General features: G+C 32.9%; 2 protein-coding genes across 10 annotated transcripts; one reads left to right on the top strand and one right to left on the bottom strand.

Moving 5' to 3' along the window:
- Window positions 1–27337: 27337 nt before the first annotated feature.
- Window positions 27338–33801, top strand: LOC114314242 (auxin-responsive protein IAA26). 2 transcript variants are annotated; one of them, XM_028260698.2, is made up of 5 exons: window positions 27338–28576; window positions 31244–31521; window positions 32413–32560; window positions 33418–33482; window positions 33575–33801. In XM_028260698.2, the coding sequence occupies exons 1-5, from the start codon at window positions 28086–28088 to the stop codon at window positions 33619–33621; spliced, it is 1029 nt and encodes a 342-aa protein (XP_028116499.2). In that variant the 5' UTR covers window positions 27338–28085; the 3' UTR covers window positions 33622–33801. The 2 variants fall into 2 exon arrangements, with proteins under 2 accessions (XP_028116499.2, XP_028116500.2); XM_028260699.2 differs by lacking the exon at window positions 33418–33482 and having other exon boundaries at window positions 27340–28576.
- A 1714-nt stretch (window positions 33802–35515) lies between these two features.
- On the bottom strand, window positions 35516–42856 carry LOC114314243 (nuclear poly(A) polymerase 4-like). Of its 8 annotated transcripts, none has more exons than XM_082910338.1 (13): window positions 42342–42855; window positions 42159–42236; window positions 40995–41102; window positions 39868–39930; window positions 39613–39774; window positions 38504–38617; window positions 38339–38401; window positions 37932–38261; window positions 37670–37834; window positions 36616–37473; window positions 36215–36291; window positions 36074–36117; window positions 35516–35946 (listed from the first exon to the last, which is right to left on the bottom strand). In XM_082910338.1, exons 1-12 carry the CDS (start codon window positions 42471–42473, stop codon window positions 36081–36083), a joined length of 2187 nt encoding a protein of 728 aa, XP_082766464.1. In that variant the 5' UTR covers window positions 42474–42855; the 3' UTR covers window positions 35516–35946; window positions 36074–36080. The 8 variants fall into 8 exon arrangements, with proteins under 8 accessions (XP_082766464.1, XP_082766469.1, XP_082766466.1 ...); XM_082910343.1 differs by having other exon boundaries at window positions 36074–36113; XM_082910340.1 differs by having other exon boundaries at window positions 36074–36108.
- Between the last annotated feature and the right edge of the window lie 29233 nt (window positions 42857–72089).

The raw sequence follows: 72089 nt of genomic DNA, 5'->3' as shown, positions 1-72089 counted from the left end.
GTATTTATGTTAGGTGTATTTAAAAATTTTAAAAAGTATTTTAAATATTAAAAAAATTAATAAAAACAAAAAAAATCTAAAAACGAAAGGATAAATTTTTTTAAAAATAAAATCTAAAAACTAAAACTAAACATAATAATTGTTTTTTTTGTCCAGACAATTTGAATGATGGAGTGACTTGGACCTCGGGATCGGCCCAACAGCAGACACCTCCCAATTAAAAATCGTTTGAAATAATTAAAATGGACAAATAATTTGAAATGAAAGCAGTAATTGTTTATCCTTATGGGATTGTAATTAAAAACTGTTTTGCAGTTACAGGGGCCAAAGATGATAGAAGATTGTCACCGATGTTGATGGCTATGATTCATCGCATCAACCAGGAGGACTTGATATGATAAGACTAGCACCTTTCTTTATTTTAATTAGGTTTTGGGTCTAATCAAAGAGTGCGCTTTGACTGACTTCCATTAACTCAAAAACTCTCTCACCCTCATCCTTTACAACAACAACAATATCATTACACATGCGACTCCCAAATCTCAAGCTCATTCACTTTAGGATAAATTATCATATGTTAATTTCTATTAAATTTTATTAAAATTAAATATTAATAAAATTATTATTAAAAATAATTTTTTTATTTGTATCATTAAAAATTAATAATTAATGACTTTTTATCACCGTTTTTATAAATTATCGCTAAATTTATAATTAGTAAAAATTTTCTACGACAAATTTTTTAAATTATTGCAAAAAGTTAAAAATTAGTGACTTTTCTTGTGATGATTTTTTTTAAATATCACTTAAACTTATAATTAGTGACATTTTTTATAATAAAATTTTCAAACTATCGTTAAAAATTTACAATTAGTGATTGTTTTATAATATTTTATAAAAAACGGTATTAACTATCATAGGATTTATTATTGAATAATAAATCCACTTATTATTAAACCTAAATGTAAGTCACCCTGTACTTAACATTATAAATATAGATTATTTTTATTTATTTATTTTTGTCTTAAAGTATTATTAAATTATTTAGAATCTTTTAATAATTATTTGAACTTCAAAAATTAATACATTAATTATAAAATAAATATAATTATCTCAAATTCAATCCTAAAATACTTTCTAAATTTCAAATTCATTCGCTTAACAGAATAAATATAGATTATTATTATTTTTTTCCTGAAGTATTATTAAATTATTTAGAATCCTTTAATAATTATTTGAACTTGAATCATTAATAAAAATTTAATTATAAAATAAATATAATTAATTAACAAATATTTTAATTTAAACCTTATAAAGAAGTATATCTATGTACTTTTCGTTTATTAATTTTAGTTTCTTTTTTAATTAAATAACAAAAATAAAAATTAATACTTTACAAATAGGTGGATGGAGTTGGACTAAGACTTATTCACCCAGAAGGGATCGAGCTGGACTGGGTTAAAATTCTTTGTCCCAGCCTATGCTAGAAAGTTAAATAGGTTCAAAATTTCAACCTAACTCGACTCTATTGATTTTTTTTTTTTTTAGTTATAAAAAAAAAAAAAAAAAAAAAACGTTAAAGGTGTCAAGTTAGATTGGGATGGATAGATTGGCCATCGGGTCCATAGTCACCCCCAACAACATAATCTTAATTTCAATCTTATATTATCAAAATAAATATATAAGTAAATAAACAATAATAAATTATTGCATTTTACAAATTTTGAACATCGTAACAAAATGTATATAAAAAAAAAACAAAACATTGTTTTAATTTTAATAAATAATAAAATGCATAATACAAACAGTGAATACAAACTTAGATGCATAAAAATGCATAACATATTTATTTTTTATTTTTCTTAAGGAAAAAATATTTATGTAACAACATCTACTTTAGTAGTTACTAGCGTTCACCCGTGCTATGCACGGAATAAATATTTTTTGTCGATATATATTATACTCTTTTTTTTTTTAATCATTTTGTTTCTCTTATATAAAACTTTTGATTTAGCTCACTTTTTAGAGAATTAAGTTTTTATTTTTTAGTAATTTTTTAAATATTTTACTTAGTTTTTTAAAATTTTCTAGATATACTTAATCTAGATACACTTAAAAAGTATAATATTTATATATAAAAAAAACTTTTAAAAAATTCACCAAATACACACAAAAAAAAAAATTCAATACATTTTCGCATTTTGTTGTCTTCAATAAATCTTTTAAAGGTTTTTGTACAAATTTTATAACTTTTAAGTATATCAAGATTAATTGAAAATTCAAAAAACTGTTTTTGAAAACTCCAAACCAAATATCGTATTATTTGTAAATTTAAAATAAAAATAAAAATACGAATTTAAAAGTTGTGTAAAATTATAAAAAAAATTAAAAAAATTATGAGTTTAATGCACAAATGACTTAATAACTGTTATGATTTTATAATATACATAAAAATTAATTAATTTCCCCTTACTCCACCCAAAATAAATTTAGTTGTATTATGCGTAAAATTATTGATTTTATTTTTCATAACATAAAATAAAAATAAAACTAATATGTATTGTTAATATAATGGTAAACTTGCATTATCTTGTTGGTGGAACATTGCAAATACCTATCAAAATATACTTTTAACCATCTTAAACTTTATTTTTTATTGAATTATTTATCCACTAAAATCATAAACAAAACATAGTATTAAATTTAATAGATTCTTGAAATCTAAGAAATTAAAGAAGTAATGAAAATAATTAAATTTTAATCTTAAATTAAAAAATATAAAGAAAAACAAAAGAATTGAAATCATGTCTAATATGGTAGAATTTTCATTTCAAAACATAAAAAAATATTTTCAATTTTCAAACCAAGTATGTACATATATATTTTGGATTTTGTAAAACAAAATAGAACATGAAAGATTAAAAATTTTGATAGGAACACTCATAGTACCATCCACAGTAGTACCGTTATAAACCATTGCCTACCATATCTCAAAGTAAGACATGTAAAAAAAAAAAAAAAAAAAACAATACTACTACCAAAAGAATTTATATGAACATAATTTAAATTACAATATGCCAAAAATAGAATGTATATGAACACTATTTAAATTCGTAATGCAAATCAAACCTATACTTTTCTCAATAAATACAAAAATGTGTCTTTGTGCAAGTGTATTCAAGGCATGTCAATAATAAAAGTACACCATTAATGAGAATAAACATAATGAATCCGTAAAATTGGGCTTGAAAGTTGTTTGGATTGAAATTCTCTTAAAATTTAAAAGATTTGTGGTTTCAAAATCTGCAACTTCAGCAGCCCATGCGCATGTTATTCTAAGCTTGTAATTTTTGAACCGTAAGTGCAGCTGGATTTGTTAGACTAATCTACCTATGTCTGCACGTAAAGTTATGGGTAAATTACATTTGCTTTTTCTGCAATCTTTATAATGAAAATACAAAATCGCAAATGGTGCAATATTTATAGTCAAAATACAAAATCACAAATGGTTGGAACAAAAAATAAATTAGTAAAGCAAAAGAAAAAGAAAAAGAAAAAGAAGAATCGAGACATGCATTCGATCGAGAGGCGGACTGCTGAATTCGGGGACTGCTGATGTTCACTGCTGAAGAAGGAAGTTAATGAAGTATATTTTAGATTTGTTTGACGTGGGAGAGTAACGTGGGAGAGGGATATGTATATCTTGGATATGTATCTATTGTAGGAGTTGTGGGAGAGTGAAAATCTTTATATCTATATGTTATAAGGATATGGATAGATGGGTATTTTTTGTTTTTAGATTTGTTTGAGATGGGAGAGTAATGTGGGAGAGGGATATGTATCTATTGTAGGAGTTGTGGGAGAGTGAAAGTCTTGATTTTTTTTTTTTTACAGCTTTTTATGGATATGTTTTGTTTGGTTTTTTTTTTTTTTTTTTGACAGCTTTTATGGATGGATTTGTTAGGAGTTTTTATTGTTCCGAAAATCTTTGAGAGGAGAAGAAATGAACTATAAATTAAAAAGAGAGCTGCCACGTATTTTTTAAAATTATGAGAATTTTAAAATAACATTTTGAAGGCTTTTGGAAACACCACTACATTTTATTATATATATAGTATAGATAGATTTGTCACCAATTATATGAATGCATCCAAATATAAATAGAATTTTGTATAAATTATAACTAAATTCAGGGTTCAAATATGTTTGAGTTAGCCATTAGCCGAAACAAAAAACACGAAATACATATAAATTTGGGTTTCAAATTCATTCGGATTAAACTTTAATTTGAGGCCTCGTTTGGGAACACCAAGGATCCTCTAGAGTGTTTTTTTCCTAAAATTTCCTAAAGTGGTGTATTGTATGGTTGAGATTTAATGCAGAAAAATTGATGTGACTTATCATTAAATCTCAACCACACAATGCACCACTCTAGGAAACTTTAGGAAAAAAAAACTCTAGAGGATCCTTGCTCGTTTGGGAATAGACTTTTTTAGTAACTTTTTAATTTTTTAGCTAAAATGTGACGTAAAAAAAGCTAGTATGTTTGAGATGATTTTTGACTTTTTATGAAAAGATGTGTAAAAAATATAAAGAATTTTTGACTTTTTAATATGAATTATTGACATTTTAATTATTTTAATAATTTTTTAATTTTTTAACTAAAAAGAATATTTATCAAACGAGGCCTGAGCCCACTTTATTACCACTAATTATACAAAATATGTCAGTGTGTGAAGTTCCACGCTGTTCACGATCAAATCAACAAAACACTCGTCCTTGGTTAAATTTAAGTAGGGTTCTACTTTGATATTTATTAGTTAAAATTGTAAAACTCCATACTTATTGTTAAGATTTTGAGGGATAACTTAACAAATGGTTTCATTTATTTGACGTTCTATGTTAGATGAGATTATTAATACGATGGGATTGAGTGAGAATTACTGTGGTGGTATTAAGTTAAAATTATAACATAAATTATATTTATTTATGATTTATTTATGTATTAGTATGACGAGATTAATGGGTTGAAAGTAAAGTTGTAAAAAAAATTATGTAAAAGTCCTTATTATGTAATTGTGACTTTATTATTTTTATAAAAAAATAAGTTAAGGGGATGGGGGCAATAAGGTAATTTCACATCCAATCCCTAATCCCTAAAATTGGGCTAGTAAACTCAAATCCTTGATGATTTTTTTTTTATTTTTTTTTTGAATGAAAAATCCTTAGCGTTGATTTGGCATGGGATTAAAATGAGGTTAAGGGGTCAAATATGTTGGGTATACCTTCTTATTGGAGTGTGGGACCTAATTGGTTTGTTAAAGAGTTTTAATTTGACTTGGTTTAGGTATAATATATTTTTATATATTATATTTGTGGAGATCCAATTCAATTTGGATACAATTAGGGCTTGATTACAAAATCCTAGATTAACAATATATATATATATATATATATATATATTGTTTTATGTTTTTTGCGTGGTGGTATTACAAGGATCTAGAGGCAGCAGAATAATTCTTGGTTGGTGTGATAGGCCTTGAGTTGATTAATCAATTTGGTGGCATTAACGTTTGGTGGAGTGATTTATTCAAGTTTCGGAAAATTACTCCGTTCGTGGCTGTTTTGGATTAATTATTTTGGGTCTTCTTCAACTCTGATTCTGAAGATTTTGGTTCATCTATTTGGTGAGGTCTTTCCTCTTTGTTTATTTGTGATTATTTGGAATTCACCTAAGGGTGGTTTTGTGAGACCATTAGTGTCTCGTTTGTAATCGTTTGAAACTTATTTGGTTGATAGTGGAATCGGATTTCGATCCCGTGGACGTACCTCACATTGAGGGAACCACGTAAAAATTCTTGTGTTACTTTTGATTTAATTTTTCCGCATTAGTTTTTATTCCCATTGATTGATTTACTTGTGGGGAATCACGGATTTTCCCTAACAACTGGTATCAGAGCTTACGGTCTATTTGAATTTATTTATTTGTATAAATCAATGGATGGGAATGTGGGTCGCATGTCTAGCTTCAATGGAAGTAATTGGGTAACTTGGAAAACTAAAATGGAGGACCTATTATTTTGTAAAGATTTGTATGGACCCATTGAGGGTGATAATGGCAAACCCGAGGGTATGAAAGATGATGACTGGAATAGGCTTAATCGAAAAGCCGTTGGTGTTATCCGTCAATGGATTGATGACAGTGTGTTTCATCATGTTGCTACTGAAACTTCAGCACATGATTTATGGAAAAAATTAGAGGGCCTTTATGATAGGAAATCAGCCACAAATAAAGCCTTTCTGTTTCGTAAGTTGGTTAATTTAAAATATAAAGAGGGCAGCCCTATTCCGGAACATCTGAATGAAATAAAGAGTATTGTTAACCAACTTGCTTCTATGAAAATTATTTTTGATGATGAGTTGCAGGCTTTGATGCTACTTAGTTCTTTGCCCGAAAGTTGAGAGACTTTGGTTGTGACCGTCAGTAATTCAGCGCCCGATGGAGTTGTCATAATGGGCCAAGTCACTAGTAGCCTATTGAATGAAGAAACTAGAAGAAAATCAGCGGGTTCCTCTCATTCGGAAGCATTCGTTGTGAGAGGCCGAAGCAAAACAAGGGGGCGAAGTAAGACTCCTCATGGTCGTGATCAAAGCCGTGACAAGTGAAAAGATGGTTCTTTTTCAAAGAAAGATATTGAGTGCTATTATTGCCATGAGAAAGGGCACATGAAGCGAGAATGCCGAAAGCTCAAGAATAAGGAGAAAAGGCGTGATAAAAGTGTGGATAAGAAGCAAGAAGACACAACAGCAGTTACTACCAATGGTGATCTCATGGTCGTTTGTGAAGATGATTGTATCAATTTTGTGGGCCAAGAGAGCAATTGAGTGATTGATTCCGGTGCTTCTTTTCATGTGACTTCTCGAGTTGATTTCTTCACTACCTACACCGAAGGAGATTATGGTTTTGTTCGAATGGGTAATGAAGGTTTGTTCAAGATTATTGGCATGGGTAATGTTTGCTTGGAAACAAATTTGGGTTGCAAGTTGTTGCTTAAAGATGTGAGGCATGTTCCCGACATTCGTCTCAATTTGATCTCTACTGGGAAGCTAGATGATTAAGGCTTCAACAACAAATTTGGTGATGGAATATGGAAGCTCACGAAGGGTTCTTTGGTGGTGGCTAAGTGCAAGAAGACTCATACACTTTATTCGATGCAAGGAAAAATTTGTAAAGGTGTTGTCAATGCACTTCAAGATGATACTTCTACCGAATTGTGGCACAAGCGGCTTGGCCACATGAGTGAAAAGGGGCTGCAAGTTTTGTTCAAGAAAGAGCTTCTACCTGGTTTGAAAGGTACACATCTTAAAACTTGTGTTCATTGTTTGGCGGGTAAATAACATAGAGTTTCTTTTCATAAAAATGTTGTTTCTAGAAAAGAAAATGTTTTGGAGTTGATTCATTCTGATGTTTGTGGTCCTTTAAAAGTTAGAACACATAGTGGTGCACTTTATTTTATTACTTTCATTGATGATTATTCAAGGAAGGTTTGGACTTTTCTACTAAAAACTAAAAATCAAGTTCTAGAAGTATTTAAGCATTTTCAAGCCATGGTTGAAAGAGAAACAGGGCAGAAATTGAAGTGCATCCGATCAGACAATGGTGGTGAATACATTGGGCCATTTGATGAGTATTGTCGCAGTCAAGGTATTCGGCACCAAAAGACAGTTAAGAAGACTCCTCAACAAAATGGCGTTGCCGAGAGGATGAACCGCACCATTGTGGAAAGAACAAGGTGTTTGCTTTCACAAGCTAAATTGTCAAGATCCTTTTGGGGTGAGGCATTGAAGACGGCGGTTGACGTGATCAATTTGTCTCCTTCCTCTCCTTTGAATGGTGATGTTCCAAAAAGAGTTTGGACCGGTAAAGATGTGTCTTATGAGCACTTGAGAGTGTTTGGTTGCCGAGCTTTTGTTCACATTCCAAAAGATGAGAGGTCCAAGCTTGATAGCAAGTCAAGACAATGTATTTTTCTTGGCTATGGGCGTGATGAATTCGGGTATAGATTGTGGGATCCGGTCGACAAGAAAGTCATTCGAAGCCGTGATGTTGTGTTTCTTGAAGACCAAACAATTGAAGACTTTGGCAAAGGTGATCAACCGGAGCCAAAAACTAGTGATCTCATTGACATGGACCTATCTCCTTCATCTTCAGTTGATGATGAAAATGGGGGAGATGTGCAGCCACCTATTGAAGATATGGAGGATGATGCTAATCCTAATGAAGTTGAGCCAGAAATTAAGGAAGAACATCCAACTTAAGTACCGTCACCACAACTTGAGTTGAGGAAATCTACAAGGGACCGACAACCTTCAAGAAAGTATCCTCCCAATGAATTTGTGTTGATTTCTGATCAAGGGGAGCCTGAGAGCTACCAAGAAGCAATTGAGCATGCAAAGAAAGGTGATTGGAAAAAGGCCATGGAAGAGGAGATGAATTCCTTAGTTGAAAATCACACTTATGATTTAGTGAAGTTGCCTGAAGGGAGGAAAATTCTGAAAAATAAGTGGGTCTTCAAATTGAAGAATGATGGCAAGAATTTGAGGTACAAGGCACGTCTTGTTGTGAAAGGCTTTGGGCAAAAGAAAGGTATTGACTTTGACGAGATTTTCTCGCCGGTTGTGAAGATGTCTTCTATTCGGGTTGTACTTGGCATGGCTGCAAGTATGAACCTTGAAATTGAGCAACTTGATGTGAAGACCGCATTTCTGCATGGTGATCTTGAAGAAGAAATTTACATGGAGCAACCGGAAGGATTTGTGGAAAAAGGGAAAGAGAAATTTGTTTGCAAATTGAAGAAAAGTTTGTATGGCCTCAAGCAAGCCCCGCGGCAATGGTACAAAAAATTTGACTCTTTCATGATGAATAATGGTTTTTCTAAAACCACTTCGGACCATTGTGTGTTTGTGAAAAATTTCCCGAATGGTAAATTTATTATTCTTTTGCTTTATGTTGATGACATGTTAATTGTGGGTCAAAATTCTACCATGATAAACAGGTTGAAATTGGAGTTGAGCAAGTCTTTTGCTATGAAAGATTTGGGACCGGCAAAGCAAATTCTTGGTATGAAAATTGTTCGTGATCGCAAAGAGGGGCTGATTTGGTTGTCTCAAGAAAGCTACATTGAGAAAGTTCTTGAGAGGTTCAACATGAATAAAGCAAAGCCGGTTGGTTGTCCACTTGCGGGTCATTTCAAGCTTAGTTCGAATCAATGTCCTACAAGTGAGAAAGACAAAGAAGAGATGTTGAAAGTTCCTTATGCTTCAGCAGTTGGTTCTTTGATGTACGCCATGGTTTGTACAAGGCCGGATATTGCTCACGCCGTTGGTGTGGTGAGTCGTTTTCTCTCTAATCCGGGTAAAGAACATTGGGCAGCGGTAAAATGGATTCTAAGGTATCTTTGAGGGACTTCGAAGGTGTGTTTGTGTTTTGGAGATGGTAAGCCGATGCTTGATGGGTTCACTGATTCTGACATGGCCGGTGATGTTGATTCTAGGAAATCTACTTCGGAGTATTTGATGACTTTTGCAGGGGGAGCTGTGGCATGACAATCTAAATTACAAAAATGTGTTGCTCTCTCAACTACCGAAGCTGAATTTATTGCTATTACAGAAGCTTGCAAAGAATAGTTATGGCTGAAGAAATTTTTGCAAGAGTTGGGTTTGAAGCAAGAAAAGTATGTGCTTTATTGTGATAGTCAAAGTGCTATTCACTTGAGTAAAAATTCTACTTTTCATTCGAGATCGAAACACATTGATGTGAGATACCATTGGATTCGTGATGTGTTAGATTCGAAATTGTTACAACTCGAAAAGGTTCACACAGATGATAATATTTCAGACATGTTGACAAAGACTTTGCCTAGTTGATATCTCCACCTAAGTCGGTAGGGGGAGAATTGTTGGGTATACCTCCTTATTGGAGTGTGGGACCCAATTGGTTTGTTAAAGAGTTTCAATTTGACTTGGTTTAGGTATAATATATTTTTATATATTATATTTGTGGAGATCCAATTCAATTTGGATACAATTAGGGTTTGATTACAAAACCCTAGATTAACAATATATATATATATATATATATATATATATTGTTTTATGTTTTTTGCGTGGTGGTATTACAAGGATCTAGAGGCAGCAGAATAATTCTTGGTTGGTGTGATAGGCCTTGAGTTGATTAATCAATTTGGTGGCATTAACCTTTGGTGGAGTGATTTATTCAAGTTTCGGAAAATTACTCCGTTCGTGGCTGTTTTGGATTAATTATTTTGGGTCTTCTTCAACTCTGATTCTGAAAATTTTGGTTCATCTATTTGGTGAGGTCTTTCCTCTTTGTTTATTTGTGATTATTTGGAATTCACCTAAGGGTGGTTTTGTGAGACCATTAGTGTCTCGTTTGTAATCGTTTGAAACTTATTTGGTTGATAGTGGAATCGGATTTCGATCCCGTGGACGTACCTCACATTGAGGGAACCACGTAAAAATTCTTGTGTTACTTTTGATTTAATTTTTCCGCATTAGTTTTTATTCCCATTGATTGATTTACTTGTGGGGAATCACGGATTTTCCCTAACAAAATAGTCACAAAAAGACAAATGGTGTTGTTTGGGAAGTGAGTTGATTTTTTGACTATTTTAGTTTGGGGTTAAAAAGTTTGGTTTGGGAAGGGTTTTTGACTTATTTTGTGAGATAAAGAATGTCATGATTATAGGTTGGATGTGATGTTTTGTTTTATTGGGATAAAAAACTTATTTTATTTTTTGTGACTATTTTAGCCAAAAAAGCCCCAAAACTCTCTTTCCAAACAGAGGCTTAATAAACTAAAAATTAATAAGACAAAAATATCACATTTAAATCATAATCATTTAACTTTTTCTCTTACAAAAATCAAAAAATTTAAAAAACTCAACCCAAACGAGGTTTTTAGCCCCAAGCTAATAGCAAAAAGCTAACCCACTTTCCAAACGAAACCTTAATAAGATTGTTAGTCACTTTCTTTAGAAGGGTTTCATAATCTCATGAGACTGTTAATTTTGTGATAATATTGCAAACGGTTTTGGTTGGTAGCTCGAAATTTAGGGGCCCGAATGCCCCTAAATTTCCATATAAGGCAACAAAAAAAAAAACAAGGCAAAAAAAAAAAAGAAAAAAAAAAAACTTATCCAGAAAAGGAAATTAGGGCCATTAGGGCCACTGTTTTTAGGGCCACAATTCATTTTTCTATTGCAAAAGAAACATAGGGCTCATTTAGAAACATAGCTATTTTAGCTAACTTTTTTATTTTAGTCTAACTAAAAAAAAGTTAATTTTGAGATGATCAGTGTTGTTGCTGTTGTTTTTTTATAGTTAATTTGATAATTATAAAAAAAATTAAAATAATTATAATTTAAATGTGATATTTTATTATATTAGATATTTTAATTTATTTTATCTTTATTAATTATTTTAATAAAAAAAAAAAACTCCCAACCCAAGTTTCCAAACACCCATATAACGTTTGTAGACCCAACTCACTTCACCCTTGATCTTTCAAAGCAATCAGACCCTTTAGTGATAACCGGTGTGGAAGAATAGTCCAGGACAATGGGATTCTCTCACCAAAAAACTTATTAAAACTCTTACTCATATTTAATTCACAAAATTAATAGTAAAATATTAATAATTTTATTAAATTAGTATGATATTCACTATTCAATTGGATTAATATTCATTGGATTAATAATCTCACCCCTACCCTATTACTAATAATCCTACAAATTTGTTGGATTAATTATCTATTGGATTAATAATCCTAAACCAAAATGTTAAAACAAATATAGAGTAATTGGGCCCACGGATTAATAATCTCAATCCCATATTCTAATCCACCAAATTAAACATGCCTTTGTAGTATTACGTAATAATACTTCTATCAATCACTAAATATTATATAATTATTATTTATCTATCATTAAATAGTCATATTCTTTCTATCAATCACAATACTACTCATTTAGGTACTAAATCGAAAAATTATTGATTGGTCTTAGAATACTAAGACCATCTCCAACGGTGAACCAAACCTGGCATCAAATTTAAAATTTGGTGAAAAAGTCACTTTTTTAAGCTCCAACGTTTTCACCAAATCGATATCAAATCCAGAATTCAGCAAAAATGGTACCAAACTGAGTGCAGGCGAAGCATTTCACCAAAACACTGTTCCTAACCGTTGGGATGAGACGAACGGGTCGACCATCCGGTTGACCAACCGGTTAACCAACCGGTCGCCCCAGAGAAAGTTCAGACAGTTCACAAAAAGGTTGAAACCAGTCAAAAAAAAAAAAAAAAAAAAATTTTGCCTAGGTGGTCGACCGGCCGGTTGACCACCCGGTCGACCACCAAAAGTTGAAAAAGTTCAAAAAAAAAGGTTCAAACCGGTAAAAAAAAAAAAAAAAAAAAAAATTGCCATTACCGGTTGACCGGCCGGTCGACCGGCCGGTCAACCAACCGGTCGCCCAGCACAAATTTGATGAAACGGATTTGATGTTGAACCGTTGGAGCGCGAAGTATCAAATTAAAGAAATGACCCATTTTTGACTTAGATTTGGTGAAACATTTGGTACACCGTTGGAGATGCTCTAATAGTGTTGTAATTGATGAAGAGAATGAGGCTTACAAATTTATATTGAGTAATTGAAGAATATGATAAGACATTAAAATTTGTGATTGGTGAGGAATATCACCACATGACGTTCCAGTAACACTAAGTGGTCTTTTGGGAAGTGGGTTATAATCTACTTCCTTTCCTCACAAAAAACTGATTATAACCATCTTCCCAAAATAGTATTAAATAATTTTTCTAATAAATCAGGTTAACAAATAACCACTCGATTCAAAGAGTTTATCTGATATTTATTACTCAGGTCACGTTTGTTTAGCTTCATAGGATGAAGGGGATCGGATGTGCGGTGGGATTTAGTGAGATGATTATTAGCGTGGTAATATTAAATTGGAGATATAAAATAAAGTGTGTTTATTTGTATACTAGTGTAGTGATATTAGTTAATTGGAATTAAATGTACAAATTACGTAAAAAAATTTATTATATAAAAAATAACTTTATTAATTTTATAAAATGAGAAGTAAAATAATCTTTTAGCCATTAATTCATGCAAGTCGAGTAACAATCCCACTTCTCCTCTGAGTATACTAATCTCACTATAAAAGACGATTGATACTCCTATAAAATTAGCAATTTTATTTCATTCCTTTACAAATAAACATGACATAGGATTCAGGGATTATTAATCCAATTTTACTCCCTAAATCACCAACCAAACATGACCTAATGTTACGTGAAGGATCAGATGGGAACAGAATAATGTGACCCAAGATTTGATTATTCCATCCAACGCGACTCAAAAGGCGCGTACCGGAATTACCTTTCAGGATAAGACAAAAAACAAATCAAACGGTGAATCAAAATCCAATTCTGACACGCGCTAGCACTGCGAGTCGGGCAAGTAAAAGTTACCTATAAAATAAATCTAATGAAAAAGTACGGAAATGATTCCGCCGACTTGTGTTTGTGGCGTTACAGGTCGAACATGTTGGGTGGTCGGGAAGCCAAAAGTGGTATGACGAGCATACATTATTTGGTGATCCTAAACAAAAGATAAATTACACATATATTTTTTTAAGTTGGTTTAAAATATAGATTATTAAACAAAATTATAGTTTGGAAAATTATAAATATTTTTTATTAAACAAAATTAATTAAAAAAATAAAATTTATAATTTCTTTCTTATACAATAATAAAATTATCTAAATTATTAATTAAAATATATTTTTCACATCATTAAAAACTGTTAATTGACTTGATAATTTATTAATAAAATGAATGATTTATTATGAAATTAAAAATCTCAGGGATGGAATGTAATTTCCAAAACTACAGGGAGTAATCTTAATTTTAATTAAATCTCAGGTGTATTTGTAATTTACTTTCAAAAAATTATTATATCACTATCTTTATTTTTTTACATATTTTTTTTTGTAAAAAATTAACAAATTACTAAAATAATATATTCCCAAACAAAACTTTATTAGTAGTCGAATCCGAGACTTTTTTTTTTATTATTGATTTTTTAAGAGATAAGTTAACTTTTATTAAGTGATGACTTGTGTGAAATAATATTTTAAATTTACTAAATAATTCCTCTATATTATTACCTCACGCGGTAAGATTTTGAGAAAAAGTTATTTGGTAATTTTGGATATTGGTCGCGGACAACCCAGTTGTTAAAGGAGCAAAAATTCAATAAACAATGATAATATTGACAACAAATAGGCTACGTTTGAAAAATTAGTTATTTTAGTTGACTTTTAATTTTTTGATTAGATATAATTAGTGATTTTTTATAAAAATAAATATAAAAAAATTAAAAATATAATATAACATTTTACAATAAAGGGTCAAACTTGTTTTCAGTCCAACGTGAATTCGATTAAGTAGTTATAAATATCCGATCATAATTTTTTATAAGAATAAAATACTCAATAAATTTTATATATTAAATAATTCAAATTATTAAAATAAAATCTATAATAAGCCCTTATGAGCGTAATAATATGTTCTAATCTAATATCAGAAGAGAGAGAAATCTCACCCTATAATAAATAATTTGTTTAAGTAGAGAAATTTTTGTATATGGATAAAGTACATGTCATGTGGTACATTCTACTATTGTAATTGGTTTTGATAGTAGGATCCACTACATTTATGTTGAGTGTGTGAGAAATAATAATAGACATATACATTTGTAATTAGTGAAAAGTAGTACCACGTGATACCCTATCAACATATAAAAATTTCTGTATTTAAGTGCGTGGCAAACAACGAGTTTTTTTCTAAAATATTCTATAAAAAAAAATTATTTAGAGAATTGACCCACTTTTCAAACTATTTGGAAAACTAACCTACTTTTTGAAATCGCATTTTAAAAATACGATTTTAAAATTGAAACTGTATTTGCAATATGCAATTTCACCTCGAAATCGTAGGTTGAAAATACAATTTATTTACCTTGAAATCGCAAGTTAAAAATATAATTTATAATGACATGGTGAAATTGCATATTCAACATGTGATTTCAAAATTAAATTACATTTTGAAAATATAATTTTAATTTTAAAATCTCATTTTCAAAATGCGATTTCGAAAATAAGTTAATTTTTTAAATAGTTTAAAAAGTGGATGAATTCTTTAAATATTTATTTTTTTAGAATATAAAAAAAAAAAAACGCGGCAAACAACTTCCTAATCAATGGTGAAAAACAGAATATCAAGGCTTCGTTTGGGAAGTCATGGTATGGGCTTTTTTTATTATTTTAGTCACAAAAAATAAAATAGGCTATTTTAGTCATAACAAACAAAACATCACATCTAACCAATAATCATTACATTCTTCTCTCACAAAAAAACTCAAAAAAATTAAAAAGCCAAAAAATCCTTCCCAAATCAAGCTTTTAAGCCCAAACTAAAATAGTCAAAAAAACCCCAAAAAATTAACCCACTTACCAGACGGAGGCCAAATAATTTTTGGATTTCAGATGGGTAGTGCAGTATTTGGGGGGCCCACAGAGAGTTAGGGGGGCTTTGGTGGATAGACACGTGTAGGGCAGTACTAGATTACAAAGTGGCAGTGGGGGACTATGAGGTGGGGAATAGAGAATAGGGGTATAGGTAATAGGGATAGCGTTTATCAGTGTCCAACCAGACCACGACATAGGAACACAACAGGACAGAACACCCCCAAATTATCATCCAATAATTCAAATTTATTCTATATCTATATATTCTCATCCTATCAAAATATTAATTTCTTATTTTATTTTTTATTATTTTAAAATATTAATCTCTTTTTAAAAATTAAAAACTAAAATAATATAATTTTTTATTTTATCCTTCTTTTAAATTAATTAACAACACAAAAGTATAATTATGACAATTAATATTTTTTAAAAAATATACTATTAAAAGATAATTTTAAAAAATTAATATTTTTAAAATATAATAATTCTACTACTAAAAAAGTTAGGCTGTGTTTGATGTAGAGTTCAAATTATGACTCCACATCTATATTTGAGTATGATATTTGGATACAACTTTCAAAAACTAATTTCACATCACTTTTGAAAACTCGTTTTAGGTGGGATTTGAATTTTGAAATTTGGCCTATCCGGTTGTCCGACTGGTTGACCGAAACAGTACATTTTTTTTTTTTGACAATTGGCACCTGTTATTTTTTATGTATTAAATAAAATATATTTTCCGAATTTTTAAAATTTCTTTATGAGTTTTGAATAGAATTTTGAGTTGTGAGTTTGATTATGAGTTATAAGTTTTTAAATCAAATATCATATGTCACATCAATTATTTCAAACTCAATTTAAAACTCGTTTCAAAACTCATAACCAAACAAATTTTCTACACTCAAATCATAATTTCAAACGATAATGCTAGGTAGCTCAAATTATTGTGGCTCAAATGGCTCAAATCTGTCAAAACGACGTCGTTTTGACAGATTTTGAGTGTAAAACGACGTCGTTTTGACAGATTTGAGCCATTTGAGCCACAAAAATTTGAGCTACCAAACATTTTCCAATTTCAAAACTCACAAACTCAAAATACAACTCTATTATTAAATTATAATTCTAAAATTTTACCGAACACAACCTTTGATTTCCAAAAAAAAGACTATTATTTTGAAACAAAATGGAGGGTTGGTTTGGAAAGTGGGTTGACTTTTTAACTTTTTGATTTTTTTAGCTATTTTAGCCTGGGCTAAAAAATTTGGTTTGGGAAAGACTTTTTGACTTTTTTGACTTTTTTTGTGAGAGAAGAGTGTAATGATTATGGGTTGGATGTGATGTTTTGTTTTTTGTAACTAAAATAGTCTATTTTGTCTTTTGTGACTAAAATAGTCAAAATAGCCCAATCTAGTTCTTCCCAAACGGAGCAGGAGTACATATATATATATATATATATATATATATATATCTTTCACTACATATTTGTTAAAGGCTTTTTTTTTTTTAAAGCTAAAATCTATAAAAATAAAATAAAATAAATTAGGTTAAAATAGTTAATAAAATAAAATGCTACATTAAATTCATAATCATTTTATTTTTTTTCACAAACATCACATCTAATTACAAAAAAAATCTAACCATCTTTGTATGGTTTGTATCTCAAGATATAATTTTTGAGAAATTTTTTAAAAATTTTGTTTAGTTCAAATTTTTTTAGAAATTTTTTTAAAATCACATTCTTTCTTCTACACATTAATCAATTAATTTTATAACAAATAATTAGTTTTATTAATAAATCACAAAGTTAATTAACAATATTTTAGGATATCAAAAATATATATCAATTAATAATTCAAGTATTGTATCGGAGAATAGTTATGAATTTTATTTTTTTTAATTCATTATGTTTAATAAAAAAGTATGACAATAAAATATTTATAATTTTACAAATAACAAAGGACAATTCATATTTTAAATAAATCACAAAAGATGTGTTTATAATTTAACTTAATTTTTTAAAACACCACTAAATTGTAATTTTTATTTTATTTTTAACCTTGGAAAAATGACAAATTAGTGGGCATAAAAAAATTATTTACAAAAAAATAATAAATATTATAAATATTAATAATTACAATTATAAACATTTTTATATTTTTGTAAATTATTTTTTTATCTCCATTGATTAATAATTTCCTTTTAACTTTTGCCCTTTGGTAAAAGAGAGAACTACCTAAGGTCCCGTTTGTTTGGGGTTATAGGAATGGGATTAGGATTGATAGTGAGGTGAGACTACTATATGAGGTGTTTGTTTTGAGAGATGGGGAGGAGACTACTAATTCCTTGGTATTAGTAAAGGCCTTGAAAGGGGGATTGAGAAGGAGGAGATAGAGATGGTATTAGAAAAATAGTGAGGGGATTAGAAATTTTTTTATTTTTTTATTTTATATATTGAGAATTTTTGTAAAAATATTAATGTTTAATTTTTTATATTTTTTTATTTATTTTATTAATTTATATAAAAATAATTTAACAATTCTTACACTAATAACTATCATCATAACAAACACAATTTTACTTAATCCCCTCACTAACAATCTTGTCACTATTAATTTCCTCACTATAAATTCTTTCTATTCTATCTCTGAAAATAAATAAAACCTAAAGATGAGAGAACACAGAAAAATAAAAACACATGAAGATGTAAGTTGTCTATTATAAAAAGCAAATGAAAGATTATGGCACCGTTTGGGAAGGTGGGTTGGAGGCTTTTTTGGCTATTTTAGCCACAAAAAACAAAATAGGCTATTTTAGCCATAACAAACAAAACATCACATCCAACCCATAATCATTACATTCTTCTCTCACAAAAAAACTCAAAAAAGCCAAAAAGCCAAAAAGCCCTTCCCAAACCAAGCTTTTAAGCCCAGGCTAAAATAGTCAAAAAAGCCAAAAAGCCAAAAAGCCAACCCACTTCCCAGACGGAGGCTATGAAATATAAATATCAATTACACCCCCTCTCTCTCTCTCTATATATATATATATATATATATATAATTTTTATCTCTTTCTTTCATCTGTTTGTAATTCTCCTATATTAAACCTTGGACACGAGTTTCAACAGCTCTCGCCGAGTTATAATTTTGTTTTCTAGACGTGACATGGGTGCTGCAAAATACCATATAAATAACTATACTTTATTCTAAATTTATTAAAAACATAACGTGAGTTCATAAAAATAAGAGCGATGATTGCGACCTCTATTCTTGTAAGACCCTCACAAGATTTTTATAAATCTAAATTACTTATGACATGGATTAAGGGTGTAATTTAGACGGATTCAACCAAAGCAACTCGAATTCAGTTTGAATTTTTTTAGGACTTGAATAAGATATTTTCAAATTCGATACGGACTTTGACAAAAATTCAGAAGTCCAAATTAAATTTAGGCGGGCATGGGCAAAGGTATCGAATAACCTGAAACCCGAATTATACATATATGGATATATAAAAATATTAAATATACATATAAATTATTAGTCATTACATTATATTAAAGTAATTTAGATTATTACATTATATTGAATATATATTATATATAAAAATAACATAAAATCATAATACTCTTTTTTTTTCCACTCATAAATTGTAAGAACTATTATAGTGACATATCTCTTACATTATATAAATTATTTGTTTTGATAGTATTAATGATTTTCTATATAAAAAAAAATGTAAATAGAGTCAAATTTTAATAATTTAATAAAGCAGTTGCAAAAAAAAAAAATTGAAATTCATTTACAATTCGAGCAATTCTGGTTTAACTCGGGTAGGGCTTGAACATGCAATGCAACCTTGGGTTACAATTCGGGCTTAGGCGGGCCTGGACAGGTCTCAGCACAACTTGGGTTGGGTTTAGACAATCTCCCAACTAGACCGAATCCGCTCAAATTACACTCTTAATATGAATTCCACACATATATGAGTGGGTCCAACACATACATGGAGGAACATGAGCACTTTGAGGGTACGGAGGTTATCCTAAAAGGCTCCCCAACTTTTTCCATAAAAATAATTTACTCCCGCAATTTGACTGGGTGTTTGGAGTTTTTTTTTTGATAACATTTTTTGTTAATTTAAAAATATTTTAAAATTTTAAATTCTAAATGACAAAAAGAATTAAATATTTAAATAATAATAAGTTTTTTAAAACATATAGAAAATACAAAAACAAAAAGTAAAAAAAAAAAAATGAATTTTTTTGACTTATTTTGATTTTTAATAATTTTTTTAAAAAAATTTACTTTCAAAATTCGTTTACACAAGATACATCGAAAAAAAAATTACATAATTAGAAAAAATTTACTAAAATCAAATAATTATAAAAAATATGACTTATTTGAAAGTTTCATGAATAAAAATAATGACATGATAGATTGGCTGGTGTTTGAACTAAACATTCTTTAGAAAAGTTAGAAAGTTACTATCTTATTTAAGGTCTTATTTGGCATGATCTAAAAAGGTTAAAAAGTTAAAAAGTCACTATCCTATTTAAGTCACATCATGTTATTTATATCACATCACCTCTCTAATACATCACTTCAAATTCAACTCATACCCAACTCATGTTTCATAAAAAGTCAAAAAGTACACTTATTTAGATCATCCCAAACCACCGCTAAGTCACATCATCTTATTTAAGTCACATTACCTCTCTACCATATCACTTCAAATCCAACCCATATTTAATAAAAAGTCAAAAAATACACTTATTTAAATCATTCTAAGTAACCACTTAGGACCTAATCTCTTTTTTGTTTGAGTTGCTCTCACACATGCAGACCAAAATATCTTAACCTTTTTCTTTTGTTGTAATATATAGAATACCACGCAATTTACGCAATAATCAAGTCTAATAAGGACGGATGTCCTTCTCAAAAATAAAATCCGTTATAAATTTTATTTCTAATGTACAACATTATGAATAAACAGATTTTTTTATCCACAATGGCCACCAAACCTTGGACCCATTGATTTTGACAAAATTTCGAATGGTATGGTCTTTTAATAAGAAAACAAGAATGATATGTTACCTGAGCACTGTACAAATGCAAGAATTTTGCGTACAACCAAAATTCAAAAGGAAAGTATCATTTTCAACAATCAATTCTTGTATCTCTTAACTTGGAAAGTTGGAACCATTTTGCACGTGTGAGAGATATCATAATAAATAATCTATAAGATAAGAGTGAAAAAGTCAAAAATTATGAAACATTGATGTAATTGCCAATGGAAGATGTATGTATTAGTTGTCTAAAAGAGATCTCACTGAGGAAGCAACATCACGTACCAAAGTGGACCAAAAATATGTGTAGTTATGGTTAGTGTGATTGTTTTCAAAATTTATGTCTTTATTTTTTTGTTTTTACTCTCAATTGCCCTATATAAGGTTCAAGATCTCATACTTTCTGAAGCAATTGTGAGTGTATCTCATATAAAAAATAAGAATCTGAATATTTGCTCATTCTATACTGATTATGTTTGGGCTAGTTCTAAGTTCGAAGTTGTTTTAAATTTGTTGGCTTATGAGAAGTGAGAGTATCTCCAATGACAAATTATTGGAATTGCCAAATCATAATTTGGAAGGAGTAGAAGAAAAATGTGCTTTAATAGAGAGGAATGACAGTTGTCAAATTTGACAAATGTCAAAACTTGTGTCAAATTTGATATAAGTTTGACACAAGTTTTGACAGCCGTCATATGTGCCTTTTTTGCAGAAAAAACAAAGAAACTAGTGTGTCCAGCCGACTGCTCGACACATCAGTTTCTGTGCCAAAATGACAAAAATGGCAACTGAACCATTGGACATCATTGCTAATTTTCATTCATTTTTTACTATTCATTGTTGTAATTTGACAATGGCAATACTATTATAACATTAGTCATTGAAGATGTTCTGACCTGTATGATCCTCAAGTTTAAAAAAAAATAACAAAATAACTAAATCCAAAAAAATAAAATTGAATCCCAACATATTATATTAAGCTCGCAGGTCCGTGAGAAGTGGTCTGCTAATCTACTTGTTAATTAGGCTCAAAGCCTTGGCCCGTCAATTCCTTTGGTCAAACTCGACTGGCAAGCCGGATTGGTGCTTGAGATTTTGTCAAATAAAAAATGGGTAAATTACAAATATATCCTTTGAAATTTGATTAAAATATAAATTGCTTCTTATAGTTTTAAAAATTACATTTCATCTCCTGAGATTTTTAATTTCATAACAAATCGTCCATTTTATTAATAAATCATCAAGTCAATTAACAGTTTTTAATGATATTAAAAATATTTTTTAATTAATAATTTAGATAATTTTATTATTATATAAGAGAGTAATTATGAATTTTATTTTTTTAATTAATTTTGTCAGATAAAAAATTATAATAAGGGGATATTTGTAATTTTTTAAATCACAAGAGGTTAATCAGTATTTTAAACAAATCTCAGAAGATGTATTTATAATTTATCCATAAAAAATTATTAAATGCATTCATCAAATCATTTTTTTTTTGTCAATTAATTTAATTCACATTTCCTATTAGAACGCCAAGATAAAAATAATAATTTTTACTCTTCAAACTAATAACTATAAAATTGAAATAATTGTGTTCCATAAATACTGAATACTTTGGCATTGTTTGAAAATAATTTTTTTAATTTTTTGGCTAATTTAGCTTGATTAAATTAGTTTCATTTGAATTTTTTTTTTGACTTATTTAATTTTTTAAAAGATAACAACTATAATAATTATAATTTAATTATAACATTTTTTTTTACAAATTTATTTATTTTATTTTATATTTTTATACTTGTTTAGTCCAACTTACACCAACTCACTTGCCAAATGAATACTTTGTGATTTTTTGAAAGATGATTAAAAATTGCTTTTGATTTTTTTAATATTTTTGTAAAAAAAAGAAATTCACGTCGCAGTCTCAGAATGAGCCTTTATCTTCGGTAGTGGAGTGAGAATTAAAAGGGTTTATTTCATGGTTTTAAAAACCGGACCGGACCGGCCGGTTCAACCGGTTGAACCGGTGACCGGATGGGGTTCCGGTCCGGTCGACCCTCTTAAACCGGCCATTTGAAAAAACCGGCCTATTTTTTGAAAACCGGTGAACCCACCGGTTAAACCGGTGAACCGGTCGACCCGGCCACGGGTTGATTGAACCGGTCCGGCCTCTTTTTTTTTTTTTTTTTCCTGTTTTTTATTTTCTTTGTTTCTTTTCTTTCTTTCTTTCTTATTTTATATATATATATATAATAAAAATTTAATTGGAAACTCTCTTTTAAGGGTCTCCTCTTGTGAGGAATCCCATTGAGAGCTTGAAATTATTGTGAAAGCTTCTATCTATTTATAAGAAAAAAATTCTTCCAAAAAACTCAAGAAATCTATGTGGGATTCAATCAAATTCATTGGAGGGAAACTTAAAATTTGATATCCCTCCAAAAATTTTGCTCTTCTTTCAATCAAAGTGTTTGAATTAAAATCATATGGAAGAAATATTAAATATTTAAATTCTTCTTCCAAAATGAAAATTAATAATATTTTTAAATATATTTTTATATTTTTTAATAAAAAAAGTATTAAGAGAAATATTTAAGATTATTAAAATTTTTAATTTATAATTTTATTACTTATATTTTTATTTAAATATAATTTTAATATATTTATGACGTCACGGTTTGATTCCGGTTCAACCCGACGGTTGAACCGGTGACCCGTCCACCCGATCATTTTTCCGGTTCATTCACCGGTCCGGTTTTTAAAACATTGGTTTATTTAGCGAGTCCAGCAAAAACGATGTCGTTAAGTGATATAACGACCATGCGAATTTGCCGATAAATCAACGCGGCGGACGAAAAAGGGTATACTTAACTACACAAATGTAGATAAAGACGTGTTGTTCATTTTGCCGTTGGATCAGATTTATATTACGTAAGATTTTGTTTATTTAATTCTCGCATCTCAAGCAATCTAATCAAACGGTTCCAAGTGATGGATCACAGTTCTTTATCTAGGGACTGTCCTCTTAGGACATTTGCAGACTGAGAGAGAGAGAGAGAGAGAGAGAACAGACAAGATCATGGGATCTGCATGTCTTTAATGCACAAACCCTGCAAATATGGATCATGCAAATCTTCTCCTAACTTTCTCTCTCCTCCCCATATAGATTTTCTCTCTCTCTCTCTCTAAAAATGAAAAAAAAATCACTTGCTTTCTTCTTGCATTGCTTTTTATTACCACTTACAAAAGAACTGAACTTTAACTATGGTCTCAAGTTTCTCAAGCTTAATTGCATGAAATTAAAGGATTTCCAAATTTACAAGCTATCTCTCAAAGGTCAATATGCTCTCTCTCTCTCTCTCTCTCACAACTCTGACTTTCTCGCTCTAACATTAAGACAAATATTAGGTATGTTTCGGTTAGTGTGATGACAAGGCCAAAAATTGTTAATACAGCACTCATCTTACACATTTATTTTGAAATTTTTAAGTTAAGTGGTTTAAGTTTAATGTTTTTTTAAAATTAAAGTCTCCTTTGACAAGTGATAATTTTAATTAAAAAATTAAAAAATAGCAATCTATACAAAAAATTTTAAATTTTTTGTTTCTTTTTACTTTTTATATATTTTTTTTATAAAAAATTAAAAAGTTATATCAAACATACTAATTTTTTTACATCATATTTTAATCAAAAAATTAAAAAATTATTAAAAAAATATTTTTTCAAATGAGGCCTAAAATGACACTTACTTGTATATGCGTAATTTAGACTTTGTTTGTAGTATTTTTAAAAAAAAGTCAAAAAGTCACTATTTTATTTAAGTCACATCATTTTATTTAAGTCATATTACCTCTCTATCACATCATTTCAAACCTAACTAATACTTTACAAAAAGTCAAAAAATATATTTATTTAAATAATTCCAAACTATCATTTCAATGTCCCATTTATTTATTCACTTTACCATTGCCTACTGCTACGCTAATGACTTTTTAAAATAATTTTTCAGTACTTTTGTGAGGTGTTTTTATTATTATTATTTTTTTGATGTGATATTGTATTCTCCATAAATATGAATTTTGTTACTAATAAACCTTCATTAATATGTTTCACCAAACTGTATATTATATGCACAAAAATCATTCAACGAATTGTTTATATAGACAAGAAATAAGAAAATTAAATTCCCAAGCAAATTTCATATATAAGGACTCGTCTTCTTGTGTGTTATTTGTGAATTATTCCGTAAATAATTTAAGTACACTAATTTTATTTATGTTTGGTGTAATTTTTTCCTTGTAAGCTAAAAATTAATAATAAAGAAGGAAAATGCTAAGATTTTTTCTCTCCAACTATTTGATAATTAGAAATTTTAATTTATTTTAATTATTTTGACTTCATGAATTATAAAATGCCTACATCAAAATAAAAATTAATAATAAAGAACAAAAATGCAAAGATTTTTTCTCTCCAACTATTTGATAATTAGAAATTTTAATTATTTTTAATTCATAAATTATAAAATGCCTACATCAAAATTTTAGTACAAATTTTTTAAATAAAAAATTATAAACAAGTCAAAAAATTATAAACAAGTCCAACCAACTATATCAAGGAAATTAGAGAGAGACTATAGAAAACGATAGTCTAGTAGGTAGGGACTCACTCTCATATTAGTTTGACGACTATGTGAGATGCAATTTTCGTGCTTTCTCCTACTTTTTACTTCTTTTAGAACTTTAACTAATTGAGATATCTAACAATGACTAAAAAAAGAATTATTAGTTAAAAAAAAGCAAAGCTCCTTTTATTAAAAAAAATCCTTTTAAATTATTTAACAAATTCATTTCTTTTAGTTTTTAGCAATGGCTAAAAATACATTTAGGCCAAGTTTAGTAAGTTATTAAAAAGTTACTCAAAAAATTAAAAATTATTACTATTCACCAAAAGTAAAAAATTACGACTGCACAATTCTTCATCCTAATTTTTCCTAACACACTAATTTATATAATTTTTTAATATACATTTTTTCATAAAAAGTTAAAAAATTAACCCAAATATCCATATTTTTTTTCTCAATTTTTTAGTCCAGAAAGACAAAAAATACACTTATTTATGACACCCAAACAACCCCTAATAGTACATATACAAAATTTTTACTCCTAATTTTATTTAAAAAAATATCAGTGTGTAGTTTAGATTTCTTACACATGCATCTCACAATATATCAATTGAATTTTAACCACATTCTAAAATTTTGAATACAATTCTTATTATTCTTTCTGGATAAATAGTTTTACATGTTCCAATTTTAAATTCCCTGTTAAGAGACTCTATAATCACATCTACAAAGTAGTTAGTTTAGCGGTAAGAAGTTGAATTTTCCTGCTTGATGCTGGGGTTTAAGTTGAGATTGTTTGGGATGACCTCAATAAGTGTATTTTTTGTCTTTTTATGAAAAGATGTACAGAAAAATATAGAAGTGATGTGATGAAAAAAAGATAAAAAATAAAAAGATAAATTATTTTTGAGTTGTCAAACTTGACCTTAAAGTCTTTAACCACACGGCGAGACCTTAAGTTGAGCCCTGAGGATGTGAAATATGCCATATACATATGCATTTAAAAAAAAAAAAAAATGTGCTTATAACTTGTGTACAGAAAAATACCCAACATTGTTATTTATTAAATCTTAAAGAGAAATGCTGTAAATCAAGAAAATTATTTTAAGATTTACCCTAAAACGAGTTATATGGTATAAATTTAAAGGTCACAATTACGGGTCATAGATGTCTTTTTTAATACATTTTTTAGTACTTTTTTCTAAATTTGAAGTATTATGATCACATTTGATTTTAGAAATTGAGTCAACTTTTTAAAAAATTAAATTTTTTATTTTTTGTATTTTTTTATTTTTTAGTGAGTTTTTTAAAATTATATGTACATTTTTTATTTTTTAAAAATACTTGATCTAAATATACTTAAAAAGTATAATATTTGTAAATTTAAAAAAAATACCAGATACAAAAAAATATAAAAATTTAATATATTTTCGTATTTTCTTATATTCAATGAATTTTTTAATATATTTTTGCTTAATTTTTTTTACCTTTTAAAAATATTAAGATTAAGTGAATCTAAAAATTTTAAAAATCATTACAAATATAATAATATGAATTAAAAATTTAAAAACCTGTTTTTAAAAATTAAAATAATATGAGTTAAAAATTTAAAAACCTGTTTTTTAAAATTAAAAACTAATCCGGTGATTGAGTCTTAAAATGGATTAGCACGGCTAGTCACCCCTCTTACCCTTAAATAAAAAAGCAAAAGCCTATTTTGACGAGCTAATTTAAAATTAATTTTTTTGACTTTTTAGTTATTTTTAAATCATATTATTTCTTTATTTTTTGTAAATATATTTTTAAAAAAATTAATGAAAGTCAAAAAATTAATTTTTGAACTAAGTTTCCGAAACAATCTGGAGGGAATCTTTTTCTTTAAAGTTAATTTGAGAGTTTTAAATAAATGTATTTTTTAAATTTTTATAAAAAAAATAAAAAAAATTAATTAATGTGATTTAAATAAATATATTTAAATAAAAAATTACACTTACATAATTTAATCCAAACAAGACTTTAGTTCATATGGAGAGACGAGATGGGGGCAGGGGGGGCTCAGCCTATTTTGCTTGCTGAACCAAACGACATATGTTTTTGGGGGCCTAGTTGCGTGTTGTTATGCTCTTAATTCCGTTCTTGTTTTGGTTTTGAACACCCTTTTGAGTAAAGTCAGGGAATCTCTCTCTCTCGCTCTCTGCTTCTCTCTCTCTCTCTCTCTCTCTCTCTCTCTCTATTCTCTATTTCTCCTTTTTCGCTTCCCTCTGCTCACTCCTCTTTCTCGTCCTACTACTTCTATTATCAACAGGAGGGTCTAAAAAATACTATAAACCTTTTACTATTATATATATATATATATTTGGAGAGAAAGAGAAAGAGAAAGAGAGAGAGAAGAACCACTCACTCACTCACTCGGCGTGCAAAAGAAAAGCGACTATAGATTGCAATCCCAAAACTATTATAGCTCTCTCCCTTTTGGCCTTTTATTCAATTTTTATCTTTGCTTTTGGTGGGGTTTCTCTTAGGCTGTTATATGCTCTGTTTTGATTTTCAATCTCTTGGGTCATGGATTGAGAGGCTCTGTTTTTGGTGCTTTTGAGGTTTATATAACTCTTTGTTATCTGGGTTTTTAATTTTTGGGCCATTAGAGCTGGATTTTGATATGCTTTGAGGATGTGGGTGTTCATAAATTGAGCTCTCTCTGTGAGGTTTCTTTTATTTTCTTGGAGGAGAAGGTGCTTTTCCATTTGGGTGTGATTTTCTAGGGAAAAGAAATGGAAAACAAGGATGAGGATTGTCCTCAGTTGCTTGATTTGATACCAAAAAACAGAGAGTGGATTGTACAAAGGGGTGATAGACACAGAAGCCATGGATCTTCAGAGGAGAAAAAGCTTGAGCTAAGGCTTGGTCCACCAGGTGAAAGAGAAGAACAAGACTGGACCAAGAACAACAACTCTAGAGAGAGAGGTGGCTCTCTCTCCTCTGTTGGGTACTTCTCTAACATGGCTTCCTTGACCCATAACAATGGTGGAAACAGAGTAGAGAATGGTTGGATAAACAACCAGAAAGTATCATTCGCAGATAACCCAGTTGGGAAAACCCTAAAAACTCCATGGTCATCTTCTCCATTTATTCATCAGATCCAAACAAACAACCCACAAAGCTCACAGACCTGTGGGACTAAAGGAGGGGTGGATTTACAGAAGAGTGCAGAGAAGAAGGCATTTTCTGCAAATACAGCTGTGCCAAACAGCTCTCAGAAAAGGTACCCTCAGCTTTTTAAATTTTTTATTTTTACATAGCCGTATTGTTTGCTATTTTTTGGACAGAGGATATTCACTATTCGGTTACATTGCTGGATGGATGTTTTTGTTTTTGTTGAGGTCCTTGCTTTATTATTTTTCCTTTGTTTTGTGAGAGTATGTATAATCTCTTTTTTCAAAGAAGTTTTTTCTCTGTCAAGTTGTTTTCTTTTATTTTGTTGGGAGACTCTCTTTTAAACTCCAATCAACCCACATGTCATCTGGTATTAGTTGCAGCAATTATTGTTCTTAGTATTTATTTTTAATTATTTTGCAGAACATCATGTGTGATTGAACCAATTACGTAGCTAAGCGAAGGCCGGTTCAAAAAAAAAAATTATGTAGCGAAAGCAATTATGTGTACTTTTTTTAAAAAAATAATAATAATAATTAGGGCAAATTACATATACACCCCTCCAGGTTTGACAAAATTACAGATACCCCTGAGGTTTGAGAAATTACGAATTCCCCCCTGAATGCTATATTTGCATAAGAAATTAGGGGTAATTTGTTATGAAATATAAACCTCAGGGGGTAAATTGTTATGAAAATACAAACCTCAGGGGGCGGGATGTAATTTCCGAAACCTCAGGGGTATCTGTAATTTAACCAAACCTGGAGGGGTGTATATGTAATTTGCCCTAATAATTAAGAGCCGATTGATTAGGCTTCGTTGGGGAAGCTGAAGGTTGGGCTTTTTTTGAAAATTAAATAGTTACAAAAATAAATAAATTTTTTAGTTACAAAAAAATAAAATATCACATTTGATTTATAATTATTATAATTTTTTTTTACAAAAAATTTTAAAAAAATTCCGAAACCCTTTTCAAATGAGATTTTTTAACTGTAGGTTAAAATAGCAAAAAAAAAAAAAATTAAAATGTCAAAAACTCAACCATTTCCCAAACAAACCCTATGTGATTTGAGTTTGTTTGGCTAGAGTTTTTTTAAACTAAAAAAGCATAAAAGACAGAATATGACAAAAATATTATATTTAAATTATAATTATTTTATTTTTTTCTTAAAAAAATTAAAAAAAAAAGAAAAGGCCAAACCAAACAAAATTTTAAAATAGTCAAAAAAAAGTTTTTTTTTTTAAAAAAAAGAGTCAATTAAGGCCTCGTTTGGAAATAGATTTTTTTAATAATGTTTTGATTTTTTGGTTAAAATATGATGGGTAAAAGTTTAGTATATTTGTGATAATTTTTTGATTTTTTACAAAAAGATATGCAAAAAGTAGAGAGAGAAAATAAAATTTTTAATTTTTTTGTATGAGTTGATTTTTTTATTTTTTTAATAAATTTTTGATTAAAAAAGTCACTTAGCAACGATGCCTAAAAATGTCAATTCCATAGGGCAACTGCGCCTCTTTTGAGAACCCTCACTCTTGGCTTAGAAGTCAAAAAAATTCGTAAAAAAAGGTTAAAAAGTAAAAAAAAAAAAAAAAAAAAAGTTTAATTCATAAAAAAAGGGTTAAAAAAATTCTTTTCCATCCATTTTACCTTTTTTTTTGGTCAAAAATTTTTTAATTCATACAAAATGTTATTCTCAAATATATATTTTTATCTCTTATCTTAATCAGAAAGTCACCGAAAAAGACTGTTCCCAACCGACCCATTAGTGGATGTTGCAGTCTCTCATTCACCACATAGATAATAATGTGTTATTCTAGAATATTTAATAAATTTTCACCTTATGTACAGGAGTGGGAGAGATACTATTTCACCAATCACAGGAGTCTAATATACCTAAAGATTTTTCACAACATGACTTGTACATTATTTTTTTCCCTTCATATTTCAAGTTTATTTGATCCATTCATTCATGGTGCTATTTACTTAATTGCAGATGTTTTTGGAGTGGGAAACAAATTCAATGTCGTGAGGCTAACTAGCAATTACTAGCGATTCCCGATTATTGCAATAAATCCCGATTAAAGACGAATTTGGATTTTGTAATAAATATGACATGCACAATCACCAACGAATCGCGTGTCTCATTCTAAACACTTTTAAGAAAGTAACATATCTTGTCCAATATCGACACAACACTACCACACTACAATACACTCGTCGGATACTTCTCAAGACACAGACACATATGAAATACATTACAAGTTCGAACAGAATAATTTATAATCCAATGATAAAACCAAAATTATGTAAATTTATGTTCTCTTCCGTTGTAAAAAAAAAGGTGTTCTTTTTCACTTAAATATTCACATATATATATGACATATGGTAAAAATATATAAAATTTATATATTTTGCAGGTCTTCTCCATTTTTCCTGCATATTTTGAAATTTTGAGTGCCGGCGTTTACACTGTGAATATTGGATAGTATGAATATCAGTATTGAAAGAACAAATCTTGTTACTTGCCGCTGTCATTGAAAATCTTGTCTATCTTGAATGCTATATTTTCAACTTTCTTTATGTTCATCTTGTTACTGAGGTCCCATTCACACATAATTTGTGAAACATTCTGATATGTATTGCTTTCGTTCTTACTTTAAATTTACATTTTTCTCCTGTTTTTGTTTCCTCTTAATGTAGAACACAATTTGATTTGTGTTTTTTTGATGTTGTTTGGGACTAATTGTTGTCCCCCCAAAAAACATTTCAAAACAGAACTGCTCCTGCCCAAGTGGTGGGGTGGCCTCCGATTCGTTCATTCAGGAAGAATCTTGCCAGTAGCAGTTCGTCCAAGCAGATCCCAGAATCCCAAAATGTGGTCCCAGACAAGGTTCCAAGCGAAAAAAAACGGGTTGAAAGTTTCCCAAAAGGTTTCTTTGTGAAGATCAATATGGATGGAGTTCCTATTGGAAGGAAAGTTGATCTTAAAGCTTATGATAGCTATGAAAAACTCTCCTCTTCTGTTGATGAGCTCTTCAGAGGCCTACTTGCAGGTCACTTACATTACTCAACTAAAAATTCTCCTAATATGGTTGGTTTATTTAGAGATTTTTTTGCATCTAATACATTCTTTTTTTTTTAGGATTGCTTGTCAACACCCTAGTAGCAGGAAGCTCTTTGACGCTTCTTCCTCAGAAACTCAATCTTGCTTTTAACTACATAGGACCTCTCAAACATATAAATCTAAAAAAAAACTCAACTTGTTTTTACTTCTCTTTATATTTATATAATATCTAAGACAATTTGTAGTTAATATCAATTTCTAATATTTATTCTTATTTTATCACATGTATTACATCTAAGTATATAAAAATATTTGTTAGAATATTTTTACATATTTAATATATAAAATTTATACATGGTCCCGTAGGTGCTCTCAACCTTGAAAGTTTCTATATGTCCATAGTTCTCTGCCTCCCCTGCATCTAAGTCCAACACTTTAGCTTGGAATTTAGTCCTATGCCAATAAGCACGAACACCAAGAAGGTGTGGTGTCTGTGCCATTAAAATGTGTGCTATTTTAATTTAATTATTTTAGTGCATGTGTTCATCACTTAAACACATGTGCCCTTTAATTAGATACGCATGAAACTAATGTAAATTTAGGATTCAATAATAAAAGAAAACTAATGTAAATTTATAAAAATTAATGTTATATTGCATTTTTTAAATTATTTCTCAATAATATATTTGTATGTATGACATATAATATACATATAAAAAAAAATATATCTTGTGTGTCCCTCGTGTGTGCTGTCCTGCACCTTTTGAAAATTGTTGCGTCGGTGTGTTTGTGTCGTTTTGCATTTTCATGTCTCTGTTTCTCAGGGTCCTACGTTGTGGTATATCTCATTACGTTTGTCTTTTTTGTTGATCTTGTTTAGCTCAAAGAAATTCCTCTGCCGGAGGAATCCAGAACAAGCACGAGGGAGAGAGAGCGATTACCGATTTATTAGATGGAAGTGGTGAATATACCCTTGTTTATGAGGATAATGAAGGAGACAGGATGCTTGTTGGGGATGTCCCATGGCAGTAAGCATCTTCATTTCCTGATCTGTCACAACTTAGTTTATTTTATTTCCCAATATTTCAATATTTGGTCACTTACCCTTAAAAAAACAAAGTTCTGATTATATTTTGGTTTGTTTAGTATCCCAAATAGCTATCGTAAGATTCCTTACCTTTGAAGAAACCTATTCAAAAATCCAAGCATGACGGTCCTTTCATTTGGCACTTACTTACCTGTCATATGATATATATACTATGATCTCATGTTGTCCCATGTTCTCCTGTTATAGATTGCTGAATTAGATTGTGTGATTATTTTTGATTTGTCATTCCCAAATTGCCATGCTCAAAAGTTCTTGCATTTTTGGCACTTTACTTACCTGTCATACATGATATACTCACTATAAATCTATGGTATCTTGCTAAAGATTTCATGTTTCTGCAATTTTATGTACTCAAAAAAAAAAAAAAAATAATAATAATAATCTAAAGAAAATGACTAAAATTTGAAATGTGTGAATTAGTTTCAATCACACTAAGGCCTCGTTTGGCAAGAAGCTAATATAGGCAAAAAGTCCTCCAAAAAATTTCAAATTCTTGCATACTCTAATATTTTTTGTATGTTTTTTTCATAAAAAATCAAAAGATGATACCCAAATATTTTAATTTTTTAACCTCGTACTTCAGTCAAAAAGCCACTTCTAAAATGAACCATACTTTTAAATTTACAATGAAGATTGTATTTGCACTTCTCAAATATAATCACAAAATGTTTTTCAACCACACATGACCTTGAAATTGGGTTTTTCCTTCTTCCATATTTCACATTGGATTGGCTTGTGTTTCTCCTAATTTGGGTTTCTTAAACATATCATTTGCAGCATGTTTTTATCCACTGTGAAAAGGCTCCGCGTGTTGAAAAGTTCTGAGCTCTCAACACTGCGCTGTGAGTTTTCTTATTTACTCCCCTAGTGAGTTTGGTGTTTTTTTTATTTCATTTTTAAAATTTTTGAAATTGGGGATTTTTTGCTCTTTCAGTTGGCAGTAAGCAAGAAAAGATCCAACTCGATGCTGCTTCGAAATGAATCTGAAGAATTTTCACTGTTAGTTTGGAGTAGACTTTGGTTTGTGAATTATATTTTCTATGGCTAGGCCAGAAAGAAAAGTGAGGCATTTGTAGTTAAATATTTCCAGCTAATTGTTATATTTGGGAGGATGGATTGACTTGTTTTTCTTCAACTTTTCAATATTTTTCTTCTCATGCATTTTGTTTTTCTTCAACCTAATTATGTGGATGCATAAGTTTTTGTTCTTATTTTTGCCCTCCATTTGTTGTGAGGTAGAATTATCACTTAAGGTGGACATTGGAGGTGAATTATTCCAGTATATATGTGTGTATATATATATATATAAATGAAAATAGAAAGTTGCAACCGGAATAAAGTAATTTTGTTTGCTATTTTTATATTTTAGATGTGAAAACTTATTTTTATTTTTTATTTTTCAAATTATGTAGATACCCCTTTTGCCCTGAAGTTGAAAATATAGAGCCAAAAGTGAAAAATGGAAAATAAAAAACCCAAAGACTTAATTCTTGTATATTCTCAATTGTGAATGCATTGATTAATTAGAATTCCAAGCTGAGATACAAACTAGAGTACTAAAAAAAATAATTTAGATTAATTAGTTAAATTACAAAATTTATAAATTTTTTTCATTCTCCCTGTAATTTTGAGTCCACTCTGAACGAATTGGGATCCTCCCCTTCATTTCGGTCCTTCATTCCCCCCTTGCAGGGCCTTCGGGCCCACTTTGAAGCCTAATTTTAATAATCCGAGCCGTTCATATTTTTAAATTTATTCAGTATATTATACCTGTAAAAAATCAAGTTGATCGAATATCATAAAGTATGTGTTCGGAAAACTGTTTATTAAAAAATAATTTGTAGTCCTAATTTTCTGAACGCATACTTTCTGATATTCGATCAACTTGATTTTTTACAGGTATAATATACTGAATAAATCTAAAAATATGAACGGTTCGGATTATCAAAACTGAGCCTCAAAATGGACCCGAAAGCCCCTGCAAGGAGGGAGGGAATGAAGGAGGGGGCTCAAGGAGGAGATCTGGACTCCACTTGAACATGAGAGAATCGATAAACAATCTACAGGAATTTGGTTATCCCACAGCTAAAAATAATGAGTAAATTGCACCTTTCTTTGGCATTTGCCGTTGGATTTTTTTTTTTTTTTAAAAAAAAGTTCACTCCTTAAACTTGTATACAAAATTAGACAAAAAAGTATAACATTAACACAAGACAAAAAAAATTATTATATTACGATTCAAGTGTCAAAAATGTAAATATTATATAATAAAAATATTTTTATGTAACGTGACTCAATATATCAATTTTTAACATCAGTTACCTGAGAAAATTGAAAAACACCCAAAACATTAAAAGACCAAAATAGAAAAAAAAATTATCCGAACAATAAAGAGAGTGTAATTTATCCAAAATAAAATACCAGCCAATCAAATTTGATGCTCAATCAAGTTCAACTGTAATCAGACGTACTGTATTTCAAACCACAGATTCGGTACACCTGCTTTACCGATTTACAACTAGAGTAGCCAACATTCATGCCCATGTGTGTAGAAACTTGATAGTTTCAAGACTATATTGGGATCATAAATTTGAGTACAAATTTATAAATGAAAATGCAGGAGAGAAATGTGAAATACAATTATTAGCTTATATTTCTGTTCACATTTCCCCTCATTTCTTTTCTCTACACAAATCCCTATATCCAAATCAAAAATCCAAACCCAGCATAAGCAATTGATGCAATGTGACATGTACTAGAAATACCGGCTGGATCATTTCAAATCTGCTTCATACAAAGCAAAATCAACCTCTTTGGCCCAATCAAACATGTGTAGAGAGAGAGAAAGAGAGAGAGAGAGAGAGAGAGAGAGAGAGAGAGAGAGAGAAGTTTCATATATAATAATATATCACTACAAGAAGCCAGCAAGTGTACGAGAGTAAAGATAAAATGAGAACAAAGAAATAAACTAGAAAACCCCTTCCCCCCAAATACTCTGCTATCTGAGTTAAGACTCCCCCACCCCCTAGTATATTGTATATTATATAATACGAAGTCCTCCCTCAAAATCATTCAAAAGACACTAGGACAGTTTAGCACATCCACAGAGACAAAAAGTAAAATGACCTAACATTACCGAGACTGCTAAGCCTACTAGAAAAGCATCCAATATCTTCTCCAAGAGCATTGGAAGCTTGCTCACTACTTATGCAGCACAGCAAAGATGGAACAACTAAAAACTGTACACATCCGAGCTCTTTGGACTTGGTCGCCACCCCGCAAAGTTGAACACACACACAAGCATGCCTGGAAAAAAAAGTAACAAAATGAAAGCCAGCAACGTAGATAGTACTTACCCCGAACTGCTGGCTTTCTGTCTCTCCTGAGCAAACATGGTTTTAGTTTTAGAGCAAGGAATTCAACTGATGCACACTTCTCTTTCATGCTGTTGATGTCAGGCTCATCCTGCTACACTGACTGACAGACAAAAAAACCAGAAAGAGCACTATAAAAACGAAATAGACATAAAAAAAAATCTTACAATAAATGCTATTCAGAATTTCAGAACGCATGCCTGGTCACCGTCTTCAGTACAGATTGGGAATTAACTCCACCCTTGGCTTTCAGTACCATCCCAAGTGCAGCATTTGGCTTCAAGAAACAAAAGTGACCAAACAAAATTAGAAAACGGTTGTGTTTTCAAAAACAAAATAATGCATGGTTTGAACGTGCATCAATAGTTTCTGAAAATTCAAAAATAAAATAGAAGTGTTACATAAAAAGGGGTGTTTCTAGAAAACTTTAGATTTCTGTTTTTAAAAACAAAACAGAAAAAAAAAACGATACCAAACGAACAATCTCCCAAACAAAGAATGAAGTTGTTAGGAGTGCACATGGTCCATTTTCCAACTTGAAAGAAATAGATTAGTAAGTGAACTGGAAAATGTAAAGTAAAAAATAACTTATATTCGAAACCTCTAACTCTTCCAACAATCCATTCTGAATTCCTCCGCCGCCAAACACTTCCGAGTCCGCCTCGCAAGAGTCCCCCTGGGAAGATCCCTGGTTGTTACTCCCTGCATTACCCTCGCTGTTACCCACAACAGATTCAAGCCCAACATCCTCGCAAGGGTTTATCTCACTGGCAAGGTTTGTGATGACACTTGAATATGAGATTTCTTTATCTGATTTAACTCCATCTGTGCTGGCCTCTTCACTGCTTTCCATCTGCCGCAGCACTCTCCTAGTAGATCCACTTTCACCCACTTCAGCCATGCCAACTTCACATGTTCCATTATCTGAACTTCCTTTTGTTCTCACAGAACCCAATACCATAGAGTCCTTAGATGCACTGGCAAAACTATCACTAACAATGTCAGGAGAAATTGAACCCCGCCTCTCGGTTTTAATTGATTGCCGTTTCTCTGGACTTTCCTCAGAATCTCTTTTCCACTTAAAGCCTCTTTCGCCAGATCCAGACCTATGAACTTCACCATTTTCTTGAGATGGGTTTTCAGGATGCTGCTCACTCATTAGCCTTGCTTGCCGGGATCGTCTATAACCTTCTGGAAATACATAAGATGGAATTTGCTTTCTACGAACATGAGAGATGTAGATTTCCATCCCCGGCTTCCAAAACATGTACATGTTCACTGAATGCCTGAACTCATCAACTGTACCACGAATATCAAATTGCTGACCTTCTTGGATTACCTCACCTTGCTTCCTCTGCAAACCCATAAAAAACGCACAATGGGAGCGCTGCTTTGAAGAATCAACATAGTCATGCGGATATGGATGACACTGCAATTTCCTGTAAGTGTCCCGCTCTATCTGCAAAATTTGAATCATAAACATAAATAAGAAAGAAAAATAGGTGGGGAATCACTTTCTTTTGCGTCTCTTCTACAACCATGAAGATAGAGAAGCACTTTTTTTTTTTTTTTTGTTGATAAGTTGGAGAAGCACAACTTAAAAGTTAACCAAAGCTCCCTCTTGCCATTAACAATTCGAAAGGGATGGATATTACCATCAGTGTCAGCTGCCTTAGCCGGGATTCAACCCAGCCTTTCCAAGAACGCAAATCATCAGTGTCAGCAGCAATTATGTCAACCTGCAGATAGTTTTTATAGCTTTCAAAGAACAAATATGGCTCAAACAGAGTACTCCATTGGGCTTTATTCAGCTCTATCTCCTAACACAGGCAAGATCAAGGGAAAAAGCTGATATCAGTAAAATAACACTCACCATAAGACTACACTTAAATTCAAGGGAATTGTTCACCTTCTCACCTCACAGATCTTGTTACCAAATTGGAATTGCTCCATCATGACCCTGAGAGTACTTACTGAGACATTGTAACTAGAATTCATGCAAGGGAATGCAGGTCTTATAATTGGCATATGATGAGTTCGGTCACGAGGATTTTTACGAGGATCCCACACAGAAAAACCAAGTTCATCTTCTTCTATTCCACAAAGCATTACAGGATTTGGCCAACGCCATTGTGTATAAACCCTGAAAAATCGTGAAACCAGCATACTGGGAACTGCATTCGGATAAAGCTGACACACCCGAGCTACAAGGAGAGCCCAGTTCACACCACCAAGAAAACCAGTCACCTGCAGAAGGTGAGAAGAAAATACTATCTGTAGGACCCATTGGTAAGAAAATAATGCTGAAGGAAGAAGCCACTTACATTCGAATAAACACCACGCCTTTTGGCCCAAAACTTTAAACAGCGGAGCGTTGTGCGAAAATGCTAAAATTCAGAAACAGATTAGACATTAACAAGGGCTAAGAAGACTAAATCAATGATAATATATTTCCCCAAAGACAACATACTAGCATGCATGATTATTACCTCAAAATTTGGCACAAGCTTAAGAATCTGGTCTGCCACCCTACAGCCATTGAGACTCCGAACAGTTGGCTCATCCACATTGTGCAATACAGACACATCAGAGATATCCAAATCCTGTTCACAAGGTAATAATTACCACATTACATAGCAGGAAACCAAACTTCAAAACTAGAGGAAGTCCATAGCATTGCAAAGTTTGAATAAACATAGTAATGTCAGCATTATCAAAGTTTCAACAAGAGAGATACTAATTATGCTACATCTTAGCAAGTGTGCATATATGAAAATAATGCTACACAAGTGGGATACCAATTCAATATCAGAAACAAAGAACTGTCTTCATTACAACCCCATTGCATACACCACCACATCACATCACATACTGTACGCACAGCTCCATGCCGCAGTTCTGTAGAGCGAATACGAAAAGCATCTAAAACGTGTGACAATAAAATTCAGTTCGTACTCTTCTTTTTTTTTTTTTTTTCCCGGCTGTTGCAGATCCCTTACACAAAGAAGGCTAAGCATCTGGACAGGCAAAGGATTGAAAACATTTGAAAAAGTTTCACCCGCCTCCACATCGATTTTAACTGTAAAGGATATTCTTCTCACCAACTGATCACATGCATTGCGGTGTCAAATTGCAGAGGGCAAGTTAAGCTCAAGACCACAGTTCTGCTAGAAGATATAATGCACACGAGGAGCAAGAAAAACAAAATTTCTAATCTACTTCCTTTTACAATTGGATCAGGTCCATCTCTTTAACTGCATCAGTTCAGACTAAGAAATACTAGAATCTGGACAAGCAATGGCACAGACACACACACTCATCGTATATCAAATTTGAACTTGCATCCACCAGCATATATTCACCTCCAAATATATATACAATACAAGTTTCAAGAAAATATCACTCACGGAGAAGTTCACCAAAAAAATTAAGATTCTATCACAAACCAAAACATTCACATCCCATTTTCCTTAATTATAAAGAAGAAATCCTGCTTCGCATAAAGTGCCACCCCAACAAACCAGAAAAGCTAACAATATCAACAAAAGTTACTACATATAAGGCCACCACATTAAACATAATTTGATTAAACACTTACTTCTGGGACAACCAAAAGGGATATACTTGCATAAAGAAGATCAATTGATACTCCATTGAACTTAAGTTTCATAACTGGCACATGAGCATCTGGAACTGGTTGCAGTTCTGTAACTTCTTCCATCTCAGCCAGAATGTCATGTAGTATAAAGAAGAAATCTTCCTGATAAAGATAACAAAGTATTAAATGAAGATACAAGTAATACAATCCAACTTCATAACACGTTAATAGAAATCACCCAAATTCATAATTTACCTCCCTATTCACATAGGATGGCCCAACACATATGGTATCTATGTCAGCTCCAGGACCATGTACCTATCAGAACAGCAAGCTTACACTAAAAAATGATCATAAATAACAAACAGAGCATACAGTGTGACCATCAGATTAAAAGCACATAATAAATAAATAAAGTTACAAAAAAAAACAGCATGCTGATATGCAAAAAACATGTGCAAACAGGATGTCCAATAATGTTTCAGAAGGTAAACGAGCAAATAACAGAGTGAATTTATCTTCAGATGAACAAAAGATTAGTAGAGTGTGCACTAAAATCAACCACCCATGGGGGGGGGGGGGGGGGGGGGGGAAGAAAAAAGAACAATAAACATATGCAAGGGAACAATGAAGAAATTTGGTTTAAAATTCCTTACTAGGACATCTAATGGAAAAAACTTACCAACTGTCACCATCTCCCACGCCCAAATTTACTAAAGACTATTGAGTGCTTGGTCAAGACAGAAAATCAGACATAACTAATTTAGACCTTAGTAATAGAAACACTAATTGATCCATCCATCAATACATATAACCATTAACCACTAATACCCTTTATAAGATTGAACAAGAGCTAGTTTAAGACTGGAAGAATCAAACCAGGCACAATCTATAATTTCAGTCAAATTTTAAAAAAAATCTTATAGTAAGAAAATTGCTATTCTACAAGGGCTTGCACCCTAGTTCACGAGCAGTCGCTTAACCTACATGTTCCAAACAAGTAAGACTCCTGTCAACCAAAAAGGTAAATTACCAAACCTCTCAGGTTGTCCATCAACCTCTTAACCCACCCCCACCCCCACCCCCAACCCATTTTTCTGTGTCGCTTTGTTTCTTCAAGCAGCATGCATGGGAAGGGTGGGTTTCTAAGAAACCTCTTAAGCCTTCACCTGAAATCAACTGTGATCAAAACTAGGCGGAAGAAAAGGTAGACCAACTTTTACCCTAGCCACCAATTGTACAATAAAATGTTAAAAATTTGTAATGCCAAACACTAACATCTAAATCCTGCAAATGCACTGAATTGAAAATTCTCAACCTTAATCTTGCAAGGCAATTCATGTGACCTCTACTCAGCCAAAAGCTAACATAAATATGCTTACACCAAGTCGATAAGAACCAAAAGTCAATATAACAGCATTTGCATCCTCCACCATCTGATCAGTGTACCCTCTCAGCCGAGTAAGTTGCTTCACCCAATCTTTCACAATCTAAATAAATAAAAGAGTACATCATCATAAATAGCCCAGAACAAAAACAATAGTTTAGAGTTAACATAAGAGTAAAAGAGCAGATAACTAACTAAATGAGATATCCACAACAGAAGTATATAGAACAAAAAATTTAATTGTATTAATCCGTTGCTTAGTAAAAGAGAAAAGAGAAACATACACTACCAAAGTCAATCAACAATAAATTTATCACACTACACATTAATCTCATTTGTTGTTCCCATTTAATATTCTATTTTGTTCAATAATATTTACTTGTTGCCCAATTCTTTGAACGTAGAGATGAGTCATCTGACCAATCAATGTGTATTCGCCAATACCAATTGATGGAGAATTGCTCCATAAACAATGTGAAAACTAGAAACTATGCAGTTTGATTACATCCAACATGCCCTTGATCAACAACTTCCATGACCTTTGACAAACCTACTACTGCCACTGTGATCACAGCCTTCCAAAATCTGGTTCCCACTAGCGTTCACACTGAGGTACACCCCTCACCCCCATATCCAACAGTTTGGAATTCCAACCATAAAAGTATCAGATAACACCTTGAGCCTAGCTGACATGCCAATAAAAGTATGGTTATTTATCTCAGTTCGAAACCACTGCTGTTAATTTTGATGTTAATGCTTTTGAACAGTCAAAACTATTTAACACAATAATAGGGTGTCAACAAGCTAATCCCCAATTCATAATAAACTCACTATTTTCTTCCTTCAGAAGAAGTTTTCAACATGAAGTCAAATTCACTGAACCCAACTGATCCACAGTGTGTAAAAAGCCCACTCGGTCACCTACTCGGCAAAGAAAGGGTAAACCTCAATCTCATATGTTCATAAATAGTATAATTGACAAACTTTAACCCATTCCAGTGTTCATATCATAAAGCCTAGTTTGTGCTTTCCATGTATAAATTTTCTGTTCGCATAAAATCAAATACTAACAAAATCAACATGATTATTCAAGTAAATTGATCACAAGACTAAACTCCATGCAACAAAATATAAGTAGACCCATTAAAAGTGAAATTACCTCCTTGATACGACCAAGAACCGCTACTCTCTTAGCAGCTTCTTCCTTGCTTTCGTATAGCCCAACATCAACCAAAAACTTGAATACAAAACACAAAAATTTCAGCAAAAAAAACAAAGACAAAAACAAAAACAAAAACAAAATCTTTCACAAAAAACCCAAAAAGAAAAACAATACACAAACCTTCTCCAAATCCAAAGTTCTCTGTAAATCAGTCTCCGAAGGCCCTGCCTCAGATAACGGCTTCGTAACACCGAACTGCTTCGGCGATTGTGGCGGCAAAGGCGTAGCACTCGAACCCTCCGAACTCACCATTTTTTTTAAACAAAACCCTAGCCTAACCCTAAAATTCAAAATTCAAGAAACCCCTTAAGCAAAAAAAAAAAAAAAAAAAAAAAACCGATTTTTTTTCTTCTTCTTCAGTACCGATTCAAATAATCAAACCCTAAAATTTTCATACGAAATAGCGAAACCAGAAATCGCCAGGAATCTTGTTTGGAAGAAAACCTAAATCTCATAAAAACAAAAAAACAAAAACCAGATCATTAAAGCGCATGAAACCCTAGATCACAATAGCATAAACGCATTCACCACCGCGATTTGAAGAGATCCAGTGAACCGACAATCTAATCGAAATCAGAGAGAGAGAGAGAGAACGCGTTCAGATGAGGTTCGAACGCGGAACCGGAGAGACTTTTAGGCCATGTTTGTTTGGGCGGACTGGATCCCATGACTAATAGTCCTAGGATTATAAATCTATTGGATTATGTATCCTATCTTAACTAATAGTCAAGTTTAAAATAATTAGTCCGTACTTTAATTGTTTAACCAAATATCGAATTAATAATTTTATTGGACTATTAGTCCAATCCCAAGCTCATGTCCACCCAAACAAACATGGCCTTATTTTGTTTGTTGAGGGAGATATTAATTATTGGGGACTGTTTGGGAAGGCCGGTGTGGTGGTGTTGTAGTATTTATTTCGGCTATTCCTATGCAACATTATTTTTTAGTTTAAAAATTAAAAGTTTATTAAAAAGATTACAAAATTAATAATTTATATCAAACAATTAAAGATTTTTTTTTTACTTTTTTATATCTTTTTATAAAAATTAAAAAATCATCCTAAACATACTACTTTTTTTTTATCATATTTTAACTAAAAAGTTAAAAAGTTACTAAAAAAATCTGTTCCCAAACGAGGCCTTATTAGGTGAAAAATCTTAGGTGATGTTTGATTGTCAGTTTACTTAGATTTGCCCCCTGGTGCGATGTCTCGGGTCTTATATTTGAATAATATTATGTAGTAGGGTAATGTACATTACTTTCAATATTTTATTTATCGTATTGGATTGTTGAGATTTCTTTCTACTCTTGCTTAACTTTTTGTAACTTTTTCGGGTTGAAAATTTTGATTTTTAACCATTAGAACTTGTCTTGGGTTGCAAAATAAAAATTTTGAGTTTCTGGACAAAATCGTTCGTGTGGATTTGGCAACCGCTCAAGCGGATCCTCACAGGATTTTTCAGAGTTTTTTGGGCAGAAAATAGCTTGAGCAGATTTTGGGTTCCGCTCGAGCAGATTTTGATAAATTTTCTGGATTCCTTTCTAGAGCAAACCGTACATGGAGGCAAAAAAATAGCAAAATTCAAACCGCTTGTACGGATTTTGGCACGTTTGTCTCGAATTTCGTGTTCTTTTCTTCAAAATTGATGCAAAAAACTTGATAAACACAAATTTTCACTTCTCTCTCTCTCTCTACTCATCTTTTCTCTCCCTTCTCTCTACAAACACACCCAAATCCAAACTTCTTTATAAGATTTAGCTCAAATTTTCAAGAAATTGATAAGGCTTTTTTTACCAAATCGATTAGGACGGCAAGGGCTATGTTTATAACCGATTGGTTCAAGTTTTCACTAACTTTAAGTTCTAGGATTTTATTCCTCTTCATCTCCCAAACTTGAGGTGAGGATAATCTTTAATTTATATGTATGTTTTTTTGCAGGTTTATGCTCATTTGTAGTATTTTTTCATGTTTGGGTCATGATTTTGGATTGTTGAACCCTAGATGATTGTATGAGTGGAGTTTATCTATTTTTTTTTTCAAAGCTTTTGAGAATATGAGTTATGTTCTAATGTGTGAGTGTTGTTTTGAAAAAATCTTTTCAAAAATGGAACAAAAACATTATTTTGGTGGAAACCCTAGAATTTGAGGATTTTGAAAAAATGTTGAGATATTGTAAAATTTAAGGTTGATAAATTGTTATGTGAAGAAATGATGGAGAAATTTCTATGATTGTATTAAATGAGGAATTTCATGGAAGAAATAAAAATTGTTGATTTTGAAGCTTATTGTTGATTTGTCTTGACAAACCAATGTTTAGAAAATTATATTTAACATGTGGAGAATACATGTATGTTGATGTTATTATATTATCTCTTGGAAATATATTATGATATTATATTGATAAGAGATGTGAAAATTTGATCACAATAGAGGATTGTGTGGTTTAATTAAAAATGGAACTTATAAATGTATTGTTTCATTATTACATTGTCATTCCATTTTATCATTGTTGCAATTGATTTTGAATCTTGCGTTGGAGAAATATTGTTTTGAGAAAGGAAATTGCTTATGAAACAAGAACATTTTGAATTTGTTTTGGGATAAATAAGTTGATAAGTTCGGATATGAGATGTGGTTGGTATTGGTTAAGTTGGCCTGAGTGTTCATGGTGAAAGACTTAAAACACATGCGGAGGAGGTACCCCGTGCCTTTCGGTTAGCAACTGATAAAGTGGAGATTGGTAGTGTTTGTTATGCCTACTTGTAGACACCAACCTAAGGATTTCCTGAGTCGTATTTACCATCCCTTGAACTACATTAAAGTTATTAAATTATTGTGTTTTCAAATTGCATTGAGCACAAGATTTTCAAAGGAAAGAGATATATGTTTTGAACATGGCATGACATACGTATTCAGCTCTGGAGATTGTATAAAATGTATATACTTTGTTAAGATTTTTCCTACTGGGTTTCGTGCTCACTCTATGGGATTTTGTGCAAGGAAAGAGATGTGGTGATTTCACGGAGTTAAAGGCATGGAATGTATTTTTGAAAGTACAATGCTCTTTTCTCTTGTTGTAATTATTTTGACAAGCCAAGGGTTTTACATGTATGGGTTCGAAAACAATTATTTTGTGTAACTGGGCATAAGCCTTGGAAATTGTAGCCATTGAGGACATTGAATTGTACTTGATAGATTGTGCCACATGCTATAGATTCATATTATAGGAATGTTGAATGTATAACCGCTTGTGAAATATTTTTTGTAAATCTCTTGAGTATAATAAATACAAATGTTGGTGATTTAATGATGATGTAAATGGTGGGACTTTATTTTATGTATACATTAAGCAATGGAAGTTAATGTAATTGGAAGTTAGTGAGTACTTATTGTGTGAGTGATTTTCTGACCACACTGCCCGACTCGGTAATCAGCTGGAGAGCACTGGCAGAATAGATGGCACCTGGCTGACCTGCAACAAAAAGAGAAGATTCCGACGGTGGTTCGTCCACCTGGGGGCACTCCGACGATCAAGTCAGTATATCTCTCAAAGATAATTAATTGCTAAACTCACTATTCATAATATAAATTGCGTACCTTAGACCCATGGGGGTGCCTTTATTTTATAATCAATTCAATCCTAGTCCCAATAGAAGCCTAGCTTTAATGGACCTCTGCTCAGTACTTATCCAGGATTTTTTAATAGATAGAGATAAACTCCCTAAGAGCTCTATCATTATCCAAGCTGAGTCCCCTTATCATTCTAGGATTCTTGTGCCCTATCTGCTCATCTCGGATTCTGATATCTTCGGAGATAACCTCGGCCTTGTCGAGATAACCTCGGCGTCATGACCAGGACACGTGGCACCTTGACTGATACGTCGGCGTCACCTTGGCCACGTGTTGGTCCTTAGAAAATATATCTCCACAACTGCCCCCTAGGTTCTATTACCTCGGCATTCTAAGGTAATGGAACCTATATCGGTACTTCCTGCCAGTACATTGGCTTAAGCCGAGATCATCATTATAGGCCGACATGTCTTCTTAAAAGGATCAAGAATTCCAGGAGCTTCTTCACGCGTATGAGCTGTTATACATAACAACTCAACCGTTTTAGCCACGCGTATTTCTCTTATTGGATCGTACTGGATACGCGCCTGTAAATCGAATCATTCTCGCGTCTACATGCGCTGTCCGACGCATTCGTTATTCCAGGCGCATTAATTGATTTTTTTGCCGTTGTTTCAAGTTTTTGACAAAACTTGCTTTTTCCCCCCGTCTTTTCACTTTTCACTTTCGCGTCTGAAGCTTTTTTTTCTCTTTCTAACTTTTCCCTTCAAGATCCTCCATTGCTTTAGCTTCCAAAGTTCTGCAACTCGCTCCGTCCATTTCCTCCGGCGAGGTTCTTGCTAGTCTGCTCTATTGCCGCCGTTCTTCTGACTTCGGCGATCCCAACATCGGCTTTTTTCCTCTGGTAAGTCACCGTTTCCTCTCGATTTAACATCTTGTTTCAGTTTTTGAAGATATCTTGAATTCCTGTTATTTTTGCGAACTTGCTTGTGACTTTTCATGTATCTAAGTATGATTGCTTCGTGATTCTATTTTTGCCCAATCTCTTCTTGAGTATTCACAACCTGCATACACATTTGCCCACTTTTGCCATTGTTTTTGGCCTTGTATCCTTTCACACACTCTGCCACAGTGTTCTTGGTAGTTCACCCTTGTTTTTTATTCTGAAACACGTTATTGTTTTCGGTTTTCTATGTCTTTTCCAGATTCTTGCCTTCAATCTTTGTTCCCACAGGCTTAGGTTTTGGGATTTGTTTGTATAACCCACAAGTTCTTAGAAAAAACTGAAACGGATTGCTTTTAGATCCATATAAACCCTTACCACAATACAATTTTAGGTTTTTAGCCGAGGTCCTTTAAACCCTCCGAAATACTTCTTCCTGAAATCCGATACCTCCATTTAAGCCAACGCCATGGGTATGTGGAAGCATAGGGTAGATACGCCGCAAAATTAGAATACTTTAGGCGAGAGTTTTCCATCCCTGCCGACGTCCATCTGAGGTTGGTTGGGAAGGACGACTCTATCATGCCCACAGCTGATTCCATGTCCCTTCCTATTGTAGCTTCCATCGAGTGCGGAGTTCGACTCCCACTCAATGTCCTTTTTCGTGAGTTCATCTATTATTATAAGTTGAATCCTATGCAGCTTGCCATCAATTCTTACCGAGTCATAAACGGCATAATTGCTTTAGCCAAACAAGAAAATGTTAGGATCACCTTAGCTGACATCCAATACTGCTACACCATGTGTGGCCTAAAAAAAGATACAGGTTACGTTTACTACCTTAAGCCGAGGTCTACAGAGTATAAAATCGTAGTCGACCTCCCAGACTCCAACAAGGGGGCTGGAGATGACTATTTCATTACCTTAAGGAACTAGGAGTTCGCTCCAGACGAGGACCTCCATCTCTAACGTCTGCTTTTCTTGTAGCTCTTCCTCAACCACCAAAGGGCTTCCGTCAGTCTTTCTTTCCCAGCAAAGACTTGAGGGAACTTTTGGATCTGCCAGTCTAAAAATGGAAGGCCCCTCTTCTACTTAATTTCATTCCCACGTACAAGTCAGCTCTTCTCGACGTCCCCAAGAAGAAGAAGAAGAAGAGTCTGTCCTCTCATTCTACCATAACTCCTCAATCTGCCTCCACATCTCGGCAAGATCAAGGATCAACTTCTGATCCAGCCGAGCAGCTGTCAACCTCGGTTCCATTTCTGATACCGATATCCCAACGCCAACGCCAGCGATGAACTATTTTTCCTGCTGAGATGGGCCATCAAAAAGCAGTTGCCAAAGATCTCTTAGCCAGCATACCATCAACCGTTGACGCTCCAACAGCGCAATCCCAGCCTCTTCCGAAGCCGAAGAGAGTAAAGAAGGCTCAACCAAAGGCGAAGGTGACTCAGGCTGAGACTGAGGATACTTTGCCGATTTCTAAATTGGCTGAGAGCGACAAGTCTCAATCTGCTGCTGGGAAGAGGCGTTCTAAGGCCCAACCATCCGAATCCCCAAAATCAAAAGAAGTCGAGGTCATCTGCTGCAACTTCCTCGGGGTCTTGAAAACATGATGCCTCCTGGGCCCCCAAAATCACTCTGGATGATAAGCCAATTATGGCCAACGATAGTGCTGATGACATTAACGTTGGCGTTGCCCTTAGTACCGCTTTGCTTATTCTCAGCGATCTCGACCGAAACGCCGAGTTGAGTGAATATGAAAACTATGCTCGCGCTGTCCAAGTGAGTGTCTTTATTTGGTGATTTTTCTTTCTTTCTTGTACTTAGAAAATTTTCTAATAACCTCTGGTTTGTTTTATTTTTTCTCAAGCAATCCAGCATGCCCATTCTTTCTCAGTACAATCTTTCGAGAATCGAGAGAGGCTGGCCGAAGTGAAGAGGGAGGTCTCCAGTCTTCAAAAGGCCAACAAAAGTTTACAATCAAAAAGGAAAAAGTTGGAAGACTAGGCCGAGGCTGCCATCAAAGCTCAAACCGATGCCGAAGAAAAGGCGGAATCTATTGAGACCATCAAGAAGGTTCTTGAGGCCGAGAAGAAAGAGGCTGAAGAAAAGATGGCCCAGGCCCAAAAAGAACTGCAGGACGCTCTGGCCACAAAAGAGGCTGAAGTCATGGCAGCCAATTAGAAGGGCTAAAACGAGGAGGTGGCCGATGTCACGGCGGACTATGAGAAACAAGTGAAGCAGGCATGCAATAAGGGTTTCACCCTTGGTTGGATGTCTCTTCTAAAAAAGCTTGAAGTCCCCGAGGACTCGCCCCTCAGGAACGCCGACGTCATTCCTCTTCCATTCCCTCCAACTCCAACTCAATCCGACGACAACTCTGATTCTGAGGAGGAGGTTTTGGTGAGGAAGTCAAAAGACGCTGCTGGGGCCAAATCCCCTTCTCTGAATGAGCAAGTCCTGGACTTAACTCAAGATGGGGAGGGTGAGGAGGTTCCCAAAGATACTTGTAGACACCCCATTTTTGACCGACCTTAAGACTCAGACGTCATCGATTGAGCGCTCGGTGATTGCGCACGTTGTGCTCATTTCGAGGTTTCGGAGTTCCCGGTTGAGAGCCTCACCTCCAAACCTCGGAACTTTTTGTGCTTTGACTCGGTCTGCGGACCAAATCTTGTTTTCTCTTCCCAAAGGGAGAGAGAGGTCTTGTAGACCATCTCTCAGTGGTCGTAGGCTACTATTCGTGGTCGTAAGCCACTGTTCCCGTTTGGAGACTAGTTTTCGATTTTCGATTTTCGGAGTCGTCGGTCGCGCGCCTCGGTTCGGGACCGCTTAACATTCTCCGTTTGGTACGGTTTTTGGTACACACCTTGTTTCCTCTGTCTAGAGGGACACTGTGGCCCGGGAGACCACTTTTGTGGTCGCACGCCACTTTCGGTGCTCAACAGCCAGTTTTCGAGGCCTCCGGCCGCGCGTTTTGACTCCCAAACTCTCGTTTTGCATCCGTCTTGGTTCATTTTTGGCATAGACCTTGTTTTCATTATTTGAAAGGTGGTACAGGGGTGGGAGACCACATTTTCTCCTTGGAGACCACTTTTTCCCCGCCAGCCGATTTTCTTGTCGGGAAACTAGTCTCCTTGATTTTTTGAGCCACATTTGCTGGTCTCCCACCATACCACTAGCTTGCATTCAGTTGGGAGACCACCAAATGGGCTGGCCAACCACCCTGTGTCATGGGAGACCACTTACCCTGGTCGGCCGACCAGGGGAAGTGGTCGGCCGACCACCTTAACTGGTCGGCCTGCTCCTTCCAGTTTTGTCTCTGTGAGTTGTTGCCAGCTGTGTTAGCTGGAAGGCACAGACTGTATCCTTCATACACGTGTATGGAGGATTTGCATCTTTGCTTTAGCTTCTTGAGAAGCTTGAACCCTTGCTCTAGCTTCTTGAGGAAGCTTGAACCTCTGATCCTCTATAAGAGAGGGCCTCCCTCTCCTCATTTGAGGTTCCAAAAAAATTGTTTAAGGCAAAATATATATCCCTCTCTATATCTCTACATTTAGGCTTAGAAAGTGCTTTGTTCTTGGCCTATTGCACACCACCTCATAGCCTAACACCTCCACCATTGTTATTGAGTTCTTAGAGGGTCTTGAGAGGTCTCAAAGGTTGAGTTTTTGGTCCAGAAGTTGCTGGTTTTGCTGAGCTTCAAGGGTAACTCATGTTTCCCTCTTTTAAGCTTTATTTTGATCCTTCTATTAGCTATACTTGTATGCATATTTGAGGTTTGTTGTCAACTGAAAAAAGCTTTATTTTTAAGTATCATTCATGTTTGTTTAAGGCCATTTTCCTGTTGGAGGTCATCTACCCTCTTGCATGCTTCATTTTGCTTTATTTTGTGCCATACCATGAGGCCTTGCTATTGAGCTTTGCTTGGCCCTTTAGCCATTGAAATCCATCAGATTTTCAGTGGTTGGCATGCTATTTTGAGGGCCAAAATCAGAGAGGGGAGACCCTCTCTCTTTTGGCCTTGTTTGTTGGCATTTTTGGCCTTTCAAAGGAGCCTATATTTTCACACTTCCTAGCCTTGGTTCAAGCCATTTTTAGTGACTTTTAGGACCTTCCTAGACTCTGTCTAGGGCTGGTTTGGTCACCTCATGTTTGCCTCTTGCATGTGTAGAATAATCCTCTTCATAGCTTATCAAAGGAGCATGTCATTCTTGCATGTATTGGTCATGTTTCAGTGGATTTTTTGTCATTATTTGTCACATCATAGCTCTTTATTTGGCTGGTTTAGTGGCCTCTTGAATGCTTCACATGCTTGTAGTGTAAACCATGCTCACTAGCTTACATTGCATGTTGTTTTGGCCATTGATTCTAGCATATTTTGGCCATCCTTCAAACTGATTTTGTTCATATTTTGGGTTTCCTTAGCTTTGTTTTGAGGTCTCTTAGTCGAATGATGCTTGCCATGCATACGTCTAGTGCAATATCCTTGCATAGCCTTGAGTTTTGGAGCCCCTTGCATGCTTAACTTGAGTTATTTTCATGTCTTGGCATCATTGAGCATGTTATTTCAAAGCCTATACTTGTGCCATGTTCCCATGTTTTCCACTCTTTAAATGCGTTTGAGAGTTGTGCTTGTATACCTCATTTATGGGCCATTGCAGGAGCTTCATTTTTGTGCATTACAAGCCATCATTTTAGTCCATTTTGCCACTGTTTTGGGTCTTCATAGGGACTGTTTTGGGTCTTCATAGGGGCTGTTTGGGGTTGGTTTGGTCATTTGGGCATCGCTTTGTATACCTCTAGTGTAATGCACTTCACTAGTTTCGGTAATTGTGCCATCCAACATGCATCGGGTGAGTTGTTTACATGATTCGGGACCATCTTGTATGTCATTTCAGAGCTGGAACATGTGTCATTGTATGCCATATTTCATCATTGTCATGCTTTGGTAGAGTTGCACTTTATTCCTTAAGTTTGGTCCCTTGTATTTGTGCATGTTTGCATATACCTTGTTGCCTCATTTTCATCATATTGGCCACTGATTTGGGTATGGCCGAGGCCCACCCATCTTGGTTTAAGTCCATCTTGAATTGTGTATGCCCTATAGTCCACGTTATCGCATGTTTGATCATTGCATTGTGTATGCCTCATTCATAACATTGCGTATGTTAGTGCACTGTGTATGCATGCCATATAATCCATGTGCATTGAGTATGCCATTGATTAGTTCATAGCATTGTGTATGCCTCGTTTATAACATTGCGTATGTTAGTGCACTGTGTATGCATGCCATATAATCCATGTGCATTGAGTATGCCATTGATTAGTTCATAGCATTGTGTATGCCATTTGCATGCTTGCATGTCATTCTGTGTATCTTCGCATCACTTTGTTGCATTGCATTTAGATCGCATGCTAGAGTTGCACTCGTCCATATATTGTTTGTTGCATCGTGTTTGGAGTAGGGTTTAGTCTAAACACGGGAAACGAGGGATGTTTCGTACTCAAAGTAATGAAACGTGTCTTGATTCTCGGTCGCCGACACTCTTGACTAAAACATGATGGAGTTTAGGCATTTATGTGTTTACATGTGCATTCATTTCACATTGAATCGTGCAATCCGACTCCTCGGCCATCATGCATCGAGATGCGTGATTGGTGGCTTGAGGATCGAGAACTACACTCCGTAGAGCTCTTGCAATGATGGGGAGAGTGGTCGTGTACACATGTGTTGCAAATACCTTACTTTCTCTCTCTCTCTTGCCTTTGTTGCAAAAAATGCAGAAACCAGGAGAAGAAACTGGTCGGCCGACTAGGTTTTCTGGCAGGTCGATTACCTTTTCTGGTTTTCACCACCAAGGGTGGTCGGTAGGTGGTCTCCAATGCCTATAGCTGGTTGGCAGCTTCCCTCCAGGTTCCTAGGGTGAAGTTTCATCTCCTTGGAGCTTTGTGCAAGTTTCTGAGCTCAATTGCAAACAAAGGCGAGTTGAGACATCGTGATGGATTTCCCGACAAGGCGACTCGAGCATGCATGCATCCTTCATCATTCAGAACAGAGTTGAGGCAGCCCATTTTACATAATTTGCATGCTAGTTTAGTTAATTTGTTAATTAGCTAGTGTTGTGTAATAATTAGTTAATTCGATTCTGTGTTATTTATTCGAACCCTCCGAGAGACGGCAATGCTGTAATAAATGTGCGTGTGTGTGATGCATGTCTTCCAACCCCACATCTTTTTCCCTTTTATTTACCAGCTTATGATGGTTAGTTTTAGGGCACGTTTCAATTAGCATCCTTATGCTCGTATGTTTGCATCCATTCATCTGTTTTGCATGCACCGGGCTCGGCGCATCATACTAACTGCATTGCATTGCAATTCCAAGTTGAATACATGATTATCCGTAGCATCTCATATGCCATCTTAGAATAGCCGAACCTATCTGAGTTGCATTTTGCACGTGTAGCATCTCATATGCCATCTTATCGTTGTCTTTTCCTTCTGTCCATTTCTGGCCATCTGTTCTTCTTTCTTTCCCACAGACGACGCCAAATTGTGTGAGTGATTTTCTGACCACACTGCTAACTCAGTAATCAGCTGGAGAGCACTGGCAGAATAGATGACACCTGGCTGACCTGCAATAAAAAGAGAAGATTCCGGCGGTGGTTCGTCCACCCGGGGGCACTCCGACGATCAAGTCAGTATATTTCTCAAAGATAAGTAATTGCTAAACTCACTGTTCAGAATATAAATTGCGTACCTTAGACCCATGGGGGTGCCTTTCTTTTATAACCAATTCAATCTTAGTCCCAATAGAAGCCTAGCTTCAATGGACCTCTGCTCAGTACTTATCCAAGACTTTTTAATAGATAGAGATAAACTCCCTAAGAGCTCTATCCTTATCCAAGATGAGTCCCCTTATCATTCTAGGATTCTTGTGCCCTATTCGCTTATCCCGGATTTCGATATCTTCGGAAATAGCCTCGGCCTTGCCGAGATAACCTCGGTGTCATGACCAGGACACGTGGCACCTCGGCTGACACGTCGGCGTCACCTTGGCCACGTGTTGGTCCTTAGAAAATATATCTCCACACTTATTGTGTTATTTCTTCTGGGCGTTACACATATCATATCATATGATGAGATTATGAGCAAGGAAAATGATATGAAAATTCATTTTCGGGCTTAATTTGTAGACCCAGTTACGTGGATGACTTATGTGGCGAGCCACATATATAACTTATTTATTTATAAAACACTAAGTCAAATAGGAGTTTTGAATGTCTAGGGAACCTTCTCTGTGGGGTTCATCATCCATTTTAGGGATTCTGAGCAAGTTTTTCATCCTATCTTCGCCTGAAAACATTTCGAAGACGGTGGAATTCTAGCCAATTACAATATTCAAAAACGTTTTTTACAACATTCAGAAAAAATTGACTCTCCATTTGGTTTTGCGATTTCAATGAGGAGCAAAGAAGAGAGAGAAGAAGACATACGCGAAGCCTAAGAAGATTAAGCACAGGAAGAAGGTTAATCTTGTTATGCTTCAATTTTATAAGGTTGATGATTCTAGGCAAGTTTAGAGGTTGAGGAAAGAGTGTCCGAATGGTGAGTGTGAAGTGTGGTTCAAAGTGATGAACCTATTTGACCTATGATCTAACAACAGTGTGGCCATCTCCAACTCTTAATTAAAATTTGATTGAAATTTGACTAAAAACTTTATTTGATATAAATCACTTTAATTGATAGATTTTAGTATAAATTTGAGTACAAACTTAACTAATGGCTAAGTGCTACATTTCAGAGCCACAAAATAACATTAAAATTTTTTAGTAAACCTTTGTGTCTTCTTTGATTTGGCTAAAAATTTGAGTAAAATGTAGGAGCTTTCACATAGGTTTGAGACAGGGATTGGGGAATGCCATCCATTTAACAAAACTATTACCTTGTGTATTTCTAGTGAAATAGTAATTGTACAGTTATGGGATCTAAGATGGTTTTCAATTTCATTACCTTCTTGCTTGTGGTTTTGAAACCTTTTGGAGTTCTTTCTTTTCTCTTTCTTTCTTATATTATAGAAATGTCGTTCATGGAAGTGATTCAGTTAACAGTATTATGACAAAGACTACATTGTGATTTCTAGTTAGCACTGTGAATTGGAATCTGTTACTCATTGGATTATTGTTTTTATACTGATGGATTGTCTTCAAGAAAATGCCCCATATTGCATATTCGGGCAAGGAAAGTTATGTGGATATAGTGGGGTTGTTATTGTATTATGGTCAAGTTAATAGAAAATGACATTTTCTTGCTTTTCTATGTCTATTTGAGATTGCTACGATCACTTGGAAAAAGACCTTTATATTAATGTACCACTTTGTGAATCACATGCTTCGACAATATGTAACTTTATGACTGTAATACAAATGTAGTGGGTTTCAATGTTAATATGATAACTAATTTATTCATTTGATTTTGTATTGAGTCATGTAACTTTATATTGTTATGCATCAAATCTTATGGAATTTGGTTTGCGAAAGCATACGGTTGAGGAAATTGCTCCATTTACCAAAGGTTTTTATTGACCATTTGCATGTCATGTTCTTTAAAAATAAATAATAATAATAATAATAATAATAATAATAATAATAATAATAATAATGCTACAAATAATGTTCAATGGTTCATTTGTGATCAAGTTATCAGATTCCCTTTATCTGAATCGTTTTGTCTCTTGTATTTACTTATAATAATGGCCTTTAGTGCATCACATTTTGGATGAACTTTAAAATAAATTTGAAACCAAAATTCACATCTTACAAATTGAAGCAAGCAATGCAAGAATTTAAAAACTACAACCAAGATAAAACAATCCAAAATCTCAATTCAAAATTTATTATAAATCACTTTCATTCAAGTGTAACAAAGACACTGTTTATAGACCATTATCAAATAGGCACAAGTTTTAAAACTTCTGTAAAAAACACTACTTATAGACTATTGCCACCTGTCCTGCCCTGTATTTTGTTACTCGGATAACATTACCAATATTCATTAATTAAGTCCATTTACAAATGACAATTCATCCTTTGATGAAATGATGAATAATTAAATACACATGTTCCCTCTCGTGATACAACAATGTCATTTACATACAAATAGGAGAAATGCCCTAAGGCTTACATGTTGCCATGAATTTGACTTGGTTAAATTCAAGAATTTGTGCTTTGGTTGCTACTCTGCTTTGAAGCGTCTGGTTCAGTGTTCGGTGTTGATTTGGGTTATTATTTTGGGTCTTTTGCAACTCTAGTTTGAAGATTTTGGTTCATCTATTTGGTGAGGTCTTTCCTCTTGATTATTTGGAATTCACCTAAGGGTGGTTTGTGAGATCATTCGTGTCTTGTTTGTAATCGTTTGGAAACTTTTTGGTTGATAGTGGAATCGAATTTTGATCTCGTGGACGTACCTCACATTGAGGGAACCACACAAAAATTCTTGTGTTGCTTTTTATTTAATTTTTTCGCATTAGTTTTTATTCCCATTGATTGATTTATTTGTGGAGAATCATATTTTTCCTAACAAATAGTATCAGAGCTTATGATTTATTTGGGTTTATTTATTTGTGTAAATCAATGGAGGGGAATGTGGGTCGTATGTCTAGCTTCAATGGAAGTAATTGGGTAACTTGAAAAACTAAAATGGAGGACCTATTATTTTCTAAAGATTTGTATGGGCGTATTGAGGGTGACAGCGGCAAACCCGATGGTATGCAAGATAATGAATGGAAGAGACTTAATCAAAAAGCCGTTGGTGTTATTCGTCAATAGATTGATGACAATGTGTTTCATCATGTTGCTACTGAAACTTCTACACATGATTTATGGAAAAAATTAGAAGGCCTTTATGACAGAAAATCAGCCACAAATAAAGTTTTTATATTTAATAAGTTGGTTAATTTAAAATATAAAGAGGGCAGCTCTATTCCGGAACATTTGAATGAAATAAAGAGTATTGTTAACTAACTTGCTTCTATGAAAATTATTTTTGATGATGAGTTACAGGTTTTGATGCTACTTAGTTCTTTGCCCGAAAGTTAGGAGACTTTGGTTGTGACAGTTAGTAATTCGGCGCCCGATGGAGTTGTTACAATGGGCCAAGTCACTTGTAGCTTATTGAATGAAGAAACTAGAAGAAAATCAACGGGTTCCTCTCACTCGGAAGCATTTGTTGTGAGAGGCCGAAGCAAAACAAGGGGGAGGAGTAAGACTCCTCATAGTCATGATCAAAGCCGTGACAAATCAAAAGATGGTTCTTTTTCAAAGAAAGACATTGAGTGTTATTATTGCCATGAGAAAGGGCACATGAACCGAGAATGCCGAAAACTCAAGAACAAGGAGAAAAGGCATGACAAAAGTGTGGATAAGAAGCAAGAAGGCACAACGGCGGTTACTACCAATGGTGATCTCATGGTCGTTTGTGAGGATGATTGTATCAATTTTGTGGGCCGAGAGAGCAATTGGGTGATTGATTCCGGTGCTTCTTTTTATGTGACTTCTCGAGTTGATTTCTTCACTTCCTACACCAAAGGAGATGATGGTTCTGTTCGAATGTGTAATGAAGGTTTGTTCAAGATTATTGGCATAGGTGATGTTTGCTTGGAAACAAATTTAGGCTGCAAGTTGTTGTTTAAAGATGTGAGGCATGTTCCTGACATTCGCCTTAATTTGACCTCTACCAAGAAGCTAGATGATGAAGGCTAACAATAATTTGGTGATGGAATATAGAAGCTCACAAAGGGTTCTTTGGTGGTGGCTAAGTGCAAGAAGACTCATACACTTTATTCGATGCACTTGAAGATGATAATTTTACCGAATTGTGCCACAAGCGGCTTGGCCATATGAGTGAAAAGGGGCTACATGTTTTGTTCAAAAAAGAGCTTTTACTTGGTTTGAAAGGTACACATCTTAAAACTTGTGTTCATTGTTTGGCGGGTAAACAACGTAGAGTTTCTTTTCATAAAAATGTTGCTTCTAGAAAAGAAAATGTTTTGGAGTTGATTCATTCGGATATTTGTGGTCCTTTGAAAGTTAGAACACATAGTGGTGTACTTTATTTTGTTGCTTTCGTTGATGATTATTCAAAGAGAGTTTGGGCTTTTATACTAAAAACTAAAGATCAAGTTTTAGAAGTATTTAAGCATATTCAGGCCAAGGTTGAAAGAGAAACAGGGACATAAATTGAAGTGCATCCGATTAGACAATTGTGGTGAATACATTGGGCCATTTGATGAGTATTGTCATAGCCAAGGTATTCGGTACCAAAAGACAGTTAAGGAGACTTCTCAACAAAATGGCGTTACCGAGATGATGAACTGTACCATTATGGAAAGAATAAGATGTTTGCTTTTACAAGCTAAATTGCCAAGATCCTTTTGGGGTGAGGTAATGAGGATAACGGTTGATGTGATCAATTTGTCTCATTTCTATCCTTTGAATGGTGATGTTCCAGAAAGAGTTTGGACCAGTAAAGATGTGTCTTATGAGCACTTGAGAGTGTTTTGTTGCCGAGCTTTTGTTCACATTCCAAAAGATTAGAGGTCCAAGATTGATAGTAAGTCAAAATAATGTTTTTTTTTTGGCTATGGGCGTGATGAATTCGGGTATAGATTGTGGGATCCGATTGACAAGAAAGTCTTTCGAAGCCGTGATGTTGTGTTTCTTGAAGACCAAACAATTGAAGTCTTTGGCAAAGGTGATCAACCGGAGCAAAAAACTAGTGATCTCATTGACATGGATCCATCTCCTTCATCTTCAATTGATGATGAAAATGGGAGAAAAGTGCAACCACCTATTGAAGATGTAGAGGATGAGAGTATCTTCAGTGACAAATTATTGGAATTGCTAAATCAAATTATAATAGAGAGAAATGACAGTTGTCAAATTTGACAAATGCCAAAACTTGTGTTAAATTTGATACAAGTTTGACACAAGTTTTGACAGCTGTCATATGTGCCTTTTTTGCAGAAGAAACAAAGAAACTAGTGTGTCCAGTCGACTGCCCGACACATCAGTTTTTGTGTCAAAATGACAAAAATGGCAACTGAACCATTGGACATCATTTCTAATTTTCATCCGTTTTTTACTATTTATTATCGTAATTTGACAATGAAAATACTATTATAACATTAGTCATTGAAGATGTTCTGACCTGTCTTATCATTAAGTTAAAAAAAAAATTCAAAAATAACAAAATCCAAAAAAATAAGATTGAATCCCAACATATTATATTAAGCTCGCAGGTCCGTGAGAAGTGGTCTGTTAATCTACTTGTCAATTTGGCTCAAAGCCTTGGCCCGTCAATTCCTTTGGTCAAACTCGATTGGCAAGCCGGACTGGCGCTTGAGATTTTGTCAAATAAAAAATGGATAAATTACAAATATATCCATTGAAATTTGATTAAAATATGAATTGTTTCTTGTAGTTTTAAAAATTACATTCTACCCCCTGAGATTTTTAATTTCATAATAAATTGTCCATTTTATTAATAAATTATCAAGTCAATTAACATTTTTTAATGATGTTAAAAATATTTTTCAATTAATAATTTAGATAATTTTATTATTATATAAGAGAGTAATTATGAATTTTATTTTTTTAATTAATTTTATCAAATAAAAAATTATAAGTAGGGGATATTTTTAATTTTTTAAATCGCAAAAGGTTAATCTGTATTTTAAACAAATCTCAGAAAATGTATTTATAATTTATCTATAAAAAATTATTAAATGCATTCATCAAATCATTTTTTTTTATCAATTAATTTGATTCACATTACCTATTAGAACGCCAAGATAAAAGTAATAATTTTTACTCTTCAAACTAATAACTATAAAATTGAAATAATTTTGTTCCAGAAATACTGAATACTCTGGCATTGTTTGAAATTAATTTTTTAATTTTTTAGCTTGATTAAATTAGTTTCATTTGAATTTTTTTTGACTTATTTAATTTTTAAAATTTTTTAAAAGATAACAAATATAATAATTATAATTTAAATATAACATTTTTTTTTACAAATTTATTTATTTTATTTTATATTTTTATACTTGTTTAGTCCACCTTACACCAACTCACTTGCCAAATGGATATTTTGGGATGTTTTGATATTTTTGTGAAAAAAAAAAATTCACATCGCAGTCTCAGAATGAGCCTTTATCTTCGGTAGTGGAGTGAAAATTAAGGTGCTGTTTGGGAAGGGCTCATCGGCTATATGAGCCACATACGACAACACAGGCTCATTTAGCCACATGCGACAAAACACGGTACGCTAGGGTTGGAGAGGAACTCTTATACGGGTAAATTCACCAAAATACCCTCCATCTCTTTCCTTTGTTCATTTCGGGAATACGCAGCACCACACGCACACACAACACAAGCCAACGAATCTAGGGCACGAAAGGAGCGACCTAGGTGATCTCTCCCAACCACCGGCGACGACATCAAAATATGGCTTCGCTAGACCGATCGGCACCGGAATAGGCTTCTAGCGGCGGAGAAGAAAACCGAACCCTGTTCGATACACCACCGATTAACTGGTAACTCTTCCAAACCAGAACTGATTTCGTAGATCTTAATGCCCAATGCTTCATGAATGGAATGATTTTATTTTTTTCTACGTTTTTCCTTTCCCTACTTCAGATCGCAGTGTATTTTGGCCTGTATTGATCGTATGTCGTTGTAGAAAATTTTTTATGATCTGATGGTTTGATGGTATGTTGATTAACTGGTAACTCTTCCAATTGATGGTATGCCATTGTATTGATGGTCTGAACTGATTTTATTTTTTTCTACGTTTTTTCTCCCCAAAATCTGTTCTTCATTCATACATATTATAAAATTTGGTTTATATTTTCACCAAGTAAATAAATACTTACAATTTCATATTTTTCTGATAAGTACAAAAATTAATTAATGAACTCAAAAAAATTAAAATTACTATACATTTTTCTGTATATTAACAACAAAATTTAATGAATAAATAGTAACAAAAAAAATTCCTATAAATAAATATTTGTTCTTTATTAATTAACATTTTTCTGTAAGAAAATTAGTTTTTTTCCAGATTCTGTTCTTCATGAATAGACTGACATTGTAATTTAGAATATTTATTTACTTATATTGGTTATTTAAAATTACATTTTTGAATTTTCAGATAAATAAATAGCAACAAAAAAAATTTCGTATAAATAAATATTTGTTCTTTATTAATTAACATTTTTCTATACGTAAATTAGTTTTTTTTCCAGATTCTGTTCTTCATGAATAAACTGACATTGTAATTTAGAATATTTATTTAATGAAATATTGGTTATTTCAAATTATATTTTTGAATTTTCAGATTCTGTTCTTCATGAATAAAGACTCACATTCTAATTTACATTTTTTAAATTATATTGGTTATCAAATTAATTTCATTTTGCTATTAATCTGTTGTCTTTGAAGCTCATCTGCCAATCCTAAAGTCTGCTCTAAGAGCATTTCTTCCTTTTGAAAGACAGTGCTCCATATAGCCCACAAATAGCTATTGAACGGACCATTATCAAATTAATTATATTGGCTATCAAATTAATTTCATTTTGCTATTAATATGTTTTCCTCTTTACTACTCTTGATCCATTCAGACCACCACATTGTAAAACAACATGGCCTACCATGACTGAAATCCAATCCCAACATTGAACCTCTTCACACTTTTAACATAATTGGTTTTATATTTTTTAGAATACGTCTACGGACCAAACTTATCCCAAAATCACCCAGAAGGGTGATTATGTGATTGAGATTGAATTTGTATAATGTGATATCTATGTATAGAATAAATCTGAACTATTAGATGATAATTCTGGATAATTTCTGCATAGTTAAGTCTGGGTTTATAGTATTACTGTATTTTTTACATAATTATGCTGTTATATCAATTAGCCCCTTTTTTTTTATTAATTGTATGAATGGAAAAAATGATAGTGTCATATTTTTTTGCTAGAAAAAATATTTTTATTTATCTATTAGTATTTATCCCACCATTTTTGTATTAGTTTTGATCATTTTAATCTTTCTTAATGGGAGGTCAATCTAATTATATCAAAGATATTGAACTCACTATTTAAATAAATTAAAAAAATTAAATTTGATTTGTTAACAAAAAATTAAATCTAATTTGTTAAAAAATTAAAAAAATCTAATTTGTTAACTAAAATTAAAAAAAATTTAATATACCCATTCATAAATTGTAATAATAATGAAATCACGAGTTCATAACTTGTAATAATTGGACAAATGAAATCACCAGTTCATAAATTGTAATAATTGGAAAAATGAAATCACGAGTTCATAAATTGTAATAATAATGAAATCACGAGTTCATAAATTGTAATAATTGGAAAAATGAAATCACGAGTTCCGGGTACGAAATATTTTTACCAAACAAGTATGCCCTTTTTCCATGTGCATGTCAATTGTGGTATACTTTGATCTCCAATGTTAAAAATAAGTACAATCTTGCATGTTATACATATTTTTTTAGTATAGTCAAACACTTGAGGCAACCAACTGAAAATAATTACAATTACATATTTTATAACTCTAGTAATAATAATGTGCATAATTACAATAACATATGTACGTCGGTAACTACTCCTACCAATGTACTACTGATTGGAGATGCACAATACCCTTATCATAATTAAGTGTCCATGATCGGAATCAAAAAGTTTTATTTTGTTCAGATTTGTACATTTCGTTGTTCATTCATGTACATTTAAAAAAAATTACGCTATTGTTTGTAAATCGTAGCATGGCTTCGTTTACATCTACTGCAACTTCCAGTACATGGCCACGAATGTGTGCCTATGGACATGGACCCTGTGTTGTTAAGATTTCCAGGTCCACCAAAAATCCAGGGCATCCCCACTTTGCATGCCCCCGCCCTTTGGTGAGTGACCCATTCTTTTAGGTCATAACTGTCCTTCGTTAACAACCCATGAAACTAATAGTTCCATAATTTGCACTCATCAGCCCTGTGTCAGTTGGATTGGTTGGTGCGATGAACCCAAGCGAGAAAACCAAGACTATGCGTCACCCAGGGATGAATTTGTCATGCAGTTGCGGGCTGATGTCATAGACATTCAACAATCCTTCCATGTCCTTAAGACCATCGTGTATGTGCTATGCATTGTCGTTGTCGTTTTGTTGTTCCGTATGTAAGCAACGTTAAAAAATGTTTCAGTATGTACAAACACGTTACTATGTTGGTTGTTTATTGGTAGTATGTACAATAGTATGTACGAACACGTTACTATGTTGGTAGTTTCGAAACGGTAGACGTATTAATGACTATCATAACTATGTGCAATACTAACTTCTATGGAACCTGTGGTAGTATAAAATTAATGTGCAATGGTTAACTGCTGCGTTATTTAGCATCCTATCTCTCTGTTTCTGTGTTATTAATGTGTAATGGCTTATGAGTTTGTATATAACAACCGTATGTGTGATGGTAATCTTTTGTAACCGAACATTAGTAATGGCTTCCCTACGTACTTCTCTGCGTACCCAATCCAAAAGCAAAGGCGTTGTCACTGACAAGTCAAGCAGTCTTGAAGATACACATAATCATTTAAGCCACAAGGCCACATGGGACAGTGCCTCAACCTGAGTTTTCCTGCAATTGATTGCGAATGAGATAACTAAAGGCAATCGCCCATTCCTAGTCCTCAGCCAAGTAGGGTACAAGTCCTTGGCAAGAAAATTTGAGAGAAAAACAGGAAGAAAACATGCACTCAAACAGTTGAAGAATAAGTACATGCGTTTGAAAAAAGAGTGGCAAGCGTGGACAAAGTTGATGGATTCAAGCAAATGAGTGTCAGGGATAGGGTTTGATTGTGACACCGGTATGTTTCAAGCACCTGAGGAGTGGTGGGACAAAATGGAATCGGTAAGTACATGTACTCTTATATTTCATATGTGTCATTTACCAGTACATTTTTAAGTTTTGTAGTTAAATTTTTATTAATTATATGAAATGTAACATCATTCTCTTTCATATATCTCTATTTGAACAGATAAACAAGGTGTGTGCCAAGTTTAGGAAAAAAACCTTGGAACATCGTGACTTGATGGAGACCGTCTTCATGGGGGCATCAGCTACTGGGAAGCACCATTGGACCCCGGGCGAGGAACTTCCTGAAGTTACTGAGGACTCATCTGATTCAGTGCACAGTTTGGGGGCCCAGCCATTTGCTGATCCGATACCCGCAGGAGTACAGGACGTGGATTCAGATTTTTCACTGGAGCATGTTCCGATCGAAAAGGGGAAAAAGAGAAAGACTCCATCAAGCAGTGTTTCAAAGTCCAAGAAGGCAACAAGTGGAGCGTCAGTTATTGCGGAAAACATGAACACTCTGACAGATGTGGTGCGTACAAAGAATCAGCAGGTTACAGTGAGGCACGTCACAGGCAACGAATCGCTTTTTACTATTTCAGAGTGCATGCATCGGCTTACAGGTATTACATCGCTGGTTGGTACGCCCTTATTCCACTTCGCCACGTCACTTATGGATAACGCCGATTTACGGGAGGTGATGATGTGCCAGCCTGATGACGACTCTATCATAGGGTGGCTTACCCAGAAGCAGCTCCAGTGCACTACGTCGGCGCCTTTTGCAAATCTGTTCGGGCCTCGCCGGATGTGATGTAGCGCTGTTACGAGTGTTGAATATGCCTTTCCTTCTCTTGCATTCTATAAACTTTTACTTATGTTTTTTGTTGGCACTGTATTAAAATAGGATGGTTGTGTGTGCATTTTTTTTTATGTTTCCTTCGTTTATGTTTTTTCTTGCAACGTATGGTTTCCAAAACTTTTAGGTATGGATATGAATGGGACATGACTGGGATGCTGTTATGAAATAGGATGGTTGTGTGTGCACGCTTTGTGAGACATGAATGGGATGCTTCTATTCAAAGTTTCTGTATGGATATTTTGTAGAATTGGGTAGAATGGATTTCCTTGCTAGCTTTGTGTATGTTTATATTTTCCAAAGTACGATGTTAGTTTCATATCTTCTGTTCAACTTTTGTGGTTGTCACCACCATGGTCGCCCTGTATCACAAAAGTTTAGCAGGTTCACAATTTTTCGATTTTTCATATCATAATGCGTTAAAAAATACATTTGTGACGGCAGTCCGTAAATTGGGTTATGAACATATTGAATTTTTAGTATTGCAAATTTTGAAATTAATTGACTTGATGAAGGGGAAGCGAACTGATTGAAACAGTGCCACTCTTGTAGGTTTCGCATCAACGAAGACGTAATGAATCCCTGGGATGGAAGTGACAACGACGGAAAAATGGAAATGCTTAATCAAATGGTAGTCCATGTGCAACAAGAACACAACTGCACATTTCTACAAGCATGCCAGTATGCGACAGAGTGGTACAAAAAACACATGGCTAAAATGCCATCTCGCACTTCTATACTGACTGGGAATGCATGGATATCCGAACTATATGCTGGCCATATGGGCCGATTTGAGGAAAACGTGTCCATGCCGAAGGAAGTTTTTGTCGCTCTGTGTGAAACATTAGTAAATGATTTTGGGTTACAAGTCCCGCAACGTCCGCACGGTTTAGCTGTTGAAGAAAGCGTTGCAATGTTTATCCATGTGTTGAAAGGGAAGCAAAATCGGGAAATCCAAGAACGGTTCCAACATTCGGGGGAGACTGTGTCTCGGCACGTGCATAACGTATTAACTTCCATGAAGCAGTTCACTGTTGTTCATTACCAGCCCACATACAATCAGCATCGTATACATCCATACGTGCGGTCTAGACAGAAATACCTACCGTTCAAGGTACTACCGAAATACATTCTTCACATATACATGAAGAGTGTCTGTTATTTTGTTTTTATTACTAACTGGACGTGATATATGGAAAAAACAAAACACGCTATATTTTTTTAAGCAACAAAAGAATTGGGTTGTTTGCAGGACTGCATTGGCGCAATAGACGGAACATATGTAAGTGCATGGGTTACGGGGCCAGATGCAGCAACATATTTCGGTAGGAAATACTGTCACACGCAAAATATCATGGCCGCAGTCGATTTTGACATGTGTTTCATATTCATTTCGTGCGGATGGGAAGGAAGTATGCATGATAGTCGCATATTCAACGAGATACTAACTAATGACAATGTCCCATTCCCACATCCTGACGAAGGTAACACATGCCGATGTTTGTGGATTTAGGGGGTTCTCTGTACAAATTTTAGGTGTCATACATTGTTGTCATGTCTGCAGGCAAATATTATCTTGTCGATTCTGGTTATCCAAACCGGACGGGGTACTTAGCACCATTCAAAGGCCACCGTTACCACCAACAAGAATTTCGACGTATTGCACGGAACAGGACGGCAAACACGCCAAGGGAGTTATTTAACAAAGTGCACTCGTCCTTACGCAGTGTGCTGGAATACACCTTCGGTGCCTGGAAAAATCGATGGGGGTTTATTCGAGACATGCCTCGGTATGACTTTGCAAATGTGCAAGTTCAGTTAGTAGGTGCGTCAATGGCATTACATAATTATATACGGTGCAACACAGGTAACCCAACAACTGTTCACCCAATCTGTGACGAGGAAGAGGCTATGACAATAGTAAATGTCATACCAGAAGTTGAACATGACGAGGATGGTTTAATGGTTGGGGATGAGGACCCACATATGGCATTGGTGCGCCTTCACATACGTGACAAATTGTGTTACATGCGTAATAACGGGATGTTAGGAAATATATAATAGTCGACCTAATTTCCGTAGGGTTGTAACATTACTAATGACACACGTGGAACAGACTGTATTGAAATATATTATTATGTACAATATGTATGTGTGTACACGGGGATATACCCCCTTCCAGTTGGTGACGTGCCGCACTCTAAAAAACCAAAATACACAAGATCGGAAATGCTTAATCCATTTTTTTTAAATGTAAAATAAAAAATATGAGTGAATAAGAAAATGACAAAATCGTAAATTTAAAAAAAAAAACGAAAAAAATACGCCTCATTCAAAAACATTTAAAAAAAATAACATGAAAACATAAATCATCATTCGCCACGTAATTTACAAAAAAATGAAACACATAAATAACAAAAACAAGTGCTTCTATACCAATAAAAATAAAGGAAAAGAACTAATTCATGTAAAAAGAAAAAAACAAAGACAAAAACATAAATTTAAAAAAATAAAAAAAATTTAGCAAAATACGTCAAATCGAAACCCAAAATAGAAAAATTAAAACAAGAAAGAAAACAATGAAAGCAAAAAACGCCAAATCCACTTCCAAAATTAAAAAAAAATGGTTCGAAAAATACACCAAATCCAAACCCAAAAAAAAAAAAATTAAGAAAAGCAAAATACGGCAAATCGAAACCCAAAATAAAAAAAATTAAAAAAAACAATTAAGCAAGAAACGCCACATCCAAACCCAAAATTAAAATGAAGTAATAAATAAATAAATTAAGCAAAATATGGGAAATCTAAACCCAAAATAAAAAATAAAAAAAAAGCCAAAAAGGGTAGTTTGGTAATTTAACAGGATGACACTTCACCAAAAAGTCAAAAAGTCCTTCCCAAATTAGGCTTTTGAGCCTCAAGCTCATATAGCTAAAAAAGTCAAAAAGCCAACTCCTTTCCCAAACGGAGGCTAAGAGGAGTTAGCGAGTCAGCCAAAACGATGTCGTTAAGTGATATAACGACCATGCGAATTTGCAACGCGGCGGACGAAAAAGGGTAAACTTAACTACACAAACGTACATAAAGACGTGTTGTTCATTTTGCCGTTGGATCAGATTTATATTACGTAAGATTTTGTTTATTTAATTCTCACATTTCAAGCAATCTAATCAAACGGTTCCAAGTGATGGATCACAGTTCTTTATCTATTGACTGTCCTCTTAGGACATTTGCAGACTGAGAGAGAGAGAGAGAACAGACAAGGTCATGGGATCTGCATGTCTTTAATGCGCAAACCCTGCAAATATGGATCATGCAAATCTTCTCCCCATATAGATTTTCTCTCTCTCTCTCTAAAAATGAAAAAAAAATCACTTGCCTCTTGTTGCATTGCTTTTTATTACCACTTACAAAAGAACTGAACTTTATCTATGGTGTCAAGTCTCTCAAGCTTAATTGCATGAAATTAAAGGATTTCCAAATTCAACAATGATTTATTCCATTAAAAATATCACCACTAATAGTACTAATGTATTAAAAAAGTAAAAAAAAAAAAAAAAAACACAACTCCAAGATCAAAATATCACATCATTAATGGCGAGACTCACTGCCACCTAATTAGTGGGAGTACTAATTAGTGCTCCCAAGCATTTTTCTTCCAAATTTACAAGCCATCTCTCAAAGACAACAATGATTCATCCCACTAAAACATCACCACTAATAGCACTAATGCATTAAAAAAGTAAAAAAAAATAAAAAAAATATAACTCTAAGACCAAAACATCACATCATTAATGACGGGACCCACTGCCACTGGGAGCACTAATTAGTGCTCCCAAGCATTTTTCCTCTCAAAGGTCAACATGCTCTCTCTCTCTCTCACAACTCTGACTTTCTCACTCTAACATTAAGACAAATATTAAGTATGTTTCGGTTAGTGTGATGACAAGGCCAAAAATTGTTAATACAGCACTCATCTTACACATTTATTTAAAAATTTTTAAGTTAAGAGGTTTAAGTTTAAATTTTTTTTGAAATTAAAGTATCGTGTTTGACAAGTGATGATTTTAGTTAAAAAATTATTAAAAAATTAAAAAATAACAATCCATACAAAAAATTTAAAAATTTCTTTTTCTCTTTACTTTTCATATATTTTTTTTAAAAAATTAAAAAATTATTTCAAACATACTAATTTTTTTTATATCATATTTTAACCAAAAAATCAAAAAATTATTAAAAAAATATGTTTCCAAATGAGGCCTAAAATGACACTTATCTGTATATGTGTAATTTAGACCTTGTAAGCTAAAAATTAATAATAAAGAAGAAAAATGTTAAGATTTTTTCTCTCCAACTATTTGATAATTAGAAATTTTAATTTATGTTAATTATTTTGACTTCATGAATTATAAAATGCCTACATCAAAATAAAAATTAATAATAAAGAACAAAAATGCAAAGATTTTTTCTCTCCAACTATTTGATAATTAGAAATTTTAATTTATTTTAATTATTTTCACTTCATAAATTAGAAAATGCCTACATCAAAATTTTAGTACAAATTTTTTAAACAAAAAATTATAAACAAGTCAAAAAATTATAAACAAGTCCAACCAACTATATCAAGGAAATTAGAGAGAGACTATAGAAAATGATAGTCTAGTAGGTAGGGGACTCACTCTCATATTAGTTTGCCGACTATTGAGATGCAATATTCGTGCTTTCTCCTACTTTTTACCTTTTTTAGAACTTTAACTAATTAAGATTTCTAACAGTGACTAAAAAAAGAATTATTAGTTAAAAAAAAACAAAGCTCCTTTTATTAAAAAAAATCCTTTTAAATTATTTAACAAATTCATTTCTTTTAGTTTTTGGCAATGGCTAAAAATACATTTAATACTACATATACAAAATTCTTACTCCTAATTTTATTTAAAAAAATATCAATGTGTAGTTTAGATTTCTTACACATGCATCTCACAATATATCAATTGAATTTTAACAACATTCTAAAATTTTGAATAAAATTCTTATTATTCTTTCTGGGTAAATAGTTTTACATGTTCCAATTTTAAATTTCCTGTTAAGAGACTCTATAATCACATCCACAAAGTAGTTAGTTTAGCGGTAAGAAGTTGAATTTTCTTGCTTGATGCTTGGGTTTAAGTTTTTAAAAGGAAAATGTCTCGTAACTCAAATTTTGTGGCTCAAAAGTGGTTCAAATGGTCAAAACGACGTTGTTTTGGCCATTTTTATGTTGTTCTGTGCTCAAAACGACGTCGTTTTGGCTATTTGAGCCACTTTTAAGCCACAAAATTTGAGCTACGTAGCATTGTTGTTTCTAAAATTAGTAAAGTTAAAGTCTTTAAGCACATGGTGAGACCTTAATGCTGTGTTTGGTTGAGCGATTTGGAGAGAGATTTGAAAAGAGAAATGAAACAGGTAGGTGAAATGTGAATAAAACATGCCTATATTTTACCTAATTTCACACACCTTTTCCCTTTCCCTTTCCAAATTCCTCCTCAAATCTCCCAACCAAACATAGCATAAGTTTTTTTTTTTTTTTTAAAAATGTGCTTATAACTTATGTACAGAAAAATACTCAACATTGTTATTTATTAAAGCTTAAACAGAAATGCTATAAATCATGAAAATTATTCTGAGATTTACCCTAAAATAAGTTATATGACATAAATTTAAAAGTCACAATTATGAGTCATAGATGTCCTTTTTAATACATTTTTTAGTACTTTTTCTAAATTTGAAGTATTATGATCACGTTTGATTCTAGAAAATTAAGTCAATTTTTTAAAAAAATTAAAGTTTTTATTTTTTGTATTTTTTAAATTTTTTAGTGAGTTTTTTTAATATTGTATGTATATTTGTTATTTTTTAGATATACTTAATCTAAATATATTTAAAAAGTATAATATTTTTGAATTTTTTTAAAAAAATACCAGATACAAAAAAATATAAAAATTTAATATATTTTTGTATTTTGTTTTATTCGATGAATTTTTTAATATATATTTGCTTAATTTTTTTACCTTTTAAAAATATTAAGATTAAGTGAATCTAAAAATTAAAAAAATCATTACAAATATAATAATATGAATTTAAAATTTAAAAACCTGTTTTTAAAAATTAAAATAATAAGAATTAAAAATTTAAAAACCTGTTTTTAAAAATTAAAAACTAATAAGGTGATTGAATCTTAAAATGGATTAGCACGATTAGTCACCCCTCTTACCCTTAAATAAAAAATCAATAGCCTATTTTAACGAGCTAATTTAAAATTAATTTTTTTGACATTTTAGTTATTTTTAGATCATATTATTTTTTTATTTTTTGTAAATATACTTTTAAAAAAATTAATAAAAATTAAAAAATTAAATTTTTAACTAATGTTTCCGAAACAATAGGGAGGGAATCTTTTTCTTTAAAGTTAATTTTAGATGTTTTAAATAAGCGTATTTTTTAAATTTTTGTAAAAACATATTAAAAAAAAAAAATATTAATTAATGTGATTTAAATAAATATATTTAAATAAAAAATTACACTTACATAATTTAATCCAAACAAGACTTTGGTTCATAGGGAGAGAAGAGATTGGGGGCAGGGGGGGCTCAGCCTATTTTGTTTGCTGAACCAAACGACATATGTTTTTGGGGGCCTAGTTGCGTGTTGTTATGCTCTTAATTCCGTTCTTGTTTTGGTTTTGAACACCCTTTTGAGTAAAGTCAGGGAATCACTCTCTCTCGCTCTCTGCTTTTCTCTCTCTCTCTCTATTCTCTATTTCTCCTTTTTCGCTTCCCTCTGCTCACTCCTCTTTCTCGTCCTACTACTTCTCTTATCAACAGCAGGGTCTAAAAAATACTATAAACCTTTTACTATTATATATATATATATATATATATTTGGAGAGAAAGAGAAAGAGAAAGAGAGAGAGAGAAGAACCACTCACTCACTCACTCACTCGGCGTGCAAAAGAAAAGCAACTATAGATTGCAATACCAAAACTATTATACCTCTCTCTCTCTCTCTCTCTCTCTCTCTCTCGTTTGGCCTTTTATTCAATTTTTTTGCTTTGCTTTTGGTGGGGTTTCTCTTAGGCTGTTATATGCTCTGTTTTGATTTTCAATCTCTTGGGTCATGGATTGAGAGGCTCTGTTTTTGGTGCTTTTGAGGTTTATATAACTCTTTATTATCTGGGTTTTTAATTTTTGGGCCATTAGAGCTGGATTTTGACATGCTTTGAGGATGTGGGTGTTCATAAATTGAGCTCTCTCTGTGAGGTATCTTTTATTTTCTTGGAGGAGAAGGTGTTTTTCCATTTGGGTGTGATTTTCTAGGGAAAAGAAATGGAGGGTGTCGTTGGAATTAGGGGTGAGCAGCGGATATACCGATCCGCCAAAACCGACCAAACCGAACCGATCCGCTGCATTTTGGATGGATGCGTGATGACGAGCGGACGGTTGCGGATTGATTTTCTCCAATCCGCCAATTTGGCGGACGGATGGCGGATTTGAGATTCCTTTGGCCGCAACCGAACCG

This window comes from Camellia sinensis, chromosome 15 (genome assembly GCF_055761805.1).
Source record: "Camellia sinensis isolate YWXY chromosome 15, ASM5576180v1, whole genome shotgun sequence".
Lineage (NCBI taxonomy): Eukaryota > Viridiplantae > Streptophyta > Magnoliopsida > Ericales > Theaceae > Camellia > Camellia sinensis.
Note: the sequence above shows the minus strand (reverse complement) of the source record. Positions and strands in the feature narration are given on the sequence as shown.

What these genes read in the sequence shown, in the direction of transcription:
- LOC114314242 (XM_028260698.2), top strand. Translation starts at nt 28,086, where the DNA reads ATGGAAAACAAGGATGAGGATTGTCCTCAGTTGCTTGATTTGATACCA. An exon ending in CCAAACAGCTCTCAGAAAAG is followed by an intron (nt 28,577 to 31,243) that starts GTACCCTCAGCT and finishes ATTTCAAAACAG; the next exon opens with AACTGCTCCTGCCCAAGTGG. An exon ending in CTTCAGAGGCCTACTTGCAG is followed by an intron (nt 31,522 to 32,412) that starts GTCACTTACATT and finishes GATCTTGTTTAG; the next exon opens with CTCAAAGAAATTCCTCTGCC.
- LOC114314243 (XM_082910337.1), bottom strand. Translation starts at nt 42,473, where the DNA reads ATGGTGAGTTCGGAGGGTTCGAGTGCTACGCCTTTGCCGCCACAATCG. An exon ending in AGCTTGTGCCAAATTTTGAG is followed by an intron (nt 38,402 to 38,503) that starts GTAATAATCATG and finishes TCTGAATTTTAG; the next exon opens with CATTTTCGCACAACGCTCCG. An exon ending in GTACTGAAGACGGTGACCAG is followed by an intron (nt 36,118 to 36,214) that starts GCATGCGTTCTG and finishes TTTGTCTGTCAG; the next exon opens with TCAGTGTAGCAGGATGAGCC.